The sequence below is a fragment of the Sminthopsis crassicaudata genome, chromosome 1 (genome assembly GCF_048593235.1).
Source record: "Sminthopsis crassicaudata isolate SCR6 chromosome 1, ASM4859323v1, whole genome shotgun sequence".
In the NCBI taxonomy this organism is placed as follows: Eukaryota; Metazoa; Chordata; class Mammalia; order Dasyuromorphia; family Dasyuridae; genus Sminthopsis; species Sminthopsis crassicaudata.
In genome coordinates, this window is record NC_133617.1 from 626,695,287 (window position 1) to 626,756,234 (window position 60,948).

The window sequence follows — 60,948 nt, forward strand, 5'->3', positions numbered from 1 at the left end:
GCCTATGTTTTGTTTTTGTTTTGGCACATATCTTCCTCAGAAACCTACTCCTGGAGGTCAATAAAAAGCTAATCATAGGGCAGCTAGGTGGTTCAGTGGATAGAGCACCAGCCTTGAAGTTGGGAGGATCTGAGTTCAAGTGTGACCTCAGACACTTAACACTTCCTAGCTTGGTGATCCTAGGCAAGTCACTTAACCCCCAAATGCCTCAGGGAAAAATAAAGCTAATCATAGGAATCAGAAAATATCACTTTACAATATAAAACCTTTTTTTTTTGATGATTTCAAAAGTACCCCCAAGATGTGAATGGTAATAAAACCAAACATTCATCTTAGTCTCTTAAATAGAATTCATTTTATTTTATTTGAAGAACCACTGTGGGATGTTTCCTTAGTGAGAGATATCTGACAGAGTAGATTTTATGTATAGGCAGAACAGGTAGTTTCCTAGGTGATTTGAAGATAGCTCTGGAAGATTCCATGCCCAAGAATATGTCTTCTACCATCCTGCTATTATGCCTAAAAATCTATTAGAGATGCATTTCTTTGGCTTAAGATTTCACTGCTCCAAAGGGGCCCTTTTAAAATGTAAACATTCTTGGGAATGGTAACATATTAAACAACTATCAGTGATTAACACCGGAATATTTTATTTATATATTTATAATTTGCTAAATGTAATCAATCATTATTAACTAATGTTGGATAGGTAGGGAGAAAGATTAGAGAAGATGGGTCCCTTTCAGAAAAGACAGACATGGGTGGGGAACTATGGTAGGGGATCCAAAGGGCAAATAATGAAAGCATTGAAGAATGAGGAGGCATTCAAGATAAATGATGTACTTCAAAAACAGAGAAGTATGAACTTTCATACAGTAGAAACCATGGATACTTGCTGAATCATATATGCTCATGTATAATTGCTCCTAAGCATTTTATTAGTCATCTTGGGAGATGTCCATTCACTCTTTTTCAGATTATATTTAGTGCCATTCAGTGCATGCAAAAAAAAAAAAAAATACAGATAACTATTGGTCTTTGACACAATTTTTCATCATATATATGTATGTTTCGATTAAACACTTATTTACTAGGCATCCATTTTGTGCAAGGCATGGGTTAAAATAATAACATTTACATTTTTTTTAACCTTCATGACTTGATGGCCCAGTGTACAATTTGGGTTTTTTTCTCACAAAATCTCTTTGGTTCATGTCTCCATTTTGGGAGCATCTGCCTTTGACATGTCTCATGAAAAGGGGCAGCTAGGTGGCGCAGTGGATAGATGACCAGGCCTGAATTCAGGATGAACTGAGTTCAAATCTGGTCTCAGACACTTAACACTTCCTAGCTGTGTGACCCTGGGCAAGTCACTTAACCCCAGCCTCAGAAAAGACATGTCTCATGAAAAATTTATGACTCATTTTTCTCTCTAAAAATGGGCATTCCCTTTTAATCAGTCAACTGAGACAGTGAACATAAGTACCATTTAGCTTGATTCTATCACCATCATCAACAACCCATCTAACAGACTCATATCACAGCCTCTAGATGGTCAGGAAAAGCTTCTCCCTACTCCCACAGGGAGTATATCATTCTTCTGACTTATAATCCCAGCCTTTGTAGCTCAGCATTGCTAAGGAGTCAATCAATAATTCAATCCTGGGTGGGGTCCTACTCTCCCCATGGGAAATATAGCCAGAATTGGATTGCAAGGTCTCCTAAAGACTTACATTAACTACATAGTTCACAGTCTTGTTATGCAGTAATTTTCAGTTGTGTCTGATTCTTTGTGACCCCATTTTGAGGTTGTTGTAGTTGGGATTTTGGTGGGAGATTTTTTGGGGTTTTGTTTTTTTTATTTTTGAAAGGTACTGGAGCACTTTGCCATTTCCTTCTTCAACTCTTTTTACTAATGAGAAACCTGAGAAAACAGGGCTAAGTGACTTGCCCAGGGTCACACAACTATTAAGTATCTGAAACCAGATTTGAACTTCACAATGTCATACAGACATTTCTCTATCCCTGTCTCTAATTGTCTCTGTCTGTCTCTTTGTCTCCCTCATTTCTCTCTCTCTCTCTGTCTCTGTCTCTCTTTCTCTCTCTGACTTCCTTTTATCTTTGCTGTGATGCTCCTTGTTGAAACTGCCTCTTTTGCCTCTTTATATTGTTGAGATTCCATTTCTTTTGCCTTTTTTTTCCTTATGAAAATTGTCTTCTTCCCTTCATTCTCTTGTCAAAATTCCATCTCTCTTCGCGGTTGCTTAGATACAATGGCCTGAAGCCTCTCCTCCTCTCCCTGGACCATTATTTTCCCCTACTATGAATAGAGTGCCAGCCCCAGGAGAGTCTCTGCCACCATTTTCTCTACTTTATCTTGGCTCCTTTGTGCACACTTTCCCCTGCAGGGGCCACGTAGATATTCAAAGCTCTTTCCATGCACATGTGTAACACAGCACTTCTATTTTTTCTCCTCACAGAACAGAGGTTCTGTCTGATTTAGAAGCAGATTCCTTCCTGTGTGTTTGCTTTGGATATCTTTATGAATCTAGTAGGAGACTTACCTTTCTCCTGCTTATACATGCACTATTTCATTTGAAAGATCTATCAATCCCATGATGTATCTACTAAAATATTATTGTGCTCACTTTGCAGATGTAAAAATAGAGACTTAACTTGCCCAGAGATATATAGCTAGTAAATGGCAGAACTGGTACTCAGATACATATCTTTTGACCCCAAGTCCATTTGCTCCTAAATTTGGTTTGGATTGATGTATCTAGAATCAGGAAGCTGATCAGGAAGTTCAAATCCAGCTTCAGACATTACTAGCTATATGATTCTGGGCATATTATTTAACCTCTGTTTTAGTTTGCTCATCTGCAAAATAGGGATCATAGTAGTACCTATTACACAGAATTGTTTTGAGGATCAAATGAAATAATATTAGTAAAACATTTTGTAGACCAACAGGTGGCATATTATTCACTATTATTTATTATTTATTATTCACTATTATTGTTATTTTTAATTGGAGGTGACCTTGGGCAGTTGAAGACTATGGCTATGGAACACAAATTCCAGTAGATTTTATCAAGTTGTGGTAAGACTGTGCAGAAGCCTAGGAACTAATGGTGTCATGTCTTAGTCTTAGTCTAGCTAAATTGAGAAACATTCACGAGAAGCAGGTGACTTATTAAGTGAGGAAATTTTTGATTATGGTAACTTGTGATACCATTTATTAAATTATGCAATCTGCATTGATGGAGAGGGTACCCTCATTAATATGTATCAGTGCCATTTTAGATCATATTTCTTAATCTTTTCTCTGGCATGGACCAATTTGGCTGTCCAATGAAATGGAATAATGTTTTTAAATGCATAAAATAAAACATGTAAGATTCTGTAGGAAACCCATTAATATGGAAAATAGTTAGCAAAATATTTTTAAAAGTTCATGGAGCCCAAGTTAAGACTCCTGATTTCCAAATCAGGATATGCATGGATATGCACTTTGATCTCTTCTTTAAGGACTGCAACAATCTCTGTTTGATTTTACTCTCATTATATGATTTTTTTTTTAAAAATTGGGATAAATTAAAAAGAATTCTCCTTTGGAAAAGATGTTGGAAATTTTCCCAACACCTCTTGACATCAGTAGAAACACCCTTGGATATTGCAAAACACAGGGTGGTAATTACCACTATGAAATATGCCATAAAACTTCACCTAAAGTGCCTGACTGAGTTCCTTTAAAATTGGAGAATCAAAGTAAAATGGCTACTCATTCAGCAGAACCATGAAACCTAACAATTTCCTGGCCAGGCTATCCTCTACTTAAACAGTCTTGGAAGCAGCCATCTCTTTCTTCTGGTCACTAGGGAATCAATCCAGTAAGTACTGGATTCAATCCCTCATATTAACATCTGCCTGAAGCAAATTCACTCAGAACTTCTCCACTGACCCAGATTTCCTCTGAAAGTCAAACAAGAAAAGTACAGAAAATTGTAGTATAAGAAAATTTTCCTGAAGTCCTTTGCCTAATTTTTCAAGAGACCAGCTCCTGTCTTTTGGGCCCTCCATCCATGGACCACTGAGTTAGCAGATAAATAAAATCCGGTATGATTCTTTGACTTCAAAGTCAATTTCTTCCATGTGTGGAAAAGATAGAGTAGGGTGTGGGAAGGGGATGGGAATTGGGAATAGAGAATATATATATATATATATTTTTTTTGCTGGCAAGGGAGAGACTATATGACCTAATGGATTTTTTTTTTCCATTCCTAACTTCAGGGATTCCATGATTAATTCAGACATCTGGTTTACCTCTCCAGTGAGATACCATTTTATTAACTACCGTGTAGGAAACTGTCTTGTTATCCCAGACAGAGAAATAGTCACTCCCTGCTTCCTCAAAATGTGCAATTCAGCCAAGCTAATAACTTTCTATAATTTTTTTTAACTGGCCTAATTCCGACTTCTTTGTAAAGAAACTCAATAAGGACCTGTCAAAAAAGACCTGGAAAATGGTGTGTGTGTTTTAAACAAGAGCAGAAATTTATGTGGAAAACTCTTCTTGTAGATACTGGAAATTTCTGGGCATACAACCAAGCACACATCCATGCTTGTAAACAGTATTGTTTTACTATTATTGATATAACAAACAAGCACTTTCATGTTTGCCACAGGCTGTGTGTCATTTGTCTGTTTTTTGGGACAGCTTGTTCTGATAGGTCTAGGGATCCTAAGGGGTGGAGAGGAGTAATTTAATATTCAAGTCAATTTAGTTCAAATCAATCCAACGTGCATCTATTAAATGCCTAAAATGTACTAGGCATTATACTAAGCACTAGGGATGTAAATACAAAAAAACCCAAAAAACAAAAAACAAAAAAACAGTCCCTGCCCACAAGGAATTTGTATCTTTACTGAGAATAACTCTTCTGGAAATAATGATGGAGACTTGTGACCAGGGAAGTCCGATCTTCTACAGATACTGTTATTTCCAGGGAATGGGGGTGGGGTTAAAGCAGGGGATGATCTAAGTGCTGACAGCTTTCTTCCTAGCAGAGATGGTTTGCAAAATCTTGAAAAACCCTAGAGCATAATGGGGCTCTAGGGATAAGCTTAACCCCACAAATTGCCTCATTTTCCTTGCTTCTAGGAAGTGAAGTTGTATAACTCCGGAGATAATTGTTTCTGAATCAGGAACAAACTATTTTTTGTTTTTGGGATTTAGAGGGAGGGAGAGGCAATCAGCTCCTTGAGGGCCTAAGAGGGAGTGGATTATGGTGTGGTGTGAATCTTGCAAAAGCTATATCTGGAATGGACTTTTCAGGAGCCAAATAGAGTGACTTGGGTACCAGGTTGCTACTCAATGGACCTCAGTCACCTAGATCAGTCCACCCAAAGATCTAAGGAAGGGAGAGAGAAGGAATAGGATAACTTCTTCCTCTAACCCTATAATGACCTTGGTCACATTCTCCACATGGCTCCAGGATTTGAAAGCTAGAGTCCTAGACTATACACTGGTTTGGAGAAACAACCTGTATCTAAATTCTTTTTTTTTTTTTTTTTAAATGATATTTCCCCCAGTTACAAGTAAAAATCATTTTAAACAATCAGTTAAAAAAATTTTGAGTTGCAACTTTTTTCCCTCCCTCACCTCTTCCCTTTCCTGACACAGTAAGCAATTTGATATAGGTTATACATGTTCAATCATGCAAAACATATTATCGTAGTAGTCATATTGGGAAAGACTGTCTAAATTCTTATAAGCAGATGCAATAGGTTGTCATACAAATACAAAAAAGAGATGCATGGACTATATACTTAGCTGTCTATCTTTTCACCAATTATTCTCTCTCCGTTCTGACTCTTAGTTAAGATTTTTGTCTTTCACCAAGTCAAGTTGACTGATATTTATTGAGAACATTCTTAGCTATGAAGCCCTGTATAAGCTATTGCAGGGTGGGGAGGGATCAAAAATTTAGCCTTAGACTGTGCTTTCCACTAACTTCCCTTGTAATAGGATTTGCATATTTGCAGTCTTCAAATATTTGAAGTATTATCTTGTAGAATGGGGATTGGGCACATCCTTTTTCATCCCAGAGGTCAAAAGCTAGAAGCAATGGGTGGAAATGCTATGGAAGACAATTTAGACTTGATGTCAAAATTAGCCCTGTCCATGAGTAGAACAGACCATCACAAGAGATTTCCCTCAATGAAGTCTTGAAGCAAATGCTGGAAAGTTTTTGTTGTTATTGTTGTTGTTGACAAGTCGTGTCCAAGTCCTTGTAACTCCATTTAGGGTTTTCTTGGTGAAAATACTGTAATGGTTACTATTTTCTTCTCCAGCTCATTTGACAGATGAGGAAACTCAAACAAACAGGGTTAAGTGACTTGTTCAGGGTCACACAACGAGGAATCTGAGGCTGGATTTGTATTCAAAAAGATGACTTTTCCCCATGTTATCCCCAAGTCTCTATCCACTGTGTCACCTAGCTAAAAGGACTTAATGTACCTAAAGACCATTGTTTTCTCTTATTACTCTGAACCTGTCATTCTGTCACTTAGTAGAACTGAGTTTAAATCTTGGTTCTGAAAATGGCTAGTCATGTGACTAGGAAAGTTAGTCCCTCTGACTTTGACTTTTCTTTTCTGTAAATGTGGATAATAGTTCATGTGCAGAATTCACATGGAAGAGAGATCTCCTGTACGTGAGAAAGTCCCCCAGATGCCTCAATTTGTGGCTGACCTTGCACGGATTACATCGAGGCATGGCACTCTGCAGAACCACTTAGAACACATCTGTAACTATTTAAAAGAATTTGATATCACTACCTATATATCAAAAACCAAGTGGATGAAGAATGCCTTTTGTCTATATCAGGGGTTCTATGTGAGGTTGAATCCAGTCCTATTTTATTTAAAAATGTCAAAATCATTCATTTAGCCCTTGGGTAGTACAAAGACAGGTTGTAGTGCATAGTTTGCAAATCCTTGGTTTAGACAATGATATAAAGGAAAGGAATAAGCATTTATAAAGTTCCTACTATATGTCAGGCACTGAACTAAGCGTTTTACAAATATTATCTTACTATCTAACATAGTGATATAATTTTTATCCTCTTCAAGAATAAAGAGAAACAACCAACCAAACAAAAATATCAAAATACCCTGTTTTTCCTTAATATAAAAGAGTTTTGGAAAGAATACTGCACTGGGATTCATAAAAATTTGGATTCTAATCCAAGGTAGCCACTTGCTAGCTATGTGACCTTGGGCCAATTACTTAACATTCTGGACCTCAGTTTTCTCATCTATAAAATGGGGACTAATACTATTTACCTGCCCTATTTACCTCCAAGATACATTATGAAGATCAAATGAGATAATATATGAAAGTATTATAAATTAGAAATTATAGGAACATCTCATACCATATTCTATAATAAACTAAAAATAGATATGTCATCTGAATATTAAGGGTCATGTCATTAAAAAAATTAGAAGAAAATAGATTGTATACCTATCATAGCTATGTGTGGGAGATGAATTTTTTACCAAATAAAAGAAAGAGGCAATTAAAAGATAAACTAGATAATTTGATTACACAAAATTGGAAAATTTTCATATAAACAAAATAGATACATGAAGGATAAGAAGGGAAATGGTCAATTGGGAGAAAAATCTTTATATTGCATATCTCTGTTAAGAATTTGAAATCAATAGGCAACTATGTACAATACATGTATCTATACAAATATACATGTATATATACATGAATATATATAAAATATGAGTACAGATACATGTAACTATTCGTACATATATGTATCTATACAAATATGTATATAAATGCATAGAGATATAGATTTGTATATACACAGATGTATGTTTATACTAGCATATCCATAATATATATATGTATGTTAACAAATATATGTAAGCACATGCATGTAAAAACCAAATTCATACTCCAATAGAGAAATGGTCAAAGGATATAAACAAACAGTTTTCAAAAGAAAAATTGAAAACTAACAATAGCTATATGAAAAAAAAATACAAATCATAAAAAGTAAGAAAAATGCAAATTAATGCAATTCTAAAATTTCACTTCATATTCAATAAATGGACAAAGATTGACAAAAGTTGGGAATCATTAAATTACATTATTGTGGGGAGACAGGCAAACTAATCCTTATGGGTAGAGCTGTGATGAAGTACAATTCTTCTGAAAAGAAAATTAGCATTATGCAAATAGAAAACTAGAATTTCTATAACTTCTGATTCAGTATTTACAATGTTAAGCATGTATGAAAGGTTCCATATTCATTAACATATTTATAAAAGCACTTTTTGTAGTAGCAAAGAAGTTGATTTTCTCTTATTAGGAAATGACTAAAATTGTGGTTCATGAATGTTATAGAATATTGGTTATTTCTGGAGGCAATCGAGTTAAGTGAGTTGGCCAGAATCATACAAACTAGTAAGTATCTGAGGAGGATTTGAAGTGAGATCTGCCTGACTACAAGCCCAGAGCTCTATCCACTGAGCCACTTACCTGCCCTGATGTTATAGAATATTAATGAACTGTAAGAAAAAATAAGCATAATGAATTACTAAAAATATGGGAAGACTGATATGAATTGATGCAAAGTGAATTAAACTGAATCAGGAATACAATATGGATCAGTACAACAATGTCAATGGAAAGTATCATGACCACAAAACAATATAAACTGACTATTTACAAAAGCACAAAAAGACAAGCATAGCCACAAAGAAGAGATGTGAGAAAATATCTTCCTTAAACCCTACTGCTTTGTAGAGATGAGATTCCTTTGGTGCAGAACATTGCATATAATGTTGGATTTTTTTCAATACATTGATGGGTTTTGATGAATTTTTATTTTTCTTCTTTCTCTTTAAAAATTTGTTATTAGGCAGGAGCATATGGTTCTTGAGCTAAGGATGATTTTTGTGTTTTTAAATAAAGTTTTTATTGTATTTTATAATTTATTTAAAATGTTTACCCCTTATAACAAGGGATGTATCTTTGGAATGAGGGATTCTCTGAGCAGAGGGTAGTATATAGGTGAGATTTGAGTTATTATAAAACAAAACATTCAAAGTGGGTAATTTAAAAAAATACTATATGCATTTTGTTGTTGTTGTTTTTCCTATTTACATCTGGGAGGTGATGCAGTGGCATGCAAATGAATTGAGAGAGCAGTGCAAAGTCACCAGTCTTATTTTCTTCCCCAGAGCTTCTGGGTCCATTGGCAAGATATAGATCAAGACAATTGGAGATGGCCCTGGATGTAGGGGGGAGATGTTGACCTTTTAAAACTAAAGTCTTTAATAGGTCTCAGTTTGACAATCCCAGTCAGTGAGTAAGTCTAGATAAGAAAGGAGACAGAGAATGGCCTCTTTTACCTAGTCAAAAAAAAAAAAAAAAAAAAAAAATCCATCTGGGAGGGAAAGACATTCAGGGTTTCTGGCCAAAACAAAATAATTACTATTACATTCACTCTGAGTCAATCTGGACCCAAACAACACTAAATGAGGTTTGGCCTAGAACCTATTTTTGATCAATTAATGAGAGCCAGAGTGATTTGGGTTTAGAGCATGGTACTAGATTGTAAATCCCAAGATATTATGGGAGGTTTCAGAGATCAAAATTTACATTTCTTTGGGCAGAGCACTTGCAGATAAGGGTATGATACCTTATGTGGACAGAGGGAAGGAAAGAGAAAGAAGAAAAAGAAAAGAAAAGAAAACAGCTCTTTTCCTTTCTTTCTTTTTTTTTTTTTGTTTACACATAAATTCATTTTATACCATCTAAACATCTTGCTTCCATTAATTTATGTAAATCCTTCTTGAGCTTGTTATTATTTTCACTCTGTATAGTGTTTCAGTTCTCCAGCTAAGAAACTTCCTTAAATAATGATGACCTTAGAAGAGTGGAGTGAATGATTGTCTAAGTGATGTGATTTAAGGGAATATTGGGGATGGGCCAAGGAGCAAGAGCTGAGAGAGAGAATAGAGAGAGGGAGAGGGAGAGAAAGAGAAAGGGGAGAGATAGACAGACAGACAGACAGACAAAGAGACAGAGAGGAAGGAAGGGAAGGAGGGAGGGAGAGAGAGACATATAGAGACAGAGACAAAGCCAGAGAGACAGAGACAGAGAGACAGAGACAAAGAGACAGAAAGAGCAGGACTAGACAGTAAAATTTGCATAGGTGCATTTCTTTTAAATATAGATTTCTTTTAAAATTCTGTAAGTAAAGTTGAATTTACATAAATCCAGAATTGTCTGTAATAGGAAAGCAATATGAAAAAATGTGTTGAAGCTTCATTATAAAGAGCTTTTAATTGCAGAATAGAGTAATTTGCATTTTATCCCTGAGGCAGTATGGAGCCATAGAAGCTTTTTGATTATTGGAAAAGACTGATCATTCCCGTGTTTGAGGAATATCAGTTTGGCAGCCATGTGGAGGATGGATGAGAGAGTTAATGGATTGGATGCAGGGAGATTAAGTAGGTTTTTTGCAGTAGTCTAGGTAAAAGGTAATGAGGACCTGAGAGAGCCTGGGGCCTCTGAGAGTAAAGATAAAAAGGATGAATGTAAGATATATTGTGGGGGCAAAACTGATAAGACTTGGCAAATGATTAAATATGTCAAGGAGTAGGGAAAGAAGAGAATCAAGGATACTACAGACTGCAAACCTGGATGTGTGGAAGAATGATATAGAAGTTGGATTTAGGGGAAAAGCAATTAATCTCTCAACTAGTATTTGTTAATCATCTACTGTCAAATTCCTTTGTAATTTAGTCTCCCCCTACCTTTCCAGTCTTCTTGCATCTTACTATTCAGGGTCTGTTCTTTAACTCAGTGACTCTGGCCTCCTGGCTATTGCACAAACGAGACATTCCATCTCCTAGCTCTGAGCATTCTCTCTAGTTTATCCCCAGTGCCTCTGCCCCAGGAATGCTCTTACTCCATCATTCAGACTTCTGACCTCCCTGGCTTTCTTTAAATCACAGCTAAAAATCCCACTTTCTACAAGAATTCTACCCTAATCCCTCCAAACCCCAGTGTCTTCCCTCCATTAATTATCTCCTATTTACTCAGTATATAACTTACTTTGAATATATATGTTTGCCTGATATGCTCCTCCTCCCTTAGATTAAGTGCAGGGAATTTCTTTTGCCTCTTTTTTGTATTCCCAATACTTAGCACTGTGCCTGACAGTTGGAAGGCATTCAATAAATATTAATTGAATGTATGAATGAATGTGTCAGATACTGTGCTAGGTGCTGGGGTTATAAGACTAAAATGGAACTCCCTCTGCCTTCAAGGAATTATATTCAATCATAATACATAAATAAATATATACAAATTAAACCTAAGATACATTTTAGGGAGGAGGCAGTTAAGAGATCAGAAAAAGTAATGAGCTCCATTTTTGGCATATTGAATATGTGATGCCTTATGGGGTATCCAGATGGAGAAATAAGGCAGTAGGTGATGGGGATCTAGACAGAAATGATGTCTGGGTATACAGATTTGGGAGTCATCTGGGAGAAATCATAACTGAACTCATGGCACCTGATGAGATCATTAGAGAAAGGACAGAGAAAAGCAGAGGTTTCAAGACAGAAATCTGGGATATGCACACACATCGGAGCAGGAAATAGTTGATGAGTCAGCAAAAGATACTGAGAAAGATTAATCCAACAGAAAAAAGAATAATAAAAAGTGAATTGTCATAAAGATGCACAGAGGGGAAATTATATAGGAGAAATGGGTGGTCCACAATGTCAAACAATAAATGAAATTCAAGAAGACTGAGAACTGAGAAAAAGTCATTCAATTTAGAAATCAAAATTATTGTAAACTTGATAAAGAACAATTTTGGTTGAATTGTGGGATTTCAAAGGCAGACTACAGGAGGTTGAGAAGTGAGGAAAAGGAAACTTCAATGGTTTAGATGGTCTAGGAGTGGCTGGGAAAGGTAGGAGAGATACAAAATAGAGGTGGCAAAATTAAATGAAAGCTTTTTAAGGATGAGGAGATCTGGACATGTTTGTAGGCATCAGAAGAGGAGTTATAGAAATTAGAGATGGAAGGAAAATGATTGATTCAAAATGGGATGGAATCAAGGTCAAAAGGAAAGGGTTTGGCTATGAAGAGAAGAAAGACCACCTTCTTAGAGATTGTTAAAAAGAAGAGAATGGCGAGTTTTGTTAAGATGTAGAATTGGATTCAAAAAGGAGCTTATGACTGATGGCCTTGATTTCCCTTAGTAATGTGTAATATGACATCCTTTGTTTGGATAGGGGTCATGTTATTAGTAGTCTGAAGGAGAAAAGAAGAGAGGTTTGGAACAGATGGTACAGAGAGTTAATAGAGCCTATTAGGGAGGAGTGAAGGAATCACACAATACAGCTGTGAGGGCCCAAATGAGATTAAATAACATAAATTTGTAGTTGATTCAGTCAGCATGGTTATGTGACTTTCTCCAGCTGTGTTTAGCAGCAGAGGAGAGAAGAAGGTGAATGATGACCATAATTGTTGCTTGGGGTTTGAAAAAGATTGAGCAGTGACTGGAAAAAAGGGCAAAAAAAATTCTAGATCATAGGACAGTGTAAAGGCTAACAGGCTAACTATAGGAATCAACATGGCAAGCAGAGGAAAGTGAGATCAGAATAGAGATAAAGCACCAGACAAGCAGGGAGAGGTCGAGATGAGAGGTTGTGTTGAAGAGGAGGAAGACTAAGTTTTGGAGGGTTGAGACCTAGGGAGACAGACCTGACAGGAGGCTATGACCAGACCAAAAAATATAACTTTTGTGGAGGCTGACCTGATCAAAGATATGACTGCCCTGGATGTGGCTGAAGAATGAAGGTGAAGGTCGGGATAGCTGAGGAGGTTGATGAATTGGGAGATCAGAGGATTTTTTGCTGGCCCAACCATGCATTCATAGTGTGGGTTCAAACCACCATAAGGTTGGTTTGCCTCAAGCTGGGAGGGTAAACAGAATTGGGGGAATGCAGAGCTTGTCCAAATTCAGCTCAAGTGTTTTGCATTTTAATATTAACCTAAATGAAATGCTAAGTGGTGGAAGAATTTGAGTTATTTGGAAATCTGGGGAACTACCACTTTAGCCCTGCAAACTCACCAAGGAATTTAATCTTCAATCATTCCTGTACCTCAATTATTCCTTCATTTTACAGTTTTTTCCCTCCTTTCCTCCCCATTTCTGAAGCTAGAGATTCTCTAAGAACTCTGAGTATTTTTTTTTACAGTCATGACCTGTGAAAATAATAATAATAATAATAGATTTTTACAAAGTACTTTAAGGTGTCCGGAGTGCTTTACTTACACTATCTTTAGGGAGCATCAAATGATTCCTGGATGGTAGGTATTAAAGCAATCAATTCCTTTTGATTCAATAAACATTCATTAAGGTATATAAGATGCTATGCCAAGAAGCATAGGAAGGAGGATGGACTGATATCATCTGGCTGAACTCAGATAAGTAATTGTAAATTAATTTGAAGAGGAAATGAATACCAGGAGAATCAGGAAAGATTTCCTTTATGAGGGGAGAACTGAATTGTACCTTAAAGGTATATAAACTAGGAGGAACCTGAGTAGGGAATGTATTAACCAATTAACATTTATTAAGAAAGCATCTAGGTAGTAAGTAGAGCACTAAGTCTAAAGTCAGCAAGATCTGTGTTCAAATATGTGCTCAGACACTTAGCTGTGTGATTTCAGGAAAGTCAAGTTTTATTTGTCTTAATCCACTAAAGAAGGAAATAACAAACTATTCCATTATCTTTGTTAAGGAAAACATGGACAATGTGGTCCATGGGATTACAAAGACATGACTGAACAACAATAATAAATATTCAAGGGTACTGATAAAATAAAAAAAAAATAAATTTAAAAAAATAGTCCCTGTCTTTAAAGAACTTACGTTCTAATATAGAGTGACATCACATACAGGGAATGGTGGCCAAAAAAGGGAATCTGGTTTAAATTGTTGCAATGAGCGAGTAGATTTGTAGGACATTTGATCAGATTAGGGGGTCTAAGAACAATAGGTAGAAAGCAGGAGAGGTGAAATGAATATGGTGACAAGGTAGATGGAAAGATGCCCAAGGTAGTGAATGGATGACATATGCTGCATGGTCTAGTCTTGGTGGGGATGAGGGAGAACCAGAGTTGGGAGTTGATATAATGGACTTTGTATCTACTCAGTAACTGATCAGGACAGCTGAGAACCAGGATGAGAATTCCAAAACCAGGTGGTATAATTTCCCCAGGTGATGGAGTGAATAAAACTCCAACAAAAAGACCCTAGGTCTTTAATAACTAGGTTGTTCATAAGGAGGGGAGGCAAGTAGGAAGGAGCACTGACAGGATTATTTGTCTTAAATAGGTTTTTTGTTGTCTTAAATGGACCTTTATTGCAGTAGTCCCTTTGAATTCCTGTTCCAATTCCTGGCACACCCTCACAGTTACTGTATCCAGTCAGAAGGCAGTATTATGATGTTACCGTTTTAGTTATTTTTCTCTTATAAAAGAACTTACTTGAACCCCACTTCTCTGTGGATTCATTAAGAACCACCCACTTTATGGCAGTATATTTTCTAGGGACTTGCCATGCCTTATGGCATCTTCCTCCTGTTCTGATCTTTCTCCTTTTTAATTGTTAAAAATCCCATATGGAAATTAGTCCACTATCAGCAACCTAAATGAAATCTTCTTCTCTTGATTTGGAGATGGTCACAGCCTACAAATTCTTTTGCTACACCTCACGACACTGGCCCCCAACTCCAATATTTTGAGGATCCCCAACATTTGGTGGATCGTACATGCAAGTCCTGAAACACCAATATATTTTTGGGAGTCTAGCACTTCTGCACCCCTATATCTAATCAATGGTTAATAGCAGAGAATTGTGGAAATCCCCTTTGGGTCAGAGGCACAGGTTCTTCGTGAAAGAATTCACGAATCCTGAAATATTAATTGGCAAAAATGGAAGTTTATTGTTGGAGAGGAAGCCAGTTTTGCTAAGAGACTGATTTCTTTAGTGGCAAAGTCCTATTAGGGAAATGGAGGCTGGCACTGAGAAGGGAATGCCTTCTCAGCAGGCAGGGTCCTTTGGACATTCTGCAAAGAATGAATTCAGAAAATTGCCCTTTAAAAAGGAATCTTTGAGGCTCAGGTTTCAGGTTGAAAAGAAAGCCAAAGTCCCCAGGCCTAGATGCTTATCAATATCTGGCCCAAATCTCCAGTTGGAATTTAAAAGGGTCTGTTATTCCCAAAAGATCAATGGGGTGCTTTTTGACCAAGATTTCTAATTGAATAACAACACTTAATTTATCTGGGGAAATATGCTTTCCCAGGAGGGCCTGAGATTCCAATCTTCTTTCTTTACAGATCAAAAGGGAACACAGTTTTGGAGTATGAATTTTAAAGAGAACATAGTTTCACCCCCCCTTCAATACAAGGAGACCTCTGAAACCCTAGTGTTTTGGGGAGGTTCAGTGTTTTGCATCCCATACTCCATCACAAGGATTTCAGGCATAACCTCTGGGAGATCTTGTCTAGAGTTGTCCAAGGTGGAAAAAAATATGGCAGATAAGGCAGAAAAAGACAAATGGCAAAAGACTAAAGGTAGAAACTTGACTGGGATTTGAAGCATGGGATTTTGGGTATCTTCTTGAATATGTCACTGTTTTGTTCTCCAAGGGATAAAATACATTTGAATCCTGTGGCCTGTTCCTTTTCTTCTTCAAGGAACATACTACATCAGGAAATCTTTCAGGGGAGATCTAGTGCCCAAATTATTGACTTTAGAAACTCTTGAAACTGGGGTTGCCCATGAGGCAATTCTTAAAGGCTGTGTTGCTCATTATATTTCCCTTTGCTTCCAGAAAGCCATATTCCAGAATCATGCTACCTGAGGAATTCATAATTCCTGCTCCTTTGTATAGGAGATGGGGATTCAGGACCAATGTCCTTGAAATCCCTTCTCAGAGCTCGAATAAGCACATTTCTCTTAGAGTAATATGGAGAGCCATTTTATTGGTGAAGAGACTAAGAGAGAAATAAATGATTTTCACATTTCTGTAGTTTCACAGTGGGAAGATTCTAACTAACCCACACCACTTCTCTATCCTCTTATATAACCTGTTTTGCCATGGTGAGCACTTCTGAACTTGCCTAATTTGGTCTTCAAACTACATAGTTCATTGTGGAGCTTTCCACCTTGAGAGAATTTGCAAGAGGGAAACTGCTCCCAGAATATCCTTTGTAGGCCCAGGGACCCTTCCCCATCATCTCACTTTACGAATTTTTTAAAACATTAGTATTCTCTTGGTAATTATAATTAGTCATCATTTAAGTCCTACCCTGATGCCATTTTGGAGTTTGTGGGTGGTTCTATCAAACTGGAAAGATTTTGAGTATGATTGGTGATGGAGCCTTCTTGTCTTGTTGTAAGTCCAGGCAGGCCACAGGGTGATTTATTATTTGACCATAGCATTTAAGAAGACATTGAACTATAAAATAGAGAAGTTGCAATCTATAGGATATAGAAGTAAACTACATTAAGGAAATTCTAGTATTATAGGGTATAGAGCTGGAAAGAACCTCAGAGGCCAGTAAGACCCTTTATGTTACAGATGAGGAATTAAGTGACTTGTTCAAGGTCAAAGATAGAATTTGAACCAATTCTAAAGCCAGTATTCTTTCCACTACTTATCATACTATTTCACTTCCAGATCTTTAAAGTGCTGAAAATTTTGTAATTATGAAGGGTTTGAATAAATAGGGTTTGTTTTTTTAATGTCCTTGATTTTCCAAGTCTGAACTCCATAGTTGGAAAAAAGTGGGAGTTAAGAATAAATGATGTCATATATTGGAATCACTAAAGAGAAAAGGTAAAATATTTGATCCCTTTCATTCCACATTTTGGCCAAGTGCTGAAATATAATCACAGGGATATTTTCTGGCAAGGCACATATAATTTAGGTTCTGTTTTCCAGAGCCCCAGAGACTCCTCCCTCCCAGCACATCAATGTTTCTGTCCTATCAGTTTTCCCCAAATAGAATCCTGCTTGCAAGCTCTCGAATCTGACACATATCCCAGTTCATTCACACTTTGGAGATACCATATGTTAACTCACAGCTGTGCTGTAGCATGAGGTTAAAAAAAAAGCTTACTCTGCCTCCACTGATACACCCACGATGTCTCTTCCAGCGGAACTGTTTAGGATTGAGAACAGCTTGCTTAATACAAATGTGTCTCCGATCTTTTATGGAGCTGACATTTTCTCATGATATGGTATACTCTCTGCCGACATTGCAGATAAACTTTTTCCTATTAAGAATTGGCTGTTCTCATGGTAACAGAGCCAGTCCCTTTTAAGAGCACGGCATCCATCATCTCAGCTAATTTTCTGTTTGCAGATTCTTACACATCACCTGTAGGATTATGGAATGGCCCGGGTTCTTCTTGGCCTTTGAAGGCCAACAGGGAACAATAATTGAGAACAATCTTTCCTGAAGAATTAATTTCTAAAGTCTGGAGGTCTCTCTCATTCCCATGTATTTAACTGGTCATCAAACTTATTTCTAGCCCTCAGTTATAGGTTGGAATACAACACACATAAACAGGTAGAGCAATTGATTGGGTTCTCACTCTTCCAGAGTATAAATTGGACAAATCTCCCGTTCTGGGTGCAAGGGGAATCCCTGAAAGGTTAGAATGTCTCTTTCTCTATCTAGTGTTATGACTTTGGGTCCCCATTCCAGTGCCTTCCCCTCACTCTTAATCACTTGTGACTAGTGTTTCAAGTTCCATTTAACCAATTAATCTGACTTCATATGGACTTCATAGATATAATGTGAATAGAAATATAAAGATTTCACTCTAATACCTAGGATACATATTTCCTCCCATATCACCTCAGTTCCTGAAGAGACTTAAAACTTAAAGTAGTTTCTAGATAATTGATCCCACCAAGGTCATACTCAGATGTGTCATAGTATTCTGGGCTATACTCTGAAAGACATTACTCTGGATGGTGGACAGGATGACTATCAAACTCAGCACCCAGCCCTGCTGGCCAATGTTCTTAAGGTAATAGCCATCTCCAATATCCTTGACTTTGAAATGAAATAAGAATTCCATATCCCTGGCATATATATCGGTCTTGAATGGGGAAGACTCAAAGCCTCTCCTTTTATAGTAGTGATGCTCTTTTCACCTGAATGCAACTAGGCATGGAGTTAAACCCCCCCAAAAAAAGAAAGAAAAAAAGAAAGAAAGGTTGGTCTGACTAGTGCTTTTGTAATGTATCCCAATTTCAGCTCCTTAGTTAATCAAAGAGACTTCTCTTCATTATGTGGTGAATAGATCAAAAACATGTAGAGAATATCTGTCCATCTTCCAGGTAGGATTTTCATTAGCTGGGCACTCGGCACATGTCCATCAATGCTGGATCTCCAGGAAAACATAACCAAATGAAGTAAATATTTCTATTTGGAGTCCTATAGTTTTGGGGTTCTTTTAATCTTATGGAGGAAGATTTTGCAAGAACACCTCATAAAGATGTAAAGTGTTAGAGGGAAAAACACATGTATAGATAATTTAGTAAGAAAACCAGTTAAGGCAGATTATCCCAATGCATTTAAGGATAAAACTAGGAAGGAAAGCAATATCCCAAAATGAAAAATATCTGCAAATATTTCTATAATAGACTCTTTTTTCCATCAATGACATTGAAGCCAGTTAGGAAATGAGAGATTATTTGACTTGTCCATGATCACATACTTAGTAGACATTAAAGACAAGACTCAGAAGTTCCTGGATCTTTCTACCCACTCTCTATCCACTATGCCATGATTCTTCAACTCTTCTTTCAAGTGCTTTGTTCCCTTTACACTCATGATATGTCTCCAACATTTTTTTTTTTGCAAGTCTGGAATCTGAAGTAGAATACCCTATTAGTAGATTATAATGGGAAGGAGTATAATGTTGGACTCTGTTTGACTAAACTTTTCCTATCTTAGTACTCCTCTACTTCATTTCCTTCTCTCCAAATCAATTTAATTTCCCCCAGGTATTAGAATTCCTAGTTAAAGCTCTGCAACCCCCTTCCCACTTTTGAATGCATCCACTACCCCCATAGGCAGTACATTATAATTTCTATTATGGCAGGCTATATAGCTTATCTAAAGTTATATTTTAGATGGCTTACTGTAGGCACTTTTGAATTTTTTTTAATAAAAAGGGCAAAGGTAAACCAACTGACATCCAAATTGTTGTAGATTGTGCTATTAATTAATGAGGTTATATTATAGGGAGCAACAAGATGGTGTAGTGGATAGAGCACTGGATTGGAAAAAATCTTGATAGGAAAACTTGAAGGCAAAAGGAAAAGGGGACAGCAGAGGATGAGATGGTTAGGTAGTGTTACAGAAACAATGAACATGAACTTGAACAGACTTCTGGAGATAGTGGAGAATAGAAGGGCTTGGCACACTATGGTTCATGGGGTCACAAAGAGCTGGATGTGACTGAACAAAAATTATATTATTTTATTTACTTAGCATTTCTTGATAACAAGGATGTATTTCAAAGTCTGGGAGTTGAGTCAACATATTAGTATAAAAAAAACTACACTGAGAATTGAGAATCTAGTTCTGTGGCTAACTACATGTATGATCTTCAATAAGTTAAAACTTTGGGCCTCAGTTTCCTTATCTATAACATTTAGAGAGATGTACAAATTTATCTCTTAAGGTACCTTGTAGCTGTAAAAGACCACAGTCTTCTTAGCTATTACCTTTCACAATACAAGTCTTCTTAACCTGTCTCATAGTGTCTAAGGGATTTGGATTTAAAAAATATCCTGAGAACTAGATTTCAATAAATTTAATTTCCTTCAGATTTCTATATATATTTTTTCTTTTATTCATTCTGATTGATGCCAAATTGCCAAATGGGTCTATGACACCAAAAAGTTTAACAGCCTCTGATCTAATGGCATGCCTGTACCTAAAGATAATATTTTGCAAATGCTATTGATTTATTCTCTGATAGATATTTGAATGAATGTTGTATCTGGAGCTAGGGAATTTGAGTTTAAATTCTCCTTTACATACTCTACCTATATAATCTTGAGCAAATCAATTTATTTCTCTGGGTCTTAGATTGCCCATCTTTAAAATACAAACATATGATGGTCTCAAATCTCCCTTCTACCTCTAAATCTATGGTTCTAGGGTCCTATAAACTGGTTTAAAATATTTTTAAAGCAAAGGATTAAATTTTAGGACTCTACAGTATTCTTTAAACATATTAAACCTTAAACACATTAAGCAGATACCTAATTCATTTTTTTGGCAGGTGAGGCACTTGGGGTTAAGTGACATGCCCAGGGTCACACAGCTAGTAAGTATGCCCTGGGCCATCTACCTTCCCCTACTTAATAAATTTTTAAACAAATTGGATTGGGGCCATTGTATTCTTAATTCTAACAGGGAGGGAAGAACAGTACTTTAAGGGCCCAGTCAGAAAAGTCAATACAAGAACTCTTAGTATAACAATCTCCAACTTAATGCTGCACTGGGTCATCACGGACTTTAATTCTTTCTTTCAATAGATGACCATTCTTTTTTTTTTCAGACTTATAAGAAAGCAACATCTTAATAATCCAAAGTAGTGACTAGAAATGCAACCTTCCTTTCTAGAGATTTCTTTGGCAAATGTCTATTCTAAGCTCCATATATTGTTGCTAACACCTGCAATTCTATTTCTCTCCATCCCACTCACAGATGGCTTTCATGGGTGATCCAGATGGTAAGAATCAATTTCCCTTGCTTTCCTGAGAAAGTATAAATTATTTTTAAAAAACAGATAGATTAGATAGATGATAGAGAGATAGAGATGGATGGGTAGATAGGTAGTTAAATGGATAGATAGGTAAAAAGGCAGATAGATATGTAACAAGTGACATTCTGATAGGTAGATTATGTAGAGAGGTAGATATATGGGTGAATAGATAGGCAAATACATATATGGATAGAGAGGTAGATGATAATCAATCATTTAGATAGATACATAGAAAGATAGATAGATGGATGGTAGAATATGGGGCAAGATTTATCTTTTATTATTCTTGATATGTAGTACTTAGCATAGTATCTGATACCTAATAGGTGCTTAACAAATCTTCATTGAGTATTGACTTACTGAGAGACATTCGTATTGCCCTTTGGAATAATTAAGCTTTTAACACTTCATTTAATACTTCAATATTATATTCCATAATTTATAGATATAGAACTTCAATGAGACAATATTGGTGTTAAAAAAATTGGGCTTCATGAGAAGTTTGTGTACTAATGAAGATGGAGTAGTCAGAAAAATAATATATATAATGGCTACAAAATATAAATGGAAAAAGGGGGAATAAAGGGTAACTAAGTGCTGTAAAATTATTATTACTTCTCTCCCTCCTTTGCAAAGGTGGGGGAGTATAGGTGTGAAACATTGCATATACTGTCCTACATGATTGATACAACAGTTCATTTGGTTGAAATTATATTTTTCTTTTTCTTTTAATCTTTATTATATTGGATAAATGTATAAAGAAAGGAGGGGAGAGAATATATTTAGAAATGAAGTTGCTATAATAACAAAATATGTAAATAAAAATAGATTTGGGAAGGTTAGAGTTGGAAGGGTTAGGGTTAGAGTCGCATTATGGACAATTTAATATCACTCAAAGTACAATGCATTTTCCAAAATTTGAACCAACTATCTTACTACCTCTTATTCAATTTAGGGCCCAATTTTTGTTCTTTTGCTAGAATAAAAAACATTCAATTCAACCATATTAACCACCTGGTTTTTGCCAGGCATTGTGTGAGGTGCTGGTATTTCAAAGAAAAAAATCAAACAGTCCTTTCCTTTCTGAGAAAACAAAAAATCCACAGATAAGTCAACACAGAACTATATGAAGTAAACACAAAATAATTTGTGGAGGTGGAGAATAGCACTAAAGCTGGGTAGATGAAAAAGAAAGAGTCTCATATAGGAGGTAACAGTTGAAAAGAGTTATAAAGTCTAAGAGGGATAGGTGAGGAGTGAGATTATTTCATGCACATATTTTAATGCAAAGTTGGGGAGACACAAAATGGAATGTCAAGTCTAGGAATGAGCAAGTACTGTATATTAGTGCAGCTAAAATATAGACTAGATGAGAGGGAATAACTTGCAATAGACCAGAAAAGAGAAACTTGGGTCAGAATATGTAGGCCTTTAAATGTCCCACTGAGAAATTTGCATTTTATTACAGACAGTAGAGAGAGCCTGGAACTAATTTTTGAGGAGACTGATATGGTTAGATAGTCCCATGTTTTAAGAATATATATATGGTAGCTGAGTGGTGAATAAACTACAAAGAAGGAAGACCGATGTGGAGACTATTGTTCATTGCTGAGGGCCTGAATTGGAATGATGGATCCAGATGGGTAGAGATAAAAAGATCGACGTGAAAAATGTTGAGGAGGTAGATTTGATAAGATTTTGAACCTCAGTGGATGGTACAGAGGAGACAAAGGAAAGCATCAGGATAATTCTGGAGTTGTGAACCTTGGTGAATTGAAAGATGGTGATACCCTTAACAGAAATAGGAAAAGTGAGTTACGAAGAAAGGTAACAAATTCTGTCATGGTTATATTGAGTTTTCGATGTCTTGGAGACATCCAGATAGAGAGATATCTTCAACAGTTAATGATATAGAATTTTTGGTTAGGGAAAAAATGAAGTATGGCTGAATAGAACTGAGTTATTTTCATGGAGCTACATGAGACAATCAGGTGACACAGTAGATTGAAGTCACAGATGAAGTCAGAAAAACCTGAATTTAAATTCAAATTTTACTATTTGTGTGATCTTGGACATGTCACTTAACCTCTGGCTGCCTCAGTTTTCTCATTTCTAAAATGGGGATAATAATAATCTCTTACCTTTCAAGATTACTGTGAGAATACAATGAGAATATTTTTATGATGCTTCTCAAACTTTAAATCTAGATGTTATAATAATAATTACTATTGTTTTGAAAATAAAAATAATAATTATTATCATAAATGATAATTGAACTTAATGAAGTTGATGAGGTCATTGAGAGTGTGGAGACAGAAGACCCAGGAGAGACATGACTAAATCACTGAACAGACTGCCCTTTCAGTAACCTGTCCCAATCCAGGCAGCAAGCATTCTTCACTGATTCGGTTTTCATGTGGCTTGCTAGACTGATGATGTAAGTCACTGTGGATCTTGTTAAATAGGCATTGTAGGTTCAAAGTAATCAGCACCAAGTTGCCCACAAACAGAATTATCTGCATAATCTCACCGTCTACTGAGAATCCCTCTTTTTCTCTGATCTCAGCATAGGATATTTTCTAGGGCTGGTTAAAACCCTTGACAAACATATCTTCCCTGCCTTTGATAACTAGGTGATAGTGATCAGAGGATTCTTAAATAAAATTATCTTTATGATTGTATTTATTATAGACTTTTGTACATATACACCTTTCTGGAGAAGAACCTTTTAAGTCTGTGTTTTCCTATTCTACAACACAAACAGTTTTTGGAGGTTTTTGTTTTTTGTTTTGGGTTTTTTGGTTGTTGTGGTGGTGGTGGTTGTTGTTTTCGTAATAAGCAAAAAATAAACACATTAGATTCTTATAGGCTTTAAACAGCTGCCAATTATGTGATTCTGAGTCTCTTTTGAATCATCCACAAGAAAATGCTCACTTCAAGTCTGAATCAGCATCTTCAATGAACCCATTTTCTATAAGGACTTTACAGAACTGAGAGTAAAGGCATATAGATTGGTAGTTAGTAATGACTTCTTGGTTATTTGGGAGAGGATAATAATACTGCCTTTGATCTTTTTCATTCTTTTGGAATCTTAACCTTGGATCTATCTGGAAAATTGATCCTGGACTGCCTTTAAAATGTATTGTTCCTTATTTCTAGGAAGGTAATAGTTGTGCATTCTTCATTTTCAAAGAGGATCAACACCATCATGGGGTGATATCTTGATTTGCCTGTGAATTGGATTTAAGTGAGGCAGACTTACATAAAGTCAACAGCCTTCCTCTCTTTTCCTAAGTCATAGAAATTCAGTGGTAGGACAAAAGTCACAACTTTTTCCCGGGATGTTGTAAATGAAATTGAGATCTTCAATGAATGACCAAGCTATTAAGTGTTCCACAGTACCTGCTTCAGCTGACTTCACAGTTATTGGAACAAATTGTTCTCATCCACCCATTCCAGCCAAGGGAAGTCATCACATGCTTAGGGTAGACACTTCCCTAACTCACCAATAGGTTAAAGGTCTATAGAGATACAGATCAGGAGAAGTTGGAGTTTAAAAATCTAAATCTGAATTCCAGTTCTGCTGCTTATTGTCAACTCTGAGTCTCCGATTTATTTTTCTCTATTTAATAGTATTTTGTTTTTTTTCAATTACACATAAGGACAGTTTTCAACGTTTACTTTTATAAGATTTTGATTTACATTTTTCTCTTTCCTTCTCTTTCCTCCTCCTACTCCAAGATGGCAAGCCATCTGATATAGGTTATAAATATGCAATTGTATTAAACATATGTCCACATTAGTTATGTTGTAAAAGAAGAATCCGAGCAAAAGGGGAAAAGCCACAAGAAAGAAAAAAATGAAAACAGTATGCTTTAATCTGCATTCAGATTTCATAGTTTTTTCTGGCTATAGATAGCATTTTCCATCATGAGTCTTTTAGAGTTGCCTTAGCTTATTGCTGAGAAGAGCTAAGTCTATTAAAGTTAATCACTGCACAGTGCTGTTCCAATGTTCTTTTGGTTCTGCTCTCTTCACTCAGCATAAGTTCATGTAAGTCTTTCCAGGTTTTTCTGAAATTTGCCTGCTTAACATTTTTTATAGCACAATAGTATCCCACTACATTCATATATGACAACTTGTTCAAGTGATTCCCCAGTTGATGGTCATTTCCTCAATTTCCAGTTTGTTGCCACCACAAAAAAAGCTGCTGGGATTTATGATCATATATAAAATGAAGGTCTTAGACTAGATGATCTCTATTTCATCTTACATGAAAACTCATCTAATTGTCCCCGTGACAGGTTATGTTTGTATATTTATCAAGTTTATAAACCTTTCCTATGTCAAGATGAAATAGAATCTATGAAGAATTCAGAAGTTCCTTCAAACTAACTTAGAACACTTCTTGTATGTGGCAATCTGAATGTGAAGGTTGGCACAAGGAAGGTGAAAAAATAGGAAAGGTGATTGGACAAAATTAAATGACATTGAGTAGAATCAATAGGTCATAAATTTGGAGCTTCAAGGCCCACAGAGACTGTCAGATATGAGACTTTCACAGCTTCAGCTGCCTAAATACCTGTTGGGACAAATTCTTCTCATCCACCCATTCTGACCAGGAGAAGACTTCATATCCTCCATGACAATGGCCAACATCTTTGACCAACATGTACAGAGATAAGCATAAAAGAGAAGATAACAAAAATGTATGGTATAGATAATAATTGTTATGTGGAAATGATCATGAAGGAGAAAGATCTGGGTCATTTGAATCAACAAAGAAAAGGTTCACACTGAAGGTGCTGATAAACAATGATTTGTTTGGACTTGGATAACTGATGGATAGTCTAAAAGTATTCATAAGGTAGTAAATCATGCAGAGGAATGTTTCCAGCATGTTAGGTTGACATTTTAGGAAGAATGTAGTAATTTGTATTGGGGAGGGAAAGGCATTGGGTGATTTCATTGACAGGAGGGACTCCCAGTAAAGAGATTTATTTATAAACAGGCCTTTAATAAATGCCTATTATGTGTTGGGCAATATTCTAATCCTCTGGGGATATTTTTTTTTTAAAGAGAAAATTATCCCTGTTCTCAAGAAGCTAACGACTAGTGGGAGAGGCAACATGCAAATAATGCATTACATTCAGAATGTATACCATGTAGATAGAAGGCAATCTCAAAGGAGAAGATACTAGCAACTGGGGGTTGCAGAAAGGACTTCCTGAACAAGGTGGGTTTTAAAGTGAATATTTAAAAAGTGTGGGATATTAAGAGAGGAAGATAAGGGAACAAAGTTTTAGGCCTGGGGATAGGACAAATTTTTATAAATTCTAGTCTTAAAGAGTCACTTCAGGACACTGAGAGGTTAAGTAATTTGTCCAGGACCACAAAGTCAACGTGTATCAGAAGTTCTAATACTCCATATACCCACTCTCATGGAGGATTCATGAATGAGAATCCCATAGGAGGAGGCTGTATTCTGAGACAGGAGAGGTAATATTCATAAGTATGTTACTGCAAATTCACCAATATGTTTTACATTGGTCTCTGACAATTTCATGTATGTAATTCTCTCCTATTAGTCTCAGATTTCAATTTCAGTCAGGGATTGTTTTATTTATTTTAAACAAATACTTGTTGAATTGAATTGAGTGAATTTTCCAATCTGATCAGTTAGTATTTTAAAAATGAAAAATAACCCACAACCTAAATTATTATCGTCCCTGATTTTTTTGTTGCTGTTATGGACTCTTACATGATTTCTGTCTAAAGAGCACCCCCAGGAGTATTTTGGGAAATCCTGAAATTACTGATGCCATATGATTTTTGCTAGTGGCCCCTATTACATAGTACTGGAATGTTCAGTCAACACACATTCCAGAATTCCTTGCCTACACAGTCTGGCTCCATTTCAGAATGGCTGGTGTACTTGAAGATGGGTGTGCTGGTAAATAGCCTCATTTTCAAGTCTTTATATAACCAGCTTATTGTAGGATTTTCTTTTCTCCACCCACCTAAAGCTCACTGCTGTCTCAGTTTCCAGCATGTGCTAACATGAGCTCTGGCTCAATAGCTTTGTGAACTTCAGTGTCTTTTGAATTTCTTCTGAATAATAAATTTGCTGTTTCCCTCAATATCTTGGGCCACTTCTGGGGTCCCTGTTTGTTCAGAGATATGGCATGTGGTATCATTTCCTTGGCTACAGATGGAGGAAAGCAAAATAAAAAAGACTCAGTCATTTTTACAAGAGCAATACACTGTATTCAATCTACATGGTGTGTGTTTGCATGTGTGTAAAGAGAGGGGGAGAAACTCTAGGTTTCGGGTTTCAGTTCAAATGTGAAATTCAGTTCCAGTTTATCCAAAGGTTTCCTGAGGTTTATAAGTCTGTCCAAGAAATCTGGCCCCAGTTTATTACTTCATACTGAAATCATGCAAAACTCATGATCTCATGAGCTTGGATGTGAGACCAGGTGAAACTTAAATAGCTTAGAGTGCACTTTTCATAGAAGCTGGGGTCATCTAATCTTGACTTGGGGAACATGGAGCAACCAATGTAACTGGTAACCAAATTGAAGATTCTGGGGAAACCTGTGTTCAAGGACTTGCAGAAAAATGAAACAGCTCATTTTCATTCTGTTTTCTTAATGCTGTCCTTTGAAGAATGCTTTAGGAAGCTCTTGAGGATCTCTCCTTACTTTTTCCTGGATGAAGAAATTACCAATTATTTTTGTGCAATTGTAGTCATTTATTGTGGTCACCAAACATAAATAATTACTGGTTAATTTAATTTCCCTTCCCTGTGATATTGTACCCTGGTCCTAAGCTGTGTTGTCACTGTACTGTCATCAGAAAGTACTCTTGCACATACATTTTTTTTTAAAATCTGGCACTGCATAAAAGGAATCTGTTCTTTAGGACAAGGGTACCAAGTCAGGAGATCAGGACCTATGGATAGATCCCAGACTATTACCCAATGGCCATTGTCCTACTCCTTTACTTACTCAGGAACTTTGTTGTCAACTGTCCACCAATCTCAGTTCTGCCATTGTCAAACTTTCAAAATCAAAAGCTAACACCCCAACCCCAAACTGTGGCCCCTGGGTCTAATAATTTATAGATAAGTTAGACTAGATTCCACAGGGATTCTTAACTTTTCCTATGTCACAGACCCTTTTGACAGTCAAATGAAACCCATGGAGTCTTTCTCAGAATGTTTTTCAAATACACAAAATAATAGGATTACAAAAGAAACCACTTATACTGAAATATATTTATCTGTCTATCTATCATCTCATTGTCTGTCTTTTGCTGTGTCTTTATGTATCTATCTTTCTATCAAACAAGTTCGCTTACCCCAGATTTAACTCCTGGATTGCTTTCTAGGCAAGTCCCTACACTGGTCTTGATATGCAAAGGTTAAGGATGAGTACTAACTTGAGCCTACTCCCAACATATAAATATTATCCAGTTTGTGCTTGATAAGAATGCAGCAGAATTAGCGATCCTAATTTCTTTGGCCCTCTGTCTGAGCTTGCTACCCATCCTGTACCTGGACAAGTATTTGTTTCTTATATCCTTTATCTGGATTCCAGCATGGTAATCTCTGATTCTACAGTTCAATCCTTCTTTTTCCTAGAAAGCAATCTTACAAACTACCAGACGTGTCTGTTTGGACACTAGGACCAAAATGTATACATATGTTTCTAGCATATCTAAATGTGTATATGTTAATCTTTATATATAGCGATGTCTAGATACATTTCTTCTTTCCTTTTCTCTTCTTTTCAATCATACTCCCCTCCATATATGTATTCTCTTATTTCTTATTTCCTCCATATACATTTCCTCCTTATACCTTTTATCCATCCTGATTATAAAGAACAATGTAGTTTGCTCAATGCTCATCTTGCTCTGCCAGAGATGTTTCAAATAGACACAGGGAAACCCATACATGGAAGAAAGGGGGAGCTGAAATTCTGAGTAACCCAGAACCTATTTTCTCTTCTTATCATGAGTAGCTAGCTAAGGGAGCATGAAAAACATCCCCACATTTCACTGGAGAACAAATTCTAATGAATTCTGAGATGTGTCAGCAGCTACTTTCAACTTTCAACTACTTTCTTTTGGAATGACCTTATCTTCTCACAGGTAGGCAGAATTATGATGGGAGCAAAGTTCTTAGTTGGTGCTCTCTTCTACCTCTATGTTTGGTAGCAGCAGTATTCTTTTTTCCCAATCTCCCTCTCTCCCATCTCTCCTTTTTCAAAATTTATTTTTCTTCAGAACCTCTTCTAAGTTAGCTCATATGGCCAGGTCAGTTCTCCACACTCTCAGTTACTTCCCCTCCCTCTTCTTGACCCCTTCCCTCAACCTCATAAAAATTACTGGGTTTGTTTCCCTCTCCCTTTGAATCCCTTTCAACTAGATTGTCAAGGGTACATGTCTCTGCTTTTGTGTAATCAAACTAATCGGTCACCTCCTCCTAAGTAAAATAATATGTTAATCCATTTCAAAAGTAAACAGTGGGAATTTCAAAACTGGGGAAAATTTTTTCTTGTTAAGTTAGTCATTCAAGAACCTCTTATCATACTATCTTTCTGATTATTTACTGTTCCTACAATGTAATTCTGACTGTTCTTCCCTAAACATCTTTTTCCCCCAAAGATAATGGAAGTCTCTTGGTTGGCTAGACACCAAGAAGTCAGGCTCTTAGAAGGACTACATCACTCATTCATTGTTCACCACCCACTGGATGCTTTCTTTCCCATTTTCCATTTCCCAGGCCTAGCAAGTTTCACCTGAAACAGGACAATAACTCCTTCAGACCAACGGGGAATTGAGACACAGCTGCAGATCTGAGATGTTTCCATTATCTGAGGGTCAAGGAATGAGACTAAAGTCCAAAGAGACTTAAAGCTATTCAGGATTTTTAAAAGGTAAGTTGGGGAAAGGACCTGTGAGAGAGGTCGCCTTGTGTTTATAAAGTACTTCCTCAAGGCTTAAATTGTAACTCCATGTGTTTACTCTTTCTAGATTTGTTCAAACTGAGGTTCCTAACTAAGGGGATCTGAGAGTAAGAAAAAATGATTAAGGGAGAAATCATTTCATTTCTGTGAGCTAACTTAATTTCCTCATCTGAAAAAGGGTATGATAATTTCAACAACAGAGTTGTTGTGAGGCCCAAGGGGAAAATGTAATTAAATGTCAGTTATTAATGATAATAATAGATAATAGGAAATGCTTTCCATGGGACATACAGAGACTCACTAAAATGCATCCCCTCAGATAGCAATTGAGCCCAATCTATGGCTTTTAAAAAAAAAATTCAATTTTTTAAATAGCTTCAATAATTTAATTGTTTTTAATAATAAAGCAAAAGAAAAGTGATGCTTAAAACTGATTACTTGGCCTATTCTCACCTCCTTTGGCGTACATCTCTTGATGGGCAGCATCTCTTTGGTCCACAGTTGGATTTAATAAACCTTCTTTTATGGTCTTGGTCTTTCCCCTTTAATTGGCTTTGTAGGATTGCTGCTGTCCCTCTGCTTCCCATCACAGGACCTTTTCTCTTGAGTGATCCATGAGTCGTTTTTCTTGTTTTACTGAAGCACTTTTAGAGTCTGGTACCTGCCACAGTCTTTTCAATCAGTTCCGCAGATTTGGGGTCCGTTCTTCATGTTTGTGGCACCATTACCAGCAAGAAGAGCCAGAGCTCCTCTCCTGATCAGTCATGTAACAACACTGATCAATTAAAAGTCACAGTGTTGAACTAGATGTGGAGACTTACAAAGGAAATAATCTCTGTCATCTAGGACATGGAATTCAGTATCTACAACTAGAACAGACTTCTGAGCCATCTAATCCAATCCCCACCACCATTTTACAGTAGAAGAAGCTGAGACCTAGAGAGCAAAAGATCAAAGTTTTAAAAGTTAGGATTCAAATCCTGTTCATCTGACTCCAAATCCAACATATTCTTTCAAGCCTCCACTGGAGTATGATTCTATATAATCAGGTGTTGTTGTAATTCATGTAATTTGTATTTCCAGATTCATCATGCTGCTCAAGAAAAATGGGATTAAAAGGGGGGAAATAAAAGAAAAAAAAAAACCAAGCAAATCAACAACAACAAAAATAAAAATGTTTTATTGTATTCCACATTCAGTTTCCACATAGTTCTCTCTCTGGATATGATGGCACTTTCCAACACAATGTCTATTGGAAATGCCTTGAATCACCTCATTGTTGAAAAGAGCTAAGACTTCCCCAGTCTTAACTCCCAAATCCTTAGCTCTTCTGAACTTTCTTTTTATTGTTGAAGGTATTATCATCCAGTCACCCTTGACTCACTATAGACATACAACTTTTCGTCAAAAGTTATATACCTTTCAGCTTTCACAATGGGACAGCTAGCTGGCACAATAGAAAAAAGGTCTTAAATGAGAAACATGTCTTTTCCTGAGTTCAAATATAGTCTCAGACACTACTAGCTGGGCAAATCATTTAACTTTGTTGGTCTCCATTTCCTCATCTATAAAATGAGCTGGAGAAGGAAATGACAAATCAGTATTTCTGCCAAGAAAACTTCAGAGGGGATCATGAAGAGTCAGAAACTACTGAACAAGAAAAATCTTCATAACAGCTCTCCTATGTGTCCTTTTCTCTCTACTTCCATAGCCACCATTTTGGTTCAGGATTTCACCATCTTTTACCTAGGTTATTGCAAAAATCTCCTGACTAGTCTCCCCTCCTTAGGCTTCCTATTCCAGTACATTTAACACAACACTGTTAAAGTAATTTTCCTAAAACATAGGTCCAACCATGTCAACCCCTTACTTAGTAAACTCCAGTGGCTTTTTTATTACTTCCAGGATCAAAAATAAACTCTTTCATGGCATTTAATACTATTCATGAATTAGTTTCTTTTTAACTTTAAAATCTTTTTACACTTAACTCTCCTCCTTCTATTTCATGATCCAGCTACATTGGTTGGTTCAATTTTCATTGCTTGCATATAACCCCTCCCTCATCTCTGGGCTTTTGCTCTGTTTCTAATGTCTGCAATGGTCTCCGTCATCCCTTTTTGTTTCTCTGGTTTTTAAAAAGTTTCTTCTCAAATTCTAACTCGTCCAGGAAACCTTTTCCCAATTCAAAATATTTATAACTCTGATAGAGAGGTGATATTTTCAGAGTACAAAATAAGACATATATTTTTTTTTTGGAAGGGACAAGGCCAAAGTGGGAATTTGGTTTGCTTTACTTTAAATGTTTGTGATGGGGGTTTTGTTTTCCTTTTTTTCTCATTTTGGAGTGGGAGGATGAGAAGATGGACTTGAAAATAAAAATTTAATTTAAAAAGGAATGCACTAATGTACTTGATGACAGGAAATACTATTACCTTTCTTCATATACCCAGTGTTTAGTAGCACAGTATCTGGAACATGGTGTTAATAAATATTTTTGGTAGATTGATTAAATAATCTCTAACATTTATTCAGTGTTGTTTCACTTATATCTCACAGGATGTTCAGAGGAACCTTCAAGATTTGTAGGAAAGGAGAGACATTATTTTACAGATGAAGAAACTGAGTCTTGATGACTTCTAGTCAAAGTTACTTGGCTCCCTATCTTAGGACAGGATCAGCTACAATAAATGTGTCGAAAAATACAGGATCATAGATCATAACATTAAGATCTGAGAAGGAACTAATCCAGAATTCTTATTTTTACAGGAAGAATATGAAATCCAGAGAAGTGATGTTCAAGTAAAATGAAAAGTATATGTGGCAGGGCAGTGAGAAATTATAGTGAGAACAGGGCAGTTCTTGTAATCAAAATACTCAGGTTATTAAACTGTTTTGCACCTCTAGAGAGGCTCCTCTATAGAAAATGTCTTTTCTTTTATGGAACAGATATAAGAATAATTGCACTCAGACCCCACTAGGTGGCAGAGTGGATAGAGCCCAGTCCCTGGAGCCAGGAGGACCTAAATTCAAATTTGACCTCAGACAGTTACTGATTGCATGATCCTGGGCAAGTCACTTAAATCTGATTGCTCCCTCCCTAATAATATCATGTTATATAATTATAACTTTATTATAATTACATAATAATAATAATTGCATTCCCTGTCTTGCAGCAAAGATCTGAGAAAATTGATTCTTGAATCTGAAAGCCTCCTAGAAATGTGTGTTATTATTATATATAATACAGTCCTTTTTTATCCAGAACTGGAATTTCCTTCATTAAGGCTGATTGACAACTATTTTGCAATTTATAGTCTTAAAAAGTTGCCCAGAGCACTGAACAATTCATAATAATAATAGCTAACATTTATATAGTGCTTATTCTGTATGTCACAGACTGTGCTAATGGCTTTATAAATATCTTATTTAATAATAATAATAGCTAACATTTACATAGCACTCACTATGTGCCAGGCACTGTGCTAAGAGCTTTACAATTATTATTTCACTTTATTCTCACAAAGTCCTGGGAGATAGGATAGTAATATCCCCATTTTACTGGTGAAGAAAAGGAGGCAGAGGTTAAGTGACTTGACTAGGATTATAGAGCTAGGAAATGTCAGAGGTGAGACTTAAAGACAAGCCTCGCTTTTCATTCATGATGCCACTTTGTCTTTCATTATACAACTACACATATATAATATGTGTGTATAAAACACATACGGGGCTTAAAAAAAAGAAAGAAAAGAAAAGAAACTTGTTTCTGGCACTGTAACTTAAAAGTCACAAAGGTAATGACAGCTTTGACACTTTTGGGAAAAAGTTATTATAAATTACCATAGGAGCTGAAGAAAACAAGAAAAATGTGTTATTTTATGACTCAGAGCAATTAATAATGGAATTCTGGGAAAAGAAAAACTGAAATAAATTTCTAATATTTAAATCTCTGCTGCTTACTATCTGTGTGAGCTTTTACAAATCACTGAATTTCTCTGAGTCTCAAGGTTCTCCTCATATATAACCTAGAAGGTCCCTTCCAACTCTCAGTTCATAATTTTGGATTGATGAACATATGACCTGTCCTCATATTACCAAATTTGAATTGACTACTCATCTGAACATGTTCAAAACTAAAAGAAATGACAAGCAGGATAATACAAGCTATATTTTGTAATAAGATCAAAAGAAGGAAAATGTGTATGAGTATGAGTTTTTTTAGAAATTACTGGGTAATGAGTAGAAATTACTGAAAGGCACATTTAGGGTTGAGGTAAGGAAAAAAATTTCCTAACAATTATCAGTATTGTCGTTTCGGTCATATCTGACTCTTCATGACCCAATTTGGAGTTTTCTTGGTAAAGATACTAGAGTACTTTGCCATTTCCTTCTCCAGCTCATTTTACAGATGAGGAAACTGAGGCAAGCAGCATTAAGGGACTTGTCTAAAATCACATGGTTAGCAAGTGCCTGAGTTTGAATTTGAATTCAGCAAAATGAGCCTCCCTGACTCCAGGTCTGGTGCTCTATCTAAAATTGGAATCCACTGCCCTCTTCTCTTCTACCTGTTTAAGATTTTTAAGAAGAATAGGTATGACCAAAGCAGATTCTTGTTCTGATTGAAGTTGAACTCTAGAGACTTCCAAGATCATTTCTAACTCTGACAATCTTTGATTCAATTCTGCCCAACACTGCCCTAAATATGATTTTGGGCCAATTTCTTCCCATCTTTGGGACTTAGTTTCCTTACTTTCTTTCCTATAAAACAAAGGAGTTAGTCTCAATAATTCAGTGGACTGAAGATTGACACTGGAGTTGGAAGCCCTGGGTTCAAATCTTGTCTCTCTTACTTTGTATTTGATGTTGGGCAAATCAAATCATGGTCTTCAATTTCCTCATGTATAAAATAAGGAAGCTGAACTAGTTAGTATCTGAAGTTCTCTCTATCTCTTGATCTTTCTAAAATTGCTTTCAACTATGAAATCATTATATTACGAGATTATTATTTTATGTTATGTATATTATATATTATTATGATAAAATTATATAATATTACATATTAATATATTATGAGTGACTAGGCGGTACAGTGGATAAATACAGTGCAAGGTCTGGAATCAACTTTCTAAATTCAAATCTGGTCCCAGACATTTACTAGCTGTAAGACCTGGGCAAGTCACTTAACTGTGTTTCAGTTTCCTCACCTGAAAAATGAGCTGCAGAAAGAAATAGCAAACCCCTCCAGGATCTTTGCCAAGAAAATCCCAACTGAGGTCACAAAGAGTCAGAAAAGACTGACCCACAATTGATGCTATATGCTATATAAAAATATATAAATTTTATATGCTGTGCAATATATTATCATGTTATTTTGATCTGAAATGATTGTGTTCACAAAGTCCTTTAATAATAATCATCAAATCACAGGATCCTAGACCTAGAGTTAGAAGAAAACCAGAGGTCATCTTGTCTAACTTCTTCCTTTTACAGACGAGTATATTGAAGCTTTGGGAAGTTAATTGAGTTGTCTTAAGTAAATGCATACCATGCTTCTCTCTTCACTAAGTCTGTGCCAGGGAAGGTTGTCTCAAGAGGCTTAGCAATTCAGAAATTTGTGAAAGGGTCTCGGGCATGTCATGGCATTTCACTATAATATCTTTTCTTATCCAGTTTAAAGGCTGGGTGTGGGAGAGGTGAAGGCTGGAAGAGGCTGATTCACCCCACTCATATTTCTAATTGCTATGTAAAGTGCCACTTCCCTTGCCTCTCTAGGTTTTAGCCAGGGTGATAAAAGTCCTTGTATGTAAAACACTGACAAATCATTACAGAAATATGTATGGATGTCTAAGAATTGAATGTCAGTTGCAGGCTCCAAACAAGTTGTGTCCAATTCCAACTGTCTGTGGGTCTGAAAGCACCCACTCCTCCATTTCTGGCCACAATCTTCATTCTATGTGCAGCCAGCACTGGGCATAATGAGCTTCATAAATACTTAAGCACAAAAACCAGAGCTAGACTTTAATGTTTGTATAATACTTGAGCCCTTTCCAAAATGCTTTCACATATGTTCTCTAACTGAGGGCTATGAATGAATCCTCTCCATCAGCCCTAGGGAGGAGGGGAAGCATGTCCTTGATTAGAATCTTCTACCTTTCTCACATTGCCTTGCCCAGCTTCAAGCTTTGGGGAATGATTGGAAGAGCAGAACATAAAGCATTGTTTTAAAACTTCATAGTTAAAAAGCAAAGCAAAACCCCACTATATTATATTATGTGAAAAGCAATTGCCCAGCTTCAAACTTTGGTGAATGATTGGAAGAGCAGAACATAAAGTATTGTTTTAAAAGTTCATTGTTAAAAACCACTATACTATATGAAAAATAGTTGCCCAGCTTCAAGCTTTAGTGAATGATTGGAAGAGCAGAACATAAAGTATTGTTTTAAAGCTCATTGTGAACAAACAAAGCAAAACCCCATCATGCTATGTGAACAGCAGTTGGCCAGTTGGTGTTGGAGTAAAGCCTCTAGACTTCTTCCCTCTGGTAGAATCATGGTTAGAAACCCCATTGCCAGAAATTATTGTAAGAGTGGCGTTGAGTTTCTAAGGCATTTTATTATTATTATTTTTTTTTTCCTGAGGCTGGGGTTAAGTGACTTGCCCAGGGTCCCACAGCTAGGAAGTGTTAAGTGTCTGAGACCAGATTTGAACTCAGGTCCTCCTGAATTGAAGGCTGGTGCTCTAACCACTGAACCACCTAGCTGCCCCTCTAAGGTATTTTAAAGAGAAATATGTCACAAAGTGTAAATTCCTAGATGCTCTAAGAAAAGCCGAGCATGAATGGCTTGAATCATCATAACTCGTGGTTCAATCCGTGACATGGTTTTTACATTTTCTGTCTGATGGTAATTATTTTGGACAAATTATGCCATAGAAGCAGACCTCCAGGCAAAAATCTGAAATCGGAATGGGAACAAGACCCTGCAGAAGGTACACTCTCCTGCAATGAGGCTGGTCCATGTGCTTGACAGATGTTTAAGGCTCATCTAGACCCATGATCTCCATCTAGCGGATCATGCTAGCTCATGCTGGACTTGGCTAAAAATAAAGTGACTTCAGCCTGTGCCTTTCATTGCTTTTGCTGCTTCTGAAGAGCCCCTTTGTCTTACTCTAGCTAAGTGTGACTGGTATTCTGTTCCAATGTCCTTTAAAAAATTCAGTTGAATACTGAATCTTATTTTTCCTCATGAATACTTATGATAGTCTCTCTTCCTAAAAGGGATAACCTGGGCCACACACAGCAAGTGACCTTTCCTCTCATAAGACCAGACCTCAAAACCTCCCCATCTCCCAGCTCATTTTTAGAGAGACCTTGCTGTCTAACTGGAGGCATAGTAATCACCAGTTACTCCATGGCTATGTTTCTAAGGGCAGAATTCCTACTATCCTCCTCCTTCTCAGACACTAGCCTAATAGTTATCTAGGGCCATATAAGAAAGGTCGATTTCTTCTGTTCCCCACTATAGTCAGCACACAGGTGGTTAATAAATGCTTCAGGTTGTAAATGAGAAGTCAAAGCCTTTCCTGGAAGGAAGTTGTATTCTCTTAAAATGTAGTTAAACACTTGTTAAAAACAAAAAATCCAGGAGTTATTAAAATAAGGTCAAGTGTAAAGTCAGCCTGGAAGAACCTTTGGGATTCTTCATGAGATGACTTGTCTGTAAGGCCATGGGTTTCTAGAGAGAGGAAAGATTAGTGCCGTATACTCCTCTTTTTGTTTTAGTAATTACCACCAATTTAGGGGGAAGTTGGGTAGTATAGCAGATAGAGCACTGGATCCAGAACCAGGAAGGCCTGAATTCAAATGTGATCTGAGATACTTCTATCTGGGCAAGTCACTTTACCTCTGCCTTGGTTTCCTTATCTGTAAAATGATACTCAGTGATACTTAGTAGTACAATGCTAAGTGATACAGTAGATAAATTACCTGGCCTGGAATCAGGAAGAATCATCTTCCTGAGTTCATGTCTTACCTCAGACACTAGCTGTGTGAATTGAGGCAAGTCACATAACCCTGTTTAACCTCAGTTTCCTCATCTGTAAAATGATCTGGAGAAAGAAATGGCAAACCAATCTAATATCTTTGCCAAGAAAAACTCAAATGAAATCACGAAAAGTTGGACATGACTGAAACTACTCAACAACAACAAAATGGAATAATAATAGCACCTATCTCCCATGAGTTGTTGTGAGGGTAAAATAAGATAATATATGCAAAATACTTAGCACAGTGCCTGGCAAATAGTAGGCACTATATAAATGTTATTGTTATTTAAGAATAATTAGGTGACTTCAGCTTGTACACTCAATTCAACATTGATGCAAGTGATCTTTAAGTAGTTTCAGAAAGACCTTTAAAATCATTGAGATGATTGTAGATTCTCATTGGAAATCAATCCCATGTCTTTGAATCTTCACAAGAAAAAGGACTTTTTCTTGTTCTGATCTGAAGTATCTTAATAGATGTTCCTTCACTTTCAAATTATTTTTCATAACTACTCTAATTAAACTGGGACATACTTTCTTGAATGATTTTACTTATTTATATTGTATCTTATTCTCTAATTGGAAAATGGTCATTTTTATTTCCACAGGTATCATGATGGTGTCTTTAAATGCCATGGTTCCAGTGTGACTTTCTGACTTTTCTCAATGAAAATGAACAGAAGTGACCAAGGAGGAGGAACAGCAGGAAATGCTGGCTCCATGAGGTAGCAAAGATGGAACCTTGTCCAAAGATCCATCACTGTCTTTTCACCAGTCTGCAGAAAGTTTAATAAACATGACTGGGAAAGCAATATGGATAGCACCCTAAAATTGCCTCCATAAGTGAAATCCAATAGTATGTCTGTATGCTGGAGAGCTTGGGGTACAAGCAAAGCTGTTTACTCCTTCAAGGTTGGAGATAGCAGTGAGACCAAACCCTCAAAAAATAAAAGTACTCATAAGACTTTTTAAAGTTTAATGTACAGTATTGTGCCACAGTTCTCTTTTATTGTCCTGACTCAGTTTACCTAATTGTTCTGCCTCAGTTTCCCTAATTGGTTCTGCCTCAGTTTCCTAATTGTTCTGCCTCAATCTCCTTAGTTGCAACCCCCCCCCCTTTCATGAAGACTGATATAACTCAGGGCTATTTGCTCTAAGGTTATAAATTGTCAAAGTGTAAACTCAAAAAGGGGGAATCTAGACTTTCTTTCTATAGTCAGACGCTTTCTTAACCCCCAGATTGTTAGAACTTTTGTCCTACCCCCCAACCTGTCAGAGCCAAGTTGATGGTTCCTGCCTGGAGATTCCCACTCACCAGAGTTTGGATTCTACCCCCCCTGCCTTTGTTTAGCTACTGTGTATAAATATGTCATTGAGAACTTGAATTGGCCTGCTGGATTCTTGGAGATGATAGTCTCATTCAGCCCGGGACCAAACCATGGATTCATTTGGTCCCAGTAAATCTCTCCCTTTAAATAAATTATTAAAAACTCTCTAATCTCTATCTTGCCGCAGTTTCTCCGGCATTACAGTATTAAACATTTTCTCTCTCATTTTCTCAAGTTTAGAAAATCAACAAGACAATAAATCAAGCCCTGATTTGTAACGTTTGCTGATCCTAAGCTATAAAACTAACACTGAAACTTTAATAATCAGCTCTTAAGAGCTGACTCCATCATGCCCCTAGCTGTCTCTCTGGGTCCTAGGGGAACATTCAACAAGTTGTTACGTTTTTGTCTAACACTGTCAGCTCAAGCTTCTGTTCCATTGTGTTCCCCCCAAATTATTTGCCAATTATTATTTTCTCTCTTATATCATTGATACTATTGAGTTGGGAAGGAGGGACCCCCAAAATCCCAGACCGATGTTACAAGGTGTCTCGAAAAAATTTGCAGGCTTGAACATATTTCCTCGTCAAGGGGTGAAGTTTTATTGAAAGCAATGTACACCATTACAAAGCAGACTGAATTCCAAGGGAATCCAGTAAAGAAACAGAACCAAGGAGAGTCATTTTATCCAGCTTCTACCACAGATATGCTAATTCTATGGCTTATGGGCTAGGGAGTTTATCATTGGCATGTTAATCTCCAGATGAATTAAGGGTGATCTCTGAAATTTGATTTTCACTGACCAGATCATCAGTCAGCAATGAACTGACTAGTCTATTCAAAATTGATTAGGTGTAGGAGTTTTCTGAAGCAGACTCCAAAACCAAAAGTTTTCGGATTTCCTATTACATCTATACCTTCTTTGATTATCACTCCATTATCATTTAACCAATTAACATCAATTAGCTCTTTAAAAGGATATTTACTTACAAAATATAACCAAAAAAGGAGTATAATTAGTTCTTAACATCCAGGAGTACATTATCTCTTATACTATCTCGCTCCCTGGGGACACTAGGCTCATACTTAATGTGATTGCTACAAGGATATTACCCTGCCAAATTCACTTCTGAATACATCATGAACAAAGGACAGACTCAATTCCTTATTTGTGGGACTCATCATCACTGGTTTTGGAATTTATCCCCTGCTGGGCGGAGTCCCAGGGCTGTCCTGGCATATTTGGCTTGACTTTCTGAAAATTCTAGCATAGACTCATGGCACTAGATCTCTGGCAGCTTGCTCTGCTAACCTTTTGAAGCTCACAAAGTTGTATCCTGGCCCTTACGTATTCAACATTTGCTCAACTCTCTCAGCAAGAGCAGCACTTGACTTAGGCTTCCATGCTTGCTTTGGGGAAAAGAGTACCAAGAGATCACCTTACATGAACATCACAACAGCTTGAGAGAAAGAAAAGTCCCTGTAGAAGTCTCCTCTTTGGGGTTTTAGGTCTGGCTTATCAGCCAAACAACAGTTATAGCACAACTGTGCATACTCTGAAGTGGAGAGCCTCGAGGGCGCCTCATTGGATGTCATTGTGAATGTCCAGGAGCAGGCTCACCAAGACTTCCCAAGTAGTTCAGCAGCGAGCAGAGCATGCTATATACACCCTCAAAGGATATGGTTCTCATTGCCTAGTGATCTGTTAAAATTTTATAGAGAGACAAATAAAGATATAGATAGAGATATAGATAGATGCACATATATAAATATATAAATATGTATTTATGATTATGGAACATGTGACCCAAGCCTTCTGATTAATGACTATTCATCTCATCTTGCCCCTTCCTGTTATCTCCATTCTACCACATTCACCTTCTCTCCCCAATTTCCTCACTAAGGAAAAACAATAGAATTCTAGCTCTGAGATTAATAATCAAATCATTTCTATCATTCTTGTGAAGAGATGTGTCAATCAATTGTCCTATGGTCCCCAAACACTCCCTCCTTCTTCCCTGTACAAAATATTACTCCCTGTCATCACTTCCTTTTATATATTAATAGTCTTCCCTTATTAGAATATAAACTCTGAGGTCAAGGGCTGTATTGTTCCCTTTTATCTGAATACATCATTATTAACACAGTGCCTGGCACATAGTAAGCACATTATAAATGCTTTTTCATTCATTCATTCATTCTTGTATTAATTTATTCATGGAGCAAGCAGACCAAATATGAAGGGAAGAAGGAGTCATTAGAAAGAATTTCTAGGAGGAAGTAAGTTCGGATCTAGAAGCTGAAGAAGGTTATAGGTACAGATGGTAGAAAGGAGTGAGATGAACATTGGGGAACCCAAAGATCTCTGAGCAGGAAAGAGCAGGTTGTACTAGAAGGGATTTAGAGTAGAGAGATCATTCATGTTAGGGAAGAAAAGAAAAGGGGAAGAGAATTTTTTGGACTTTGAATGCCAAACTGAAGCATTGAGATTTTAAGCAAGAGTCTGTATGGAACCACTTTGAATCTTTAAACAAAAAGGATCAGGATGGAAAAGGTGAAAGTAATTATTTTGGGAAGCTCTGTGGAGGATACCTTCCATCACAAAGAGATTACATATAGTTCAGCTGCCTGACTTAGTACTAACTGTAGCAATGAAAGCCTAGGCTAGAGTATAAGAGGAGAAACAGAGGGGAAGGACCCACCTGAAAGAAGTCTTAAAATAAAAACCAGAGCCACTCTGGGATCATTCAGACAGTAGATATTAAGTGCTTGCTGTATGCAAGACAGTATTCTCATTTCTGAGTGTATTAAAGATAAATATGACATGGACCTTCCTCTCAAGATATTTATGATCTGATAAAATAAAAATGATATTTACAATCTATTAAGATATGAAAAGAAATGGGAGTTAAATATAATTCTTAAGTTTGTGAGTTTCAATTGTGAAATTTTCAATCAATTATAATAAAATGTTTCCTATGTGTAGAGCAGGAAGGTGACATAGTGGATAAAGCTCTGGGTCTGGCGTTAGGAAGACTTATCTTCATGAGTTCAAATCTGAATTGATTCTAGCTATGTGACCCTGGGCAAGTCCCTTAATTCTATTTGCCTTAGTTTCCTCATTTGTAAAAAGAGCTAGAAAAGGAAATGGCAAACAACTCCATATTTTTGCCAGAAAAACAAAACAACAACAACAAAAAACCCTTCAAATAGGGTCATGATGAATCCGACAAGGCTGAGAAAGACTGAACAACAACAAATGTGTTGGACTTTGGAGACTTTCTTTTTCTAACTGGACCTATATTTTATTTCATGTACATAGGAATCTCCCTGTTAAAAATTCCTTTACCAATATGGATCAACACCTTCTCTACAACTTAGTGTTAGAAAGTTATCTGGTGATCCATTCTGATGGACGTGTCTCTCTTCAACAATGAGATGATTCAGACCAGTTCTAATGATGTTGTGATGAAGAGAGCCATCACCCAGAGAAAGGACTGGGGAACTGAGTGTAGTTCACAACACAGCATTTTTACTCTTTTTGTTGTTGTTTGTTGCATTTTATTTTCTTTCTCTTTTTTTCCTGTTTGATTTGATTTTTCTTGTGCAGCAAGATAACTGTATAAATATGTATTGATATATTGGATTTAACATAGTTCTATCATGTTTAACATATATTAGATTACTGGCAATCTAGGGGTGGGGGTGGGGGAAGGAGAGGGAAAATTGGAACACAAGGTTTTGCAAGGGTTAATGTTGAAAAATTACCCATGCATATGTTTTGAAAATAAAAAGCTTTAATAAAATAAAAACAAAGAAAGTTATCTGGATTCTGAAAGATTAAGGGACCTGTCTAGTCAGTGTCATATACTCAATATATGTCAAAGATGGGACTTGAATCCAGGTTTTCCTGACTCTGAAACCAACTCTTTATCCACTATATCACAGTTACTACCTCTTCATAAAGACAAAAATGAAACAATCTCTGCCTTTAAGGAATTTATAATCTATTGAATCCAACTAATTTGATTAATGATATTCAGAGTCTTTCCTATCTCTAGGAAGTTTGATCTTCACACCTCTATTGTGGAATAAGATTTTTTATTTCTTTTTTGTGGAAGGGGAAGAAGCAAGGCAATGAGGGTTATAATTAGCCCAGAGTCACATAGGTAGTCACTGTTTGAGACTGGACTTGAATGCAGATTCTAGAATGGGCACTCTGTCCACTGCGCCATTTAACTGCCCAAGATTTCCTTAGCTCTATTTGGCAATCCGTAGGTAACGTGCCAAGAGCAATACTCCTAAGTGCAACTAAAACAGATTTTTTAAATGCTGTTGGGAAATATTTAATAAAATCAATAAAAATGCAGTAGAACATAGGTAATGTTAAAATGTGGTTTTCTAAGTCAGTATGTGAACTTGGAGGAATCCTTATGTATGGTTTAATGATTGTTTCTATTTGAGTTTGGCACTATTACCCTAGAGCACATGTTTTCCCCATTATCACACAAAAAAGGAGTTCTTTCAACAGCCATACTCAAGGGCACACGAATTCTTGTTCCTGGCATTGTTTTCATTCTTCAACTTGACCCAAAATGTTGTTTCTGGGATGAAATTTCATGATCTTTGTTCAGCCAAGGAATGCATTTTTTCTAAGGAATTTGAAAAACAAACCATCTTATCATTTCTACATTCTTAGAGAGTGGACCAAAATGGAAGTAGATGCTTTATCATGATGACTGCTGTTTAGTTTGTGTGCATGTCAGTGCCACTTTTTAATCAATACAAGACAAAAGGAAGTACTGTAATCCCTGGCAATCCATTTAGATGCAAAGAAATGCATTTAAAATTAGCCATTAATTTAGTGTTAAAGTCTCCGAGACATGCACACATACACTCTACCAACCAAAACAGGAGGAATTTTTAAAAGGCAAAATTTTAAATGCCTACATATTATTCTTATTTACAAATGTAGGGGACTATAAGTAAAGAACACTATAATAATGCTCTTGGTTGATATTTTACTTAGTTTTATTGTATACATACATATAAGAAAATAGTTCAATAAAACTAAATATATACATATATACATATATAAACATACACAACACACACACACATATATATATATATATATTTATACACACACTATTATGAGAGGACCCTCTTTTGAGAAGAGGATTTATGCTGAAGAATGAAGATGATAGAAAAAAGACAATAATTAAAAAGAAAATACATGCATGATGTTTGAAAATACTCAAAATATAACTAATAATAGTATTTATAAGAAGAATATTCATATAATACTTTAAGCTGGCAAAGCACTTTACATACATTATCTCATTTTATGTAACATAAAATGTTGATGTGGCTTGGGCCTTAAATGAAGCTATTTTTGCACACTGGGGAAACTTTAAAGAAAAATCCCATCATTGTGCATTACAGTGGAAAAACTACTGAACAATCAGGTGTGGCACTTGGCTCTACCAGCGCGATCCCTGACAAATCACTTAAGAAATCTGATCCCCTGTTTCTTCATCTGTAACAGAGCAATAACTATATTTGTGTTATTTATCTCACAAGACTATCGTGAGAAAAGTGCCTTATAAAATTTTCAAGTGTTACAAAAATGAAAACTATTAATAGCATTATCACCATTGTCTATGTTATTGCACATAGAAATATGTTTAACTTGGATATGGCTTAAATGTTGCACCAACTTTAATAATTCCTTTGGTCCCCACTAAGGTCAAGCCTTCATTTGCACTTCAAACACCCTGAAGCCCTGGCACTGGGGGCAACAGCAAGTTGTAGCTGCTGGGTAGTAATCTCTAGGAAAGATCAAACAATCAAAAAATACATTCCAGAAACTTGAGCAAACCAGAAACCTCCAGCCTCCCTGAGACAACAGACTCCCTAAGGCTCCCCTTTGATATATTCTGAGTACCCATTAGATTGGAGACCATTTCAGAACTTTAATAAGAAGGCATGTGATCATGAAGATTACTCTGTTAATCAGCAGTCCCAACCTGGCTTCCCTGACTCCAATGAGACTGACCATGAACCCACACAGGTTTGAAAGCCATCCTCGGGTGATTCCTTTTTTTCCTGGTTCTAAAAGATGATGCTTCTGTAATTCAAAAAGCATCAAACCCTCCACCCTCTGCTGGGTCTGCTGCAACCCAGCCTCAGCAGGAAAATAGCACGATTGCCTCTGCTTTGACTGAGAGTCCAGTGAAGGATTTCAGGAGCAAACTGCACATTCATTTCTGGATTTGATCTTCTAGTTTTAATAAGTCTTTTTACCAATCAGATTGGGCCTGATGCTACAGCTTATCTTTTTAGAGAACTGCCTGGGGTATAGAGGGGAATTGAATGGGCATGAGTCAGATGCATTACTGAATCCAAGGTTGGTCCCCTGAACACATGATGCTTCCTTGCAGCCCATTCATGTAAACCAAAGAGTACAAATGTTATCCTATTGCCTGAGTTAATGCACATATTTTTTCAAGTGTGCTTATTTTGTATTATTTTATTTTTATCATTATTTTAAGAAAGGGAAACAAGAGGCTGGTAGATGGCAAAGTAGATAGAACAACTGGCTTTGCAGTTAGGAGGACCCACTGGCTTTTGATACTGTGTGACCCTGACCAAGTCCCTTAACTCTGCCTCCAAAAAAGAAATGGAAACAAGGAGAACATTACTTGTAAGAAACTTTTTGTAGTGTGGGACATTTGCCTGTGAAAATTCTCTTCTGTGTAGAAATTTTTTTCTATTTCTAGAATAGAAAAAATATTCCATTTTTTCTATAGAGCATAAAAGCTCATACACACACAATGTGTTTGTGCACTTTTTGGACACACAAACACACATACACAGAGTCTGTGAAGTGTGTGCCATTCACTATGTTCAGCATTGGCTGATATCTCCAGGGATTCTGACTTAGGCCAAGGAGCTCACAAAGATGAGTTTGAAGTGTTTTTCTTGGCTGTGACTTTTTTTTTTTTTTTTTTTTTGATGGTTGACACCAAACCAGAAACTTGCTTTTTACTTTTTAGAACAAGGGACAATTCTGCTTTAATTTAACCAGGTGAGACCTCATGAAAATAAGTGGTAGCCATTCAACTTGTAAAGAGCCAAATCTACCATCTCCTTTCTAAGGTTACCTAAAGTGAACAGCTCAGGGGCTGGAAAGAAGGCTCAGTCTAGATGCTCTTGAATAGAGCACCTGATCACAGATGGAGCGCTGGAAGGGAATTCAAAGGTCTAACCCTTTTGATTGTTTGATCTTTCCTAGAGATTACTACCCATGCTAAACATGATTAACTGTTGTACAGTCATTGTCCAACTCTTCACAACCCCATTTGGGGTTCTCTTGGCAAAGATACTGATGTGAACTATCTTCCCCTGTCAGAAAGAAGCCCATCTGGCTATTATTAGATATAACCAATTCCAATAACAATATCCTGTTTGAATAGAGTGACTGTGATGATGGAACTCCTTTGGTTATCCTTCAAGCCTCTTTTGATAAGTCTTTTGCCACCAAACAACTTTTGAGATAATGACTAGCATACTTTTAGACAAGACTGGGGGTGGCCAGGTGCATTCCATCTAGCTCTTTGACCCTCCCTCTTGAGTTCTTGACTTTACACCTGGGATATCCTAAGGCTATATTTCTCCTAAGAAAGATCTGGTTATGATGAAGATCTTTGATAAATTCTTTTCAGGACTAATCCCACTTTCTCCTTATCCTGTCAAACTTCTATGGATTTAACCTGCTAGTCAATGGCTTACTCCCACTGCATGGAGTATTTCCTTTCTCTTGGATAATTAATTGTGAGTTCCCCCAGGGAACTAGTTAACTATGCGCTCTCCAACTTTATTTCATATTTGCCACTCCTGGTGCCTATTTTACTTTATTTTTGTCTGTAACCTCTTCCCCTAATTAAACCTGCCTTTTGCCAAAGAGAATGGCCACCGTGAATTTGTCACATAATTATAGGAATTGCTACCCCGAATCCATCAGATACTGGAATGATTTCCATACTCTTCTCCAATTATTTTACAAATGAAGAAACTAGACAAACAGGGTTTAGTGACCTAACCAGGATCACACAGTTAATGACTGAGGCCATATTTGAATTCAGGTCTTCCTGCCTCCAGATCTGGTACTCTACTGCTTCACCTAGCTGCCCTGCTCATTTTATAAATGAGGAAATTTGAGGTGTTTGACCTGCTCAAGGTCACATGTGGAATAAATGGGGGGTGAGGGGGAAATGGGATTTTAAACCAGGACCTATTCTTGCAAATCTAGTGCAAGTGCTGGCAGCTCCCTTCTCAAAGTGTCTGCATGGAATCAAAGGCTCTATATTAGTGTCCACTTTAATATTTAGGATCCATATGACCTGTGAGCAAGTCTTTTCTGACCTTCAGTTTCCTTATCTGCAAAATGGAAATAATAATACTGTATAACTGCTTTGTAAACTTTCAAATGCTATTTAAGTGAGCAATTATTATCTCAATAATCTGAGCTTAACTAGCTTAAATGCAATTCTGTTTCTTTCCCCCCCCCCCCAGAAAGTAAAACAAAAGGGGGGAAGCAGAGGGGTAATTATGAAAACTCAGGAGAGACATGTGTCCTATAACCTCAGAGTCAGAAGGGAACTCAAAATTCTAATCCATCCTGTACTTGGACTAGAATCTTCTTTAAAACAATTTTCCAATATGGTCATCAAGGCCCCCTTTTTGAAGATCTCCAGGAATGAGAAACTCATTGCTTCCAAAAGCCAGTCACTCAACTTTGGGACAGTTTTAATTATTAGGAAACTTCCCCTTACACCTAGTTGAAATTCTGCCCATTGTTTTTAGTTTGGTCTTCTGAACCCAGCAAACAAATTGAATCTCTCTTCCTTATGCCATATTTTCTAATATTTGAAAATAGATATCTCCAAACTAAACATTCCCAATTCCTTCAATTGATCCCTTCTGGTACAGTTTCTAATCTCCTCATCACCTTGGTAGTCCTGGCCCAGATATGTTTTAACCCCCTTTGGTGTTCCCAAAATGTGATCACCAGAATTCAAAACAAGATCCCAGAAATATCCTATCCTGGAACCTTCCTCATTCTAGACACTGGACTCATATTAACATAGTCCTGGAAACTGGGCGTTGGAAATAAAGTATAAAACCTAGGCAGAACAACAAGGGTATGGGAAGCTGAGAAGGGATGCTTTGGTTCCCTCAGGAAGAAATATTTGGTTCCAGGGGGCCACAGTTATCCTTAACCACAGGGACTGCAATACTTGGAATGAAGAATGAGACAGTCCTTAGAATTCCCCTTTTTAATTTGAAGAGAGAAAAAAAAGACAAAATCTAATCATTTGACTTCCCCCTAAGGTTTCTAAGCTACCAGCCTCTTCCAGGAACAGATGGTTCAAATTCGTTTTGGATCAGTAGGGCAGATCCTTCTGAGATGGTCACCAAGACCACAGTGACCTTCTCTGAGCCTTTCCTTCAGCCAAGTTGTATGTTTGTGTATTTATTTGAGTTGTGCCAAGAGATAGGGGCTTTCAGGCAACATCTGGTTCCCAAAGAGTTTTTGATTGTTATCCTCAGCTGAATCATTTCAATCATATGCTTGAAATACAAAACAACCTTTCTTACTTTTTACATTTATTTAAAAAAATGTAAAAATACATTCTATCCCCTTTCCACCTTGTTTTTTTGTATTATAATAGTAAAATCAAGGAGGCAGTTAGGTGGTGCAGTGGATAGAGCACCAGCCCTGAATTCAGGAGGACCCGAGTTCAAATCTGGTCTCAGACACTTAACACTTCCTAGCTGTGTGACCCTGGGCAAGTCACTTAACCCCAGCCTCAGGGGGAAAAAAAAAAAGTAAAATCAAATTCCCCAAATTAACTAATCAGAGACATCTTCAGGTACAAAGAAAAAGCAATCCCTGCAAGGAGAGGACAAGCACACCTGGGAGCCATCCCAACTCCCACCATATGCTCCTGAACCTGGCCAGCTTCCAGCTTGTCCAGGGCTTAAAAGCAAAAGACCCAAGCCTTTTCATTGAATAAACTAAAAGGACATAACCATCCTTGACCAATGGTCACCAATGTTGTCTACAACATTTTCTGCAACTTCACTAACTTCCTGCATTCCAGGGTTCAAGGTCTGGGAATAGGGATCATGTGACTTCCTGAAACCCAAGGCTCAGCTAGGCATATGTGACTTAGACCTAGACTCAGACTTGAGAAATCTCCACCCGATCCCACTCAAAGAGAAATTTTTACAAGCAGTAAACAATAGCAAATTCAAATATGCTGGAGCTACAATTAGAATTTCACAGCACTTGTCAATGGCTACAATAAAAGATCCTGGATCCTGGAATACTATATACTCACAGTCAAAAGGACTAGGGTTAAGCTGAAAATATATACAGCAAAATTAAGTATAATATTGAATGAAAAAATGGACATTCAATATACTGCTAGATTTTCAGGATTTTGTCAGAAACTAACCTGAACTCAATTTAATGTATGGGAGCCACCATCAAAGATTAATTTCTTTTTTTTTTTTTTCCCCCTCTCTGAGGCTGGGGTTAAGTGACTTGCCCAGGGTCACACAGATAGGAAGGGTTATGTGTCTGAGACCAGATTTGAACTCAGGTCCTCCTGAATTCAAGGCTGGTGCTCTAACCACTGAGCCACCTAGCTGTCCCCTGACAAAGATTAATTTCAAGGAACTCAATAAGGACATTTGAAAACTGTTTTTATTCTATACATTGAAATGTAAACTATGTATGTAAGGTTGACATTAGTAACTGGGTATCCAGAAAAAAGATTGGAGTAGATAGAGCTCAGTATGATGGGACTTTGAAAAGCAAAATCATGCAGGAAAAGGGAAAAAAACAATAATCATGATGTTCATTGATAATGAGGTTTATTTTTCAAAACATATGCATGGGTAATTCTGCAACATCAGCCCTTGCAAAACTTGTGTTCTAGTTGTTACCCTCCTTCTTCCACTCCTCTCCCTTAGGTGGCAAGTAGTCCAATATATATTAAACATGGTAGAAATATATGCTAAATCCAACATGTATATACATATTTATACTATTATCTTGCTGTACAAGAAAAGTCAAATCAAACCAGAAAAGAAAATGAAGAAGAAAATGAAATGTAAGCAAACAACAACAAAAAGAATGAGAATGCTATGTTGTGAACTACACTTAGTTCCCACGGTCCTCTCTCTGGGTGTAGCTGGTTCTTCTAAGGTGTTGGATTTTATGAAGTGCTTTTTCTGCATCTATTGAGATAATCATGGTTTTTATTAGTTTGGTTATTGATATAGTCAATTATGCTAATAGTTTTCCTGATATTGAACCAGCCCTGCATTCCTAGTATAAATTCTACTTGGTCATGCTGTATTATCCTAGAGATGACTTTCTGTAATCTTTTTGCTAATATTTTCTTTAAGATTTTTGCATCTATATTCATTAGAGAAATTGTTCTATAATTTTATTTCTCTGTTTTCATCCTACCTGGATCAATACCATGTCTATGTCATAAAAGGAATTTGGTAGGAGTCCTTCTTTCCCTATTTTTTCAAATACTTTGTATAGCATTGGAGTTAATTGTTCTTTAAAAGTTTGGTAGCATGCACATGTAAATCCATCTGGTCCTGGGATTTTTTTCTTTAGGGAGTTGATTAATAGTTTGTTCTATTTATTTTTCTAAAATGGGACTATTTAAGTAATTTATTTCCTCTTCTGCTACTCTGAGCAGTCTATATTTTTGTAAGTATTCCTTCATTTCACTTAAGTTATCAAATTTATTGGCATAAAGTTGGATAAAATAAGTGCTCCTTATTGCTCTAATTTCCTCTTCATTGGTGGAAAGTTTTCCTTTTTCATTTTTGAAACTAACAATTTGATTTTCCTCTTCCTTTTTCTAATCAAATTAACTAAGATTTATCTACTTTGTTAGTTTTTTCATAAAATCAACTCTTAGTTTTATTTATTAATTAAATAGTTTTTTTAAAAAATTTTCAATTTTATTAATTTAAACTTTAGTATTTAACTGGGGTATTTTAATTTTTTTCCCTAGCTTTTTTTAGTTGCAAGTCTAATTCATTGATCTTCTCTTTCTCTATTTTATACAAGTATGCATCTAGAGAAACAAAATTTCCCCTAATAACTGCTTTGGCTGCATCTCACAAATTCTGGTATGTTGTCTCATTGTCATTCTCTTGTATGAAATTATTGTGTCTATGATTTGCTGTTTCACCCATCCATTCTTTAGAATGAGTTTATCAGTTCCCAACTGATTTTTAGTCTATTTTCCCCTGGCCTTTTATTGAATGTAATTTTTATTGCATTGTGATCTGAAAAAAAATGCATTTACTATTTCTGTCTTTGTGCATTTGATTTTGAGGTCTTTATGCCTTAATATATGATCTATTTTTGTATAGGTTCCATGAAGTGCCAAGAAAAAATGTACTCCTTTCTATTACCTTTCAATTTTTTTCCAAAAACCTATCATATCTAACTTTTCTAATATTCTATTTACCTCTTTAACTTCTTTCTTATTTATTTTGTGGTTCAATTTACCTAGTTCTGAGAGAGCAAGGTTGAGATCCCCCACTATTATAGTTTTGCTATATTTATTTCATCTTACAGCTCTCTTAACTTCTTTAGAAATTTAGATGCTATGCCACTTGGTGCTTATATTTTTATTATTGATATTTCATTATCTATGGTATCCTTTAGCAAGTTAAGATTTCCTTCTTTTAATTAGTTCTATTTTTGCTTTTGTTTGAGCTGAGGTCATGATGGCTACCCCTGCTTTTTTTTTTTTTTTTTTTTTTTTTTTTACTTTGCCTGAAGCATAATAGATTCTGCTCCAGCTTTTTAGTTTATTCTGTATATAACACTCTGCTTTAAATGTGTTTCTTATAAACAATATATTGTAGGGTTCTGGCTTTAAATCCAGTCTGCTATCTACTTCCATTTTATGGGAGAATTCACCCAATTCACATTCACAGTTAAAACGACTAATTCTGTATTTCCCACCATCTTATTTACCCCAATTAGGCTTTTCTCTTTCCTTTCTCCCTTTTCTTCCTCTCCAGTATTTTGCTTATGAGCTCCATTTGCCTCAAGGAGCTCTCCCCCTTTATAGCCCCTCCTCCTTTCTTACATCTTTCCCCTACTATTTCTCTTTTCCCTTCTATTAGCCTCCCCCTTTCCTTTTCCTCCCCTCCAACTTCCTTATAAGGTGAGAGAAGTTTCTCTGTGAAACCAAATATGTCTGATGAGAATAAATTCACAAAATGTTCATCCCCTTCCCTTCTTTCCTTCAATTACAATAGGTTTATTTTTTTTGCCTCTTCATGAGATGTAATTTCCCTCATTTTACCTCCCCCTTTCCCTTTTTCCAGTACAATCCCCTTTCCACCTCATTTTTAAAAATGTTATAATAGTAAAATCAAATTATACATGCACTCTTTATGTATACCCATAACAGAGATATAGTTGTCAAGAGTTCTTTTCTTTTTACCTTTTTATGCTTCTCTTGAGTTCCGTATTTGGAGATCAATTTTTTTTTTTGTTTAGCTCTGGTCTTTTCATTAGAAATACATGAAATTCACCTGTTTCATTAAATGTCCATCCTCTTCCTTGAAAGAAAATGCTCAAGCAATGAACTGAACCAATTATGCCCAGTGATGGGCATAGATATGGGATATGACTATGAACCACTACATAGAATTCCTAATACCCCTATTTTTGTCTGCCTGCATTTTTTATTTCTTTCACAGGCTAATTGTACTTTCAAAGTCCAATTCTTTTTGTACAACAAAATAGCTGTTTGGACACACACACACACACACACACACACACATATATATATATATATATATATATATATATAGTATTTAATTTATACTTTAACATATGTAACATGTATTGATGTATTGGTCAACCTGCCATCTGGGGGAGGGGGGTGCGGGGAAGGAGGGGGAAAAATTGGAACAAAAGGCTTGGCAATTGTCAGTGCTATAAAATTACCCATGTATATATCTTGTAAATAAAAAGCTATAATTAAAAAAAAAAAAGAAAGAAAAGAAAATACTCAGTTTAGAGGGGTAGTTTATTCTTGGCTGCATTCCAAATTCCTTTTCCTTTCAGAATATCAGATTCCAGGCCCTTCTACTCTTTAAGGTGGAAGGTGCTGGGTCCTGGGTAATTCTTAATGTGGCTTCTTAGTATTTGAATGGTTTCTTTCTGGCTGTTTGTAATATTTTTTCCTTGGCCCAATAGTTCTGAAAATTAGCCACGATATTTCTTGGTTTAGATTCTCTTGCAGGAGGTTATTGGTGAATTCTTTCAATGACTATTTTACCTTCTAATTCTAAGACATTGGAACACTTCTCTTTGATCTTGTAAAATAATGTCTAGGTTCTTTTTTTCATTATGGTTTTCAGGAAATCCAATAATCCTTAGATTGTCTCTCCTAGATCTATTTTCCACATCAGTTGTTTTCCCAAGTAGGTATTTTACATTTTCTTCTACTTTTTTCAGTTTTTAAAATTTTGTTTGACTGATTCCTTATATCTCAGTGAGTCATTCATATCCATTTGTTCAGTTCTGATTTTTACTGAATTATTTTCTTAATTTGCCTTTTAAAATTCTTTTTGTATTTGGCCAATTAAATTTTTAGATGTGTTGTTTTGTTCAATAACTTTTTTTCCCCATTTCACAAATTCTGTTTTTCAGGGAGTTGTTTTCTTTTTCTATTTCCATTTTCCAATAGTCAAATCTATTTTGTAAGGTGTTATATGCTTTTTTTGTTTCACTAAATCTATTTTGTAAGGAGTTTTTTTTTTTTTATTTTCAGATAATCTCTGTGTTTCCTTTTCCAAACAATCTTGCAAAGTTCTCATTTCTTTTCCCCATTTTTCTTCTTGCTCTCCTTTAAGATCCTTTTTAATTTCTTCCAAGAGAGCTTTATGAGGTGAGGACTGATTTATATTACCCCTTGGAGCTTCATCTGGAGACAATTTCCTTTTAGTGACTTCAGAGTTTGAAATCTATTCTTCTCTTTCACCATAAAAACTATCTATGGTCAGAGTTCTTTTTTGTTCATTTTTTTTTAAAGTTGAAGTCTGCTTTTAGGACAAGAAAGAGATTGTCCAAGCTTCCTTTACAAGCAGCAATGGCTGCACTGAGTCAATGCTGACTGACTTTCCGTGCATGGCCAGGATCCATGAAATTCTGGTGTTTGGGGGTTCATTATTTACCTTTTGTGTTTGTGTTGGATGTTTTATAACTTCTCTGCTGATCAGCCAACACTGCTGTAGATTCTTTCCTATAGATTCTCCAGCATGTGGAGCCCATACCACCCTGCATTATGTGCTGTCTACCCTCAGTGTCTGTGCTCAGTGTGCTTGTGCTTGGTCAGCCTCCCTCTGTGCCTGATTGAAATAGACATTTTCTGGAGATCTTCAAAATTATCTGGTAATTTGTTACACTCCCGATATTTGTGGGTTTTGTCAGTCCAGTAATAATCCAGAGGATGGATTTGCTAGCTAGTCTGAGTGTTGTGAGAAGAGCTTAGAAAAAGATGTGTGTCCTCTCTACCATTTTGGCTCTGCCCCAGCTAGTATCTCTAGTATTATTTTTTGCATTATTGTGTTAAGGTTCTCTTTTTGGTCACAACTAGATTTTTTTTTCTTTTTCCAGGTCTTCAGTAGCTGAGGTTTCGGAAGAGAAAATAGAGATAATACTGTTGGCTTGTCCTTTAACTCAGTTTCCTCCTTTTTCAAATGATCTGGAGAAGGAAATAGCAGACCACTCCAGTAGTTATACAAAGAAAACTCCAAATGAGGTCAAAAAGAGTTGAATATAACTGAAAATGACTGAACAAAAAAAGTAATTGGGATAAGACCTCTATTTAATAAAGATAGCTGGGAAAAATGGAAAACAGTCTAGCAGAAAACAGGTTTAGATTAACATGTCATGCTTCCAGCCAAGATGGCGGCGTGGAGGAAGACAGCTGCTTGAGCTCTGCGTTTTCTCTCAGAATTTACTTCATGACAAGCCTCAGAATTAATGCTTGACCAGAAAAGAAACCCACAAATAATCACCAACAGAAGACATCCTTGAAATTCACCAGAGAAGGTCTGTGTTTGCTTGGGGGAGGGGATGAACAGACTGGACGCAGACTGAGGGCAAACAGCCAGAGTGAGGCAGGCAGTTCACACTGCTCAGACCGAGGAGGGAGGGATGCGATCTCTGCCGTTTCTGTGGAAGGACCTTTACCCCAGTGTGGATATTCCATCTAAGCAGCAAGCCAGGATCAGCAGAGAAGGTGTAAACACTGTAGGTAAAGAATAAAACTCCCAAAAGCTAGCATCTCTCTGGACTAGTCACCCCCACCCTCACCCGGAGTGACTCAGTCCTTTCTTAGAGCCTCAGAGCGCAGACCCAGCAAGCAGCCATTGCTGTCCTGTTAGTGCCTCACTGCTGTCTCCCGCAGTCTGTAGAGGAAGCCCAGTAACACTATCCAGCCCCATCTCCCCCCAGAAACAGACCAATTGTTTCTCTTGTCAATTTGTTTTCTTAGATTCCCACTCTGACAAAATGAACAAAAAATTTAAAAGGGCTCTAACCATTGACAGCTTCTCTATTGGATAGAGAGCAGACTTCAAACCCTGAGGAGATTAAAAGCAGACTGTCTCCAGAGGAATCCCCTAAGGGGGATATGATCTGCTCCTCAATATACAAGAATCTCATAGAGGACATCAAAAAGGCTCTCAAGAAAAAAACAATTCAGATATGGAGGAGCCACAATAGCAGCATCCACATTAAAGGAACGAAGGGCCTGGAATATGATATTCCAAAAGGCTAAGGAACTTGATATGCAGCCAAGAATAACTTACCCAGCAAAAATGAGCATCGTTTTCCAGGGAAGAAGATGGACATTTATTGAAATAAATGAATTCCATCTATTCTTAATGAAAAAAACAGATTTACACAAAATGTTTGGTCTTTAAATACAGAACTCAAGAGATTTCTAAAAAAGGTGAAAAGAAATCTTGAGAACTATATTTCTGCCATAAAGATATGTAAAGAACATATGTATAATTTGTCCTAGAAACTAGAGGTGGAAAGGAAATTATATCATAAAAAAGGGTAAAGTGTGGTACTACATCTCATGAAGAGGCAAAGGTAACCTATTATATCTGAGAGAAAGAAAGGAGGGAGATGAACATAGTGTGTATCAATAGACATATTCGATTTATGGTGAAACTTCTTCCACTTCATTGAAAAGTGGGAGGGAAGGAGTAAGCAAAGGGGAAGGGAAAACAGAAATTGTGAGGAAAAGGGGTAAAATAAGGGGAGGAACTTTAAAGTGGGGAAGGGATACTAAAAAGGTAGGGCTGTGATAAGCAAATGCAAGGGATAATGTTATAAAAAATTACCTATGCATATGTACTGTCAAAAAATGTTATAATTATAAAATTAATTTTAAAAAACAGATTAACATCTGATTCCATAGACTAAGGTAAACTCCAAAGAGCTATTTGGCAACTTTGAAAGGTCATATCATAGACATATTAGAAGAACACGGAAATATCTTTTACAACTATGGATAGGAAAGAATACATGAACAAAAAAGAAACAGATTACAAATAATAATAGAGGTGATTTTAATAAGTCAAACTTAAAACATTTTATACAAATAAACTCAAGGCAGTTAAAATTAGAAGGGAAAAGATTAGAAAAAATATTTGTGGCAAGTTTCTCCCCCAAAGAATTGATATCCAAGATATTTAAATACATAACAATAAAAATTATTCCCAATAGATAAATAGTAAAAGAATATGACCAGAAAGTTCCCAAAAGAAGACATACAAATTATCAACAGCCATATGAAAATACTGTCAAATCACAAACAATTAGAGAAATTCAAATTAAAATAATTTTGAGGCTCCCTTTTATTTCTATTAGATTTTTAAAGACTAAAGGACAGGAAAATGACATTTGCTGGAAATAAGGGAAAACCTGCATACTAATACACTGCTGATAGAATTGTGAATTTCTTCAATCATTCTGAAAGCTTCTAAATTCACCAAACTGTATATATCCTTTAACTCAGTTAAAATGTTACTATCCTTATGTCCCAAGGAAATCAAAAAGAGAAGAGACCCATCCCTAAAAGAGTATTTAAAATCATTTTTTTTGTTATAGCAAAGGCCTGAAGACTAAGAGTTGCCCATCAATTGGGATGGTGATGGTGGCTGAATAGGTTTTGAAATCAATGTAAAGAGATAAATGGATCTAATTATTGTATCCTAAGAAATAATGAAATGAGTGGATTTAAAGAAACCTTGAAGAATCTATGTGAGCTGTTACAAAGTAAAATGATTAGGGGAAGCATAACTATATATATATATATATATGTGTGTGTGTGTGTGTGTGTGTGTGTGTGTGTGTGTGTGTGTGTGTGTGTGTATGTGTGTGTGTATATATATGTATATATGTATACAAATATATATACAAATTTGTCTTGAATGCAAATGAAAATAGAAAGGAAAAAAGCTACCATGTACATAGAAGATCATATATTTTCAATTCAAGAAAACCTGTATAAAAATACTGCACAGTGTTTTCAAAGCTTCTCAGTTTTTCTTTGTTTCCATATTTGTTTTCTTTCATTCTCTGCTGTGCAGTTTTTACTTTATTTTTCCCCTCCATCCAACTGTCATCCTGAGAAAGGCTATAATTAAACATGGATAAGTAGGCATAAATACTGATATTTATAAAAATACACCTATGCATTCATACACACACACACACACACACACACACACACACACATATATATATATATATACATATATATACATATATATATATATATATATATATATATAAAGAACATTCCAAATAAAAACAACTTTGAAAGATTTAAAGAACTATATTCTATGTAGTGAACAGCCTTGATTCATTCCAAAAGACTGATCCTATAGATTCAAAATGAAAAAATGAAATACATTTTTAGACATGGACAATGTGGGAAGTTTATTTTTCCAATTACATATATATAGAGAGAGGGTTTTTTTTTTTTCCAAATTTGGAGGAGTTGAAGGGAGAAGGTGGATGAATGATAGGATTGTCTCTTCACCAAAAAGGAGGAAGAAGAAGAGGATGAGGAGAAGAAAAAGGAGGAGGAGGAAGAGGAGGAGGAAGGGGGAAGAGGAAGAGGAGGAAGAGGAGGAGGAGGGAAGGGGGAAGAAGAAGAAGGAAAAGAAGAAGAAAAAGGAAAAAGGCAACAAAGCACTTTTTCAAAAATGTATAGAACAGAAGGAAATCCAGAAGGAAACATAGAGAAACATGATTGTTTTACAAATCACATGTTGAATTTGTATAGATTCTGAAGGAAAACCAAGCTGCTTTTAACATAGATTTGTGGTTTCATAAGCACTTCTTTTGTTTTTGTTCTGGTTTGTATATGGAATTGACTGACTGAATGAATGAAAGTACACATATTAAGGACTTATTACATGCCAAGTACTGTGCTAAATGTGCTGGGATACAAATAGAAAAGCAAGACAGTTTCTGCTCTCAAGGATCTCACTTTCTCTAGTGGGATGATAATACATGAACGTGGTTTTAGCTGCAAGTCATGATCCTTAGAATGCATTAGCAAAGCAGATGGTAATGATTCTCTTTTAATGTAATTTCCAGTGTCAGACTATATATATATATTTTTTAAAAATAGTATTTTATTTTTCCAAAAGAGTTTTCAACATTCACTTTTGCAAAGATAGTTTTCAACACTCACCTTTGCAAAACCTTGATCTCCAAATTTTTCTTGAATGCAAATGAAAATAGAAAGGAAAAAAAGCTACCAGGTACACAGAAGATCATATATTTTCATTTCAAGAAAACCTGTATGAAAATACTGCACAGTGTTTTCAAAGCTTCTCAGTTTTTCTTTGTTTCCATATTTGTTTTCTTTCATTCTCTGCTGTGCAGTTTTTACTTTATTTTTCCCCTCCATCCTACTGCCATCCTGAGAAAGGCTATAATTAAACATGGATAAGTAGGCATAAATGCTGATATTTATAAAAATACACCTATGCATTCATACACATATGTAAGATGGAACTATGCTTTATTTCTTCCTACCATCTGTTTCTATGAAGGTAAATAGCATCTTCCTTCATAAGTTCAAGTCTTTCAGTGTTTTTCTAAATCAATCAGTTCATCGTTTCTTACACTACAGCAATATTCCAACTAGATCACATTCTATCTGAGAGTTCATCTACGAAAGTTTTCCCCAAAATTTTCTGCATTCTTTCTATTCTTGGCTACATAGGTTTTATTTATGCAAGAAAATTTTAATTTAAAATAATTGAAATTATCCTTTTTACACTTCAGTAATGCTTTCATCTTATAATATAGTTTAAAGTCTGATGCTCTTGAATGTATTTCCTTTTTATTTTTCTCCCAGTTTCTTTGAAGTTCTTGACCTTTTGTTCTTCCAAATGAACTTTGATATTATTTTTCCTAACTCAATAAAATAATTTATAACCTGACTTCTTAAAATGCATGATACTTCTGAGAATTTCGTGATCACCCAACAAAAAAAGATCTTTTAAACCAAATCACATAGCTTTCTTCATCCAAAACAAAAGGAAATTTCAAAAACCCATTATATATCAGAGGGCAAAAAGATTAAAATGGCTATTTTTGGTACATATAAAAAAACTCTCAGAGATTATTTGGCAATAAGAATCCAATGGCTAATCTAGAATTTGAATCTGTAGCTCCAGAGGCCTTACTCATTTTGCAATAAAGTCTCCCTACCTATTTCCCCATAAAATTATTTACAAAAACACTTTTTTTTCTAAAGTGACTACAAGAAGAAGATTTTTTTACTTTAAAAGAAAACAGTACTTGGGAGCTAGAGGATCTACTTAAGCTAGAGTTACTTATTAACTATGTGATCGTGAGCAAATCACTTTATTTCTCTGGTTCTCAATTTCTCATCTGTAAAATAAGGTCACTGAAGGTTTTGAACATGGGAGGCTAAAGGAGTAATGGGATATAGTTAGAAAAAGCGAAGTTTGAAGAATGAGCTGATTTAGGGGAAAGATAATAAACTGATTTGAAACCACATTGAGTTTGAGGTGCTAATGGACATCTAGATAGAAGTGTCCTGTAGATGGCTGATAGTGGCTCTGTAGCTTAGAATGGTAAGGCCAGCTAGGTGGCTAGGCCAGCTAGGTGGCACAGAGGGTAGAACACTGAGCTAGGAATCAGTAAGACTTGTCTTTCTGAGTTAATGATCAGACACAGTTGTATGACCCTGGGCAAGTCACTTAACTCTGCCTCAGTTTCCTCATTGTAAAATAAGCTGGAGAAGGAAATGGTAAACCACTCTAATAAAAATCCTAAATGGGGTCATGAAGAATTGGCCATGACTGAAATGACTGAACAAAACCAAAAACGATCAAAAATTAGACTAGAAATGAGGGTGGAGACGTAGATTTGGTAGTCATTCACTAAAGGTGAGAGGAATTAGGAAAAGATGCTTACCATTCCCAGTGGACTGAGTCAAAAAAAAAAAAAAAAAAAAGGAAAAGTGAGTCAAGGATTAG

The 60,948-nt window shown here is 36.2% G+C and overlaps 1 long non-coding RNA gene across 1 annotated transcript; it reads left to right on the forward strand.

The window, feature by feature from the left end:
- The first annotated feature begins 20,767 nt into the window (after positions 1-20,767).
- On the forward strand, positions 20,768-42,237 carry LOC141555583 (uncharacterized). Its single transcript, XR_012486260.1, has 3 exons — positions 20,768-20,894; positions 29,719-29,872; positions 38,551-42,237. It is a non-coding gene; the product is annotated as an uncharacterized LOC141555583 (long non-coding RNA).
- Positions 42,238-60,948: the final 18,711 nt, after the last annotated feature.